Below are 69,782 nucleotides of genomic sequence, written 5' to 3'. Positions count from 1 at the left end.
AAAATCCCAGCTGTGCCCTCCTTACTGCCATGTAACCTTAGGCAACTATTTACCTGAGCCTCAGTTTCCTCATCTATGCAATGGAGGCAGAGTCCCTCTGCAGAGGGTTAAATAAGGTCCTGTTGGGGTGCTGCATGGCATCCTGATACATAGTTGGCTTTGCCAGGTGTTTTCAAGTGCTCCCTCCCTTGCAAATGCCCCTCCCTCCCTTGGCAGAAGGATGACCACTGCTGGGACCAGACACTGTCCCCTCTGCCTCCATCACCCTCATGTCAGGGAGGTCCTCCTTCCATCTAACTGAAAACTCTCTGCTGCTACCCAAGCCCATGCCCTTCTATGCTACTGTCATGCACAAGAGAAAAAGCTGTCAGCTTGGTCCCACCGAGCCTCCTCCACACCTGAAGCCCCAAGGAAGGTCAAGGTTGAGTCTTGTGGACCCAGCTATAGGCCCAGCAGCCCCAGGCCCTCTCTCTTTGCCACCAATCCAGTCTCTATCACTTTTCTCCTCTCTGCTTCCTCCTGGGCAGAGGGGTTCTTGGTGCAAGGTCAGCTGTGAGCTGTCCAGGGTCCCAGGGCAGCCTCCTGCTCTTTCTCTGCCTGCTCCCTTCCCCTGCACCCAAGGAGTCGGGAAATAGCTCAGATTCCAGTGACAAGGAGACTGGGCCCCCGGTACTGCAGTGGCTGACAAGTTGCATGTTACAATAAATCCCCACAATTAGACCCTGCAAACAACACGGCTGTCGCATCCTTAATATACAGCAGGGAGTTAGCTTAGTGTTCCTGGCAACCAATTCTTGAACTAAAAATAGTTGGCTGTGGCTTCACCTTTCCCTCCTCAGCATCCAGTCTCCACGGGTGCCAGGGACAGAATGACCCTGGTGTCCAGGTCTGGCCCTGGTGCTGGAGGGCAGAGCATCAAGTGTTAACCCATTCTTCACTAATGTGACTGTCAAGGAATTACCCTGCAGGGTAGGGAGGCGGGACCTTCTGTGGGGGAGGGAAGCTGACCTGAGATGTTTTAAAGCAAGTAAGAGGATTTTGAGGAGGCAGCCACCTTTTGAAGCCTCCCAATGCCACCTCTTCTGCACCTGCTCGCACCCCCACCCACCCAGCAGCAGCACACAGGGGCCCAAAGGGGCAGCATTAGGGAGTCTAATGGTGTAAGGAATAAGTTCTAGCCCTCTCTATCACCTTGGGCCAGTCACGTCTCGGGTTTCGGTTTCCTCATCTGCAAAGCGAAGGATTAAATAAGGTGATGTGTTTATGTGTAGATCCTCAGGTGTGGTGAGCCCTCACAATGGCAAGTACTCTGTCCCAAGTGTGCTCACATGCATCAAAGTCTCTAAAATGCCAGTGGTCAGCATGTCCAGAGAAACGGCCCTATGTTAGAACCTCTGCCTTAGGGCCACTTGCCAATAATAAATCACCCACCATCCCTATGAAACAGGTGGTTCATGAAGTCTTGTCAGTCAGTCATACCTTAGTACAAATGAGTCCAAAAGTCCTTTCCTGGAAGACAGGAGGAAGCATGGAGTCTTGTGGTTCCTCCTGGGGCTGTCGGGATATCGAAAACTTTACCTGGCTTCCCGCTATCCCTGTGGAAACCCCCAAGTGGAAGCCAAGAGCCACCACAAGATGTGGCCCCAGCCCAGCTTTCCAACCTCAGAATGTCATCCCCTGTCCCGGGGTCCTAGGACCCTCCCTGTTCCCCAAAGGGGAGCAGGCGGAGCACAGGCCCACTTCCGGACCTTTGCTCACGGCGGCACCTCCACCTGGAATGCTGTTGTCCCTTCTGCCCTCTGTCCCACACTACATTTCTCTGTAGTAGAAATCCTACTCATCTTTGCAAGTACAAATGCCATCAACTCTTTGATGGCGTTTTCCCTATCCCATGTTTAGAACGAGGCCCTCAGGGCCCCTCTTCTAACAGCATTTGAAACAATGTCGTGTTGAGTCAGAAGAATCGTAGGGATCACGCATACCAGCGTTTCCCAAGATATGTAGACTGTGACTCATCGTAAGAAATCCACTCTGTGTTGTGACCCAGCACGAACACACAGAGACACACAAGTGCATAAAACACACAGGCATATACATATAGTCCACATTCAACCATAGATACAAATAGACACATGTATACATACATGCAGATACCTGTGGAAATGTATGTATACACACAGATGCACAGCCAAAACAAATTTCTTTTCTTTTTTTCTTTTTTTTTCTTGAGACAGGGTCTCTGTCACCCAGGCTGGAGTGCAGTGGCACAATCTCAACTCACTGCAGCCTCAGCTCCTGAGCTCAAACAATCAGCCTCTCAAGTAGCTCAGACTACAGGCACGCGCCACCATGACCGGCTAATTTTTATAGTTTTTGTAAATATGGGGTTCCACAACATCACCCAGGCTTAGAATTCCTGAGCTCAAGCGATCTACCCGCCTCAGCCTCCCAAAGTGCTCTAGGGTTACAGGCGTGAGCCACCGTGCCGGCCCAGTAAGTTTCTTTGTGTAATACTTACCTCTGCTGCGTGCCGTGCTCTGATGCAATTGTTTTGGGTTTTTTTTCTTTCTTTGAATGTTGGTTCTGACACTAAATTTATTTCCTCATCCTGTAATGGGTTGCAAATGCAGTTTGGAAAATACTGAACAAGTTCGACCCCTTATTTGCAGATAGAAGCACCCAGGTGCAGAGGGAGGAAGGGACTGGATCAAGGTCATGCAGCTGGTTGGTGGCCAGACTCGGACTAGGGTCCAGTGTCCTTGATTCACAGCAGTGACCTCTTCTCTGTCATGGAGCCGTGGATGCTACAGCTTCTGCTGCAAGGTTGCAGGTCCACAAGTGAAAGGACCTTGTCCCCAGCATCTCCACCCTGCCTCAAGGGCCTTGTCTATAGTAAGTGCCCAATAAATGGCTCCATTGGACTGACTGCACAATGATGCAAAAGTGGTTTGGAAGTCAATGAGGTCTCTGCTGGAGTGAGGGGTTAATACATTCAGCTGCTGCAGCCTGGAGACAAGGTCAGTTTTAGCTTATTAGTGGGGCTGGGCTTTCCCAGGGCTTAGGAATTCTGAAATTCACAGTGGAGAGAAATCCTGCTGCTCAGCTGTGGGGGAGGGGCAGAGGCAGGGAAGAGGAGAGGCGGAGATCGATCCATCGGCAGGGAGGGGACGTTTTGGGGAAGGAAGGTGGTCAGGGTGGCAGTGATGGTGACAGGGTGGCAGAATATGAGGGGATATGAGGGAAGCTATATAGCTCACTGAAAATCTGAACAAGCTCCAAAGAGGATGGAACTCAGTCTCCCCCCCAGCTCCTCCTGCCTTCCTCTGAGAAGTGGCAGTGGAGGTTGGCTAGGCGATGTGTAGACGAGCACAGAGAAATAAGAGCGGCGGAGATGCAGAAATGAGTAATTTTGACACAGCTCTGCCGAGTTAATATCAGAGGCTGCGCTGCTCAGAGATGGCCAAGCAGCCACTTGAGGCCTCTACAGCCCCTCCTTCCTGTGACACTCTCCCTGTCTGCCCATCAGAGCTCAGGACACTCATCTGTTAATGAGATGGGCAGCTCATTCCCCACACCCACCCTCTAATGGAGAAGAACTTGGAGCTGGCAGGCACGGACTCCTCAGGGCGGGGGGTGCTAGGCCATCCCCTATGGCCGCCCCGCCCCTCTACTTCCCAATGAGGGGTGTGATTGGCACAGATCACAGCAAAAGGAGACAAGTAGGGTGGCCTGGCAGAAGCAGAGGCCTGGCCATTGGTTTACTCATTCATTTGGTGAGTACCCACTAAGCGCCTGCTGTGTGCTGGGCCCAGGGTGAGGTGTGCAGGAGTGTAGTTGTGAATAAGACGGAGTTTAGGTTGTTGCAGAGAAAACAGCTTTAGACCTTGCTTTGAGCAAGGGAGAGGCCCACAGGAGGCACTGGTGAAGGCTTCCTAGAGGGAGTGAGGTTTAAGGCAAAATTTATAAAGAAGTTGAGGGGTCCAGAGTCCACGTAAGGAGTTGAGCTGGACAGGCAGCTGGGGATGCCCCTCATGTATATGGTTTGGTGGGGCCTCCTCAGCCCGTGTCTGGGCCTCAGCTTTGCAGCATCGGGAACTCTGTTGTTTCAGTTGCCTTTAGTGGGAATCCAACTCACAACAAACAAACCTTCCAGAGACTGAGTCATATATCAAAATGTCAATTTATTTTTTTAATGGAAATATATTTGACAAACTAAGTCTCGGCAGCAGCCTGCTTCAGGATCAGAAACCCAGATTGTGAGCCTCAATGGCACATCACACCAACTAAGAAGCTCTGGGCAAACCTTCATCTTCTATGAGCTTCAGTTTCCTCATCTGAAAATCGGGTTAATCATAGCACTCACCTACAGGAGTGAGGAGGATTAAGTGAGATATTATGTGTCAAAGTGCTTCATCTCTACATGAGAACTATACACAGGCTCACGATTTCATAAATTTGTGTTTATTTATTTTTATTTATTTACCTTTTTGAGACAGGGTCTCACTCTGTCACCCAGACTGGAGTGCAGTGGAATGATCTTGGCTCACTGCAGCCTTGACCTCCCAGGTTCAAGAAGTCCTCTCACCTCATCCTCCCAAGTAGCTGGGACCACAGGTATGCACCCCCATGACTGGATAATTTTTTTTTTGGTAGAGACAGGGTCTTGCCATGTTGCCCGGGCTGGTCTCAAACTCCTGTGCTCAAGCAATCTACCTACCTTGACTTCCCAAATTGCTGGGACTACAGGTGTGAGCCGCCGCGCCTGGCCTGCATTTATTTTTTAGTAGGTGATGAATGCACATGGTACAAATTCCAAAGGTACCAAAGGACAGAGGTTGACCAGCGAGCCTCCTCCTGGTCCTCACCCTGCCTCAATCCTTAGCTACCCAGTTCCCTTCTTTGGAAGCAACCAAAGTTATCAGTCTTTGTGTATAACTTTTTTCTAGAAAGACTCTTTTATATTATAATAATAACTTGTATTTAAAAATCCAAAGGGAATACAATGAACACATTTTGTTTCTCCTAGGCTCCCCAAACTCATACCCCAGAGGTAACTGTGGGGCAATCTCTCATTTAAAGGATAACTCTTATTGCTGGTCCTGGTTGTACCTCTCAGGGGACAGTCTGCTCAGGAGATCAAGTTATAAATGAGAACATGCTGGATTTGCCAGGAAATCGGCGGAGATGGTATCAAGTTCCCAGGGGATATTTTTATCAACTTAGGGCCAAGCATGAATGGCCCCCATCACTATAGGGAGATTTATCATCCACCCACCCACCCATCCATCCATCTATCCACCCATCCATCCACCCAGCCATCCATCCATCCATCTATCCACCCACCCATCCATCCATCCATCCATCCATCCAGTCCTTTGTGATGGGGCCCTCTGCTAGGTGCTGCAGGGAACACACTGTTTGACTAGGCCAGGTTTCCTTAACCTCAGCACATGGATATTTTGAGCAGATCATTCTGTGTCACGAGGCCTGCCTTGGGCACTGTAGGGTGTTTAGCTGCACCCCAGCTTCTACCCACCAAATGCCAGTAGCACTTTCTCAGCTATGACAACCCAAAATGTCTTTGGATATTGCAGAACGTTCCCCCTGGGAAGAGTCACTGGTCTAGGCTAGACGGATGTAACTTCTCTGTAAAGATAAGTGGATGTGTGCATGTCCTTTCCATGCTGCTCTTCTGGCTGGCATCTCTGAAGTGTTTTCACTCCCAAGATGCCTTCCCATTCACCCAACTCTTATTTCAAATTCACCTTTAATAAGTGTTCTTAAAAGAAAAAAAAAAGGCAACAAACTTCAATGGCCCTCTTGACCACACTTAATAAATGCAAAATATGGTAACTGTGCCCAGGGTGAGTTCACTCACCCTTGAGTGGCACAGACTCAGACTTGGAGAGAGGAGGAGGAGCCCTCTGTGGCCCTAGCCTGCTGTCACTGCCAACCCCTGTCCTGTGGCTTATCGCCACTCCCTGTTTTAGCTCGTCCACTGGAAAAAGCAAAAAGGGAAGACTAGACCCAGAGCATCATTTTCCTGGAGCCAGGGCCTCCTACAGGTGATACCCCAGCCCCTTGGAGGGTTAGGCTCAGGTCACCTCTCCATGGTACAGTGGAAAATATCTGGAGTGGGAACTGGGGACTCCAATCCTGTCTGTGCCAAAGCCAGCTGTGTGACCTTGGGCTCAGAGGTACCAACCGCTGAGCTCAACCTTCTCATCTGTAAAGTGAAGCTGTTAATATCTCCTTCACGGGGTTGTTAAAAGGATGAAATGGGAAAATATTTGTGAAAGCGCCATATCGTGCAAACTGCAAGACAAATTTTAATTATTGTTATTTTCTGTTGTTCTAAGTGAGAGAATGAAGAATATCACACTCCTTATCCAAAGACCTGGAAAATCCACAGCCCCATCCCCTGCAACCCCCAGCCTCGTCCCATCTTCTGTTCCCTTCAGACCAGTCTCCTCCCCTGCCCTATACTTGTTCCTTGGGCTGTGTCTCTAAGCGACCCTCCTGCCTTGAAAGTCTCCCTCGCTCACATGTCCCTACACACTTCCTTCAATACCCAGCTCCCAGCCCACCTCTTCCAGAAAAATCTTTCCTCTGACAAAAGAGGTGGGCTCAAAGCCAGATCACCTCCTTCCCCAACTGAATTACCTATGGTGACTTCCACAACCCCCTGCCAAACTAAGCACAGTGCCGGGCGGATATAGGTGAATAGTAACAATGACAATCATTCATAATACTGAATAATAAAAACAGCAAACATTTGAAGCATTTACAATGTGCTAGGCACTGCGCTGAACACTTCACACATTTTAATTCATCTATTGAATGCCGGCTGGCCATATGGGATTAAACACCTGCCTCTCTGCCTCCAAAGCCCAGCACAAGCATCACCTCCTTGGTAGAGTCTTCCCCATTGGTCTCAGGCAGAATTAATATTCCCGTCTCCACACCCACAGTGCCTGGTCTATTGTTGACCTAATTTCACTAGCTCTTAATTATTTATCAAAGCGGCTGCTTCCCATTCCAGCCTGTGAACATCTTAAGGGCCAGGACCCTGTTATATTTATCTTTATTAGCTTCAGTGTCCAACAGTGACTGGTACATAGTTGCTCCTCATTAAATGTTTGTTGAATGTAGGCACAGATGAATGGAGTAATTAACACAATATCCCCCAATGTACATGGGATTTTAAAGAGGCCATTTTCCTAGCCTCATATGTCACAAACATTCTAGACCAGTGCTACTCCAAGCATGATCTACAGACCGGCACCTGTCTGCAAACTACAGGTTGCTGGGTTATGACCAGGTAAGTGCAGAAATGGAGAGTAAGCATTTAGATGTGGTTTTTTGTTGTTTTTGTTTTGGTTTTTTTGTTTGTTTTTTTTGTTTTGTTTTGTTTTTTTTGAGACGAAATTTTACTCTCATCATCCAGGCTGGAGTTCAATAGCGCGATCTCAGCTTACTGCAACCTCTGCCTCTGGGATTCAAGCAATTCTCCTGCCTCAGCCTCCTGAGTAGCTGGGATTACAGATGTGTGTCACCATCCTTGGCTAATTTTTATATTTCTAGTAGAGCCAGGGTTTCACCATGTTGATCAGGCTGGTCTCAACCTGACTTCAGGTGATCCACCCACCTCGGCCTCCCAAAGTGCTGGAATTACAGGTGTAAGCCACTGTACCCAGCCACATTTATACATTTTTAAGCCATTTGACAGAATAGTTTTATATCCATATGATGTGCTAGTGTTTAAAACTGGGCTTTCATTTTGTCTTTTTTTAATTGCATATTTCTTTTTTCTTTTCTTTTCTTTTTCTTTCTGCTTTTTTTCCTTAGTCTTGATCAAAAATAAATCTCAACACTATGCAGCACAGCATCCCCTCCCTTTCCCCAGTTTTATCTCTTTCTACTCAATCTCCGTTCNAAGACCGAGTCTTGCTCTGTTGCCCAGGCTGGAGTGCAGTGGCAAGATCTGGGTTCAATGCAACCTCCGCCTCCCGGGCTCCAGTGATTCTCCTGCATCAGCCTCCCAAGTAGCTGGGATTATAGGCGGACACCACCACGCCAGGCAATTTTTGTATTTTTAGTAGAAATGCGGTTTCACCATGTTGGCCAGGCTGGTCTTGTACTCCTGACCTCAAGTGATCTGCCTGCCTTGGCCTCCCAAAATGTTGAAATTACAGGCGGGAACCACCACAACTTGCCTTTTATTGCATTTTTTAATAATTCATTCCTGAAGCGTTTTGCAATTATATTGGCCTGTGACAGATTAGAAATATAAAAATACAGAACCAGTCCTTTGCCACAGTTGTCTGAGAAGTATGGTTCCAGACCATCAACCTTCCTGGGATGGTTAAGCCAGTGGAATCTCACAGGCAGGAGGTGTTTCTTCAGCCCTCCCCACCTGGGTCTCACCCATCATTACATCAACTCTGTCTCTCCTACTGTTTGGAAGGACAAGCAATTGTCTTTTATTCCTGTTTGGGATCCTCACATTTCTCCTTTCTTCCAAATCTGGCAGATTAAATGAATGAAAGCCGATTCTGCTGCGGGCCTGGACAGGAAGGGGAGAGGGCAAGGGAGGGATGGGATGAGAAGGGAGTTTGGGGAAGATCAGGCTGGGAAAAGAATGCTGGAATGGAGTAGGAGCCTGTCCTGAGGAGGGTGTGCAGAGGCTGTTAAGATCACCCCAAGCCATGGGGCTGCTCTGGCTGGGGCTGAGTGGGGAGGGCGGGTGTGGGAAGGAGGGACAGGGCAGACACTAGCATCTTCACCGAGCCCAGGAGATGAGAGCCAGGCCCTTGAAGGTGAAAGAAAGTAGCTTCAGGACAAATGAAAGGGGATATTGAACCTTTTTACAGAGGGACTGTTATGTGCCAAACTCTCATAACCCCCCTCAGGCTGCCAAGGCCAAAACTATAAATAAGCAGGTCAAGGAATTAGGCAGAAACCTCCCTCCCCCTACCTGCCAGTCTGCAGCTTCGGTGGGATGTGGTGGGGTGGAGGGTAACTCAGTGAAATCAACATGGACAGGATGAAATGTGCTATATGTAGACGCCACTTCAGAAAGCGAGAAGGTCTGACTCCTGGGCAAAAAAGTCAGGAAGAGCCAGACTTGATTGCAGTCCAATCGATGGCATCAGCATATTTAAAGATCATGTCAAGGAGAGGATAATGGGGCTCAGAGAGGCAAAATTTGATGGTGTTTATTAAGCAGAGAGAAACACAGAAGCTGGAACTGTCTAGTCCCTAGAAAGTGTGCTCCAAGGTGGGGCCAGGGAGGGAGCGGGGCCTTGGCCAGGCCTGGGCAAAGCTCCCAGAGGACCAACCGGCTTCTTCTCCTCTGATTCCCAAATCTATTGCTGCTGGTGACTTTCTGATCAAGAATTCTGCTGCCCACAAAGAATTGCTTAGAGGGAGGGACCAAGCTGCCCCTCACACTTGAGCATCCAGTCCACTCCATTGTGATGATGATGTTGATGTTGACGGTAATGATAGTATTGGTGACAACAGCTAACCCTCATTAAGTTCTTGCTATGTGCCAGGCTCCGTTCCGAGCTCTTCACAAATATCAGCTCCTTCTAAACTCCCCAACCATTCTCAGAAGAGCATTTCTACTCCGATTATATAGATGAGAAAATTGAGGCATTGTTAAATAATTCTCTAACTTTATACAGCTTGTAAGTGGGAAAGCCAAGATTCAAAGTCAGGCTGTCTGACTCCAGAACCTGCATGACATCAGACTGCCCTGCACCTAATTGTTGAGACCAGTTAGTTGGCCATCTGCTTAGCACATCCATCCCATCTGGGGTTGGCTGGGGTGAGTCAGTGCCCAGCTCGGCACGACCATGTGGGTTTTGCAAGACTTGGGACTGTGTGCTTCACCTAGAAAGTGCCAGGTGTGTGGCTAAGCCATGTGAGCAGCTGGCTTCCTGGGCAATGCCCCTCCCCACTTCAGAGCCCAGGCCCCTTTAGGGCCCAGCCCTCCAGGTGCTGTGAGCTGGGAATCAGGAGAGCGAGGACTAGACTTACCAGCTGTAGGACTTTGGACAGGTCACCACTCTCTGTGTGCCTCCATTTTCTCACCAGTAAACTCTATGTTGGATCATATGACCTCTTAAAATGACTCCATCCCCAAACGAAGGCCAGTGGACCATGAACATGCTGGCTCTTGCCCAATGTGCTCAGAAGCAGGCGGGAGGGAGTAGTAGGGTGGGCACAGCAATGCACAGGATGAGGGCAGGTGGGTTCAGTTTGATTTCAAAGCCGGTTGCCCGCGCCCCAGATGCTTTGGTGTACCCTATAGGGGTTGCATAGGCCAGGCAGCCTAGGCTCTGCGGGTGAAGATTTCTCTACCTCCCAGTGACTCCTCTTCTCCCTTATCAGCTCTGATAGGAGAGAGGAAGAGGGAAGAGGACGTCAAAAGTTCTGTTCATCCGGAAGGGCTAGGAGTTGCTTCCTGGGATGGGGAGCTCCTGAGCCAATCCAGAAGACGACCCCGGAGTCTGGCGGGAGCCCCAGCGCTGCCCTGAGGGCTCAGCCGGGAGGGGGCGCTGTGGCCTTCCCACGCCCTGCCCACCGGCTCCTAGCTCGGCTCGCCTCGCTGCAGCGCAATCCGCACTCGGCTTTCCCCAGGGCTGCGTTCAGTGCCCGCTAGTCCTGAGGGGCACCGCCGTCTCCCTTTCATCTTGGGGCTCCCAGCTCCAAAAGGTGCCCAGATCCAGCCCCTTGCCTGAACCAAAGTGGGCAGGCACTCAGTTTGTAAGATGAACGAATGAAGGAAGGAACGAACTAATGAATAAGGGCTCATCCTAAAGAGCGTTCGCGTCTCAGCGCGCACCAGGCACATCAATGCCAAAGGTGCTGGCAGTCGGGCCCGGCGCCCGGAGCGGCTGGATTGGGGGCGGCGAGGAGCTCCCGCTAGCCCGCTGCAGGGCGGGAACTGCCCAAACGCAGGTCGCAGCTTCCCCGGGTTCCGCGGCGGCTTCGCTCAGTGGGGACTGCCCTGTTCCACCGTCACCAATAGCCTCGCCCTCATAAATTCACCTGAGCACCCCGCCCAAGTGCCCCCGGCTCCCCTGGACTTCCCAGGCCCGGACCTCTGCCGGACGGGAGGCGGGAGGCGGGAGGCTGCATCCTCGCCCGCCGCCCCCTCCCCCATCCCCATCCCCATCCCCGGCTTCTCCCCGGGCTGCGGCGGCCGCCACCGCCGCCAGCGCGCCCCGAGGACTGCCGTAAACCCGGGCGTAGGGAAAGGGGATCCTGGCGGCGGGGCGCAGGCAGCGGGCCGGGTGAAGGGGAGGGAGCGGGGAGGGAGCCGAGGGGCGAGGCGCGGAGGAGGGACCGAAGGGGAGGAGAGAGGAGGGGAGGGGAGAGGGAGAGGGAGAGGGAGAGGAGGGGGGAGGGGAGAAGGGGGAGGGGAAGGGAGGGGAGGGGACGAGCTGGCGAGGGGGCGGGGAGCCGAGGCGAGGAGCGGCGCGGACCGTGGGGGAGGCGGCAGGGGCGAGGCGGGCAAGAGGCGGCCTCCGGCCGGGCTGAATCGGGAAACGGCGGCCAGACTTCCCCGGGAAGGGGCACGCGAGAGCCGGCCGGGCCGGGCCGCGGGGCCGGGGAGCGTGGAGCCGGGCACCTCCGCACCGGGCAGCCACCGAGGAGTCCGGCCGCCCACCGCGTGCTGCCCGAGCCCGCAGAAGCCCGCCGGCCTCTCTGGGATGCCTGGGGGATCCGGGCGTTCAGGACGATAACCCAGCGAGCCCGAGGATGGGACGGCACCCGCAGCTACGGCTTGTCAAGGTAAGAGCCGCCGGCCCGCCCTCCAGTGCGGGCGCCCCCAGCCCCTGGCGGACGCGGGACGGGGCCGGCTGTGGGTGCGACGGGGGCGGGGGCGCCAGGAGAGCGGCGGTCAGGTCGGGGAAGGCTGGGCTCTGGGGCAGCCTAACTCTCTGGACCTTTGGAGCCAGGGTTTGGTGGGCAGGGGGAGACTCAGGTGAGAAAAGAAATCGTGGCGGAGCCGCTGGGATGTTGGCGAAGGAGGGGTCCGCCCACCTGGGTAGCTGTCTCCGCGCCAAGAATCGCTCTAGGCTTTGGGGCAGACGCTGGGTTCCGCCCTCCCTGCAGACCCCGGCCCCGGGACAGGAGGCGCTGAAACGGGGTTCCCCGCCTCGCCCCAGCACCCCCTCATAGCTCCCCGACTCCGCCCGCCCCCGCCGCAGTCCCGGGAGCGCGTCCTGCTGCTCCTTCTCCTCCGCGGCAAGCTGCGAGTCCAGGGAGATTAATGCCGCCCGCGCCTGCTAGCCCTTGATCAATATCGCAGTCTCCCGGGAGAAGACGGTGCCTCTGGCGGCGGTTCCCATTTCCCCGCCGCGGCCCGGGAGCGCGACACTCGCTCTCCGAGCCTGGGCATCGAGATCCCCGCGCTGCACAGCCGAGCCTACGACGCGGATCGGGCGCTGGAGTTTAGGAAAGTCGCCAGACCGTACGTCCAGCGTCTGCCCGCTGAAGTTCGTGGGCAGCGGGGGCGGCCCGCGGGCCGTGTGCGCCCGAGAAGGGCCGGGAGGCCGGCAGTCCGGCCCGCCGCTAGTGCTAGGCGTCACTTGCAGCCCCGAGCGCTTTCCACAGCGTTCTGGTCTTGCAAGGTGTAGGCGCGCCCGCTGCAGTCGGCCGGAGGAGCGGGTGGGCCTCTGCGCGGCTGCTGGGAAACCCCGTGCCGCGCCCGCCTGGGCACCGCCTTGCCCGGGGCTCGGGACCCCGCAGGGTCCGGTTCAGCCACAAACGTAGACGCCAGCCTGACCCGGTTCAGGGCGTTCAAAGCGATTACATTAAAGAGACTTCGGTGGATTTGGGGGAGGGGTGCGGATTGGCAGAATTTCATTTTTCCATCAGTTATTAAACCAACTGTACGTATACCGGCTTACCAAATGGTTTGAGTTAAAGCACCAAGATTTTTCAATGAGACGTTAGCTGAGACGTTACAAGTTACTGAGGTTTTTCTCTAATCGTGCCCCACCCCACATGTTTATAAATTGATTCTTAAAATGACTGAGGGTTGGTCTCATTGAACCCACATCCCCACCCCCGTCTGTTAACTGAGGGCTGGAGATGAACTCAGAGATTATATTCTGGGCATTCAAGGAGACAGACGGATGAGGAAGGTGAAGAAAAACATCCAGAGAGGTCGAATAGGTGGCACTGAATGGGAATATTTTCCAAAAGGCTTGTGTGTATCGAAGCCTGGTCTAAATGCACAAACCAGTTAGACCAAATTCAGTCTTTTAAATGGATTCAAAAGGTTGAAATGTGGGTGTGTTTTTTTTTTTTTTTTTTTTCAAGTTTACACTGAAATAGATCAATGTTCTTTCTCTGGTCTTCCTTAGAGTTGTATGCAAATCTCTGTTTAGAATGATCATGTTTTTCTTTAAAAAAAAAAAAAAAAGTCTTTATTTCTGTTATTCCTACTAGATGGTGGCGTGTGTGCCCTTTATGACTGGCCTAATAAATTCAGTAAGCACTCAGCAAATACCAAATGAGTGAGGCGCAGCCAGGGAACGGTCAGCAAATGCTGGTTTCAAAAGCTGGTTTCTATTAAATGGTTGTTTTTTTTCTTTGATTTATGTAGTATGTACAATTCGCTGGGCATTATTCTACCTGCTTTGCAAATATTAAGTTACTGAGTCCTCCTAACAGCCCTAGAAAGTAGGAATTATTCCTGAGACACAGAGAGGCTAAGTAACTGGTTCAGGGTCACACAGCCAGTGAGTAGTGAAGTCAGAATTCAAACCTGGACACTCTGATATAAGGCTTTGTTTTGTTTGCTTTTACCAGAAAATATCTTTTTTTCTTCTTTTTTTGGGACAGGGTCTCACTCTGTCACCCAGGTTGGAGCGCAGTGGCATGATCTCAGCTCACTGAAGCCTCAACCTCTCTGGGCTTCAGTAATCCTCCCACCCCAACCTCCAGAATAGCTGGTACCATAGGCATGCACCACCACACCCAGCTAATTTTTGTATTTTTTTATAGAAATGGGATTTCCCCATATTGCCCAGGCTGGTCTCAAACTCCTGGGCTCAAGTGATCAGCCAGCCTTGGCCTCCCAAAATGCTAGGATTACAGGCAAGAGCCACGGCGTCCAGCCATCACCAGAAAATATTCTAAGCCCCTTAAACCTCACCCTAGATCTCAGCCAGATGAGAGCCCAGGTAGTTTTGCCAGCATGAGAGTACAAATCTAGGGACTTAGTGTTCATCCCAAATCCAGCGCTGTCCCCAGCAAGTCAGCCAGTGTTGGGAAGGGTCCACTCTGGGGCCTATATTGTGGGCCTCGCACTATACCAGCTACAGAGTCCTGGGGTGAAATGCATGTGAATGGGGAGAGACAGGGTGTGTGACGGTGTGTGCGTGAGTGGGGAGAGACGATGTGTGTGCAAGTGGCCATGAGTCAGAAGACAGGCAAGACATTGTCTCTATTCCCAGGAAGGGGCAGGGGCCTGAGCACCTGGGAGTCACGTACGCACCCACTGCAGCTCCTCGCAGGGAGGTGGAGTGTGACTGTAAACACGGGTCCCAGTGTCTGTGAGGGGTGCAGAAGGCAAGGCCTCTCCATGGGTTCTAACAGGAGAGTGATCTCCCAGGTAGAAGCCGGTTTTGTTATTATTGTTATTCTTATATAAGCAACTTAGCAGCTATAGGCAAAGTTTGAAAACCAGGATGGAAAAATGATTGCAACCTCACTCTGAATCCAGCTGTTGTGTAATTCATTTAAAAAATACCCCCCACAGGTCCCCTTCTTAAGCACCTGTCTGGGCGCAGCTGTGGCTGCCGGGCAGCCCACTCCCCAGTGTCACAGCCCAAGTCTGTTTCACGTTATCCTGAGCCTCCTTGGGAGAATATGTCTGCATGTTGCCTGTGAGTGAATGGACTTTGCCATCCCTATATGGGTGCATATCTGGGCCATTTCCAAGTTGTTTCTTTGATTAAATGATATGGAGCAGGTTTTCGAGGGGAGCGTTGGCAGGAGCCATGAGGAATGAGAAACGATGAGCCCAGCGTGTGCCAGTGGGCTGCTGCAGCCTGCGGGAACTACTGGCCTGGCCACAGACCAGGGGCAAAGTTGGGGAGGGGCCCAAAAGCCAGGCCAAGCCCCTCGGATTGAAAATGACCAGCCATAGAGAGGAGTGTGTAGATAACGGAAAAGTAGAACACTCACCCAGAGCCAGTGAGGACGAGCTCAAGTGGAAAATCCATTTCTCACCCTCTCTAACATTTGGCTCCTCAGAAAGCATCGGCCTCCAGCCAAGTTCAGCCGCACACAGGGAGTTTGGGGGTCAGAGGTGCCACCACCCCAAGTGCTCATGATACCTGCCAAGGCCATGGGCCTGAGCTCTGCCCATGGCGTGGCCCAGAAGGAAGCAGTTAGGTGCAGGGCTGATAATTTCAGCAGCTATTGAGGGGGAAAGACCATCAGCCTGGGAGTCAGTGAACCTGACTGGTCTCAGCTCTGCCTCCAATCAGCTGTGTGACATTAGGTAGGTCACCTGCACTCTCTGAGTCATAGTTTGTCTGTAAACAGGGATATTGGACCGGATTCTCTGTTACCTCTCTCATCTCTCTGAAAAGCCTGTGTTTTCAAATACTCCTTAGGGAATATTTGAAATAATCCTCACACGGGAAGAGTGGGGTGCCACGGATTCGATTCCCAGCTCTGCCCCTTCCTAGCTCTGCCCAAGCTAAGGGACCTTGGAACATGGTACTTGGACCTAAGTACTCTCTCTGGGCTTCAGCATCACCAGCTGTAAAATGGGGGTAAATGCCTAACTCAGAAGGTTGAGGTAAGGACAAAAGGAGTTAATACGTGGAAAGTGTCTGGAACAGCGCCTGGCACAGCCTGCTTTCAGAAAAAGTTGCAAGGTGGCTACTTTCAGCAGGAATAAGTTAATGCAGGAACAGCAGCCAGCAGCTCCTGGACACGTAATATATTACACATTGTTCATCTTTTACCCTTCGCGGCACCGGGCCTCACAATTGTTGCACATAGTAGGTGTTTAACAAATGTTTGTCAACTGGATGGATGGTTTTATTGTTGCTTCTGTTTGGTATTGTACAACTGGAAAGAACCCGTTTCTGTTCCCACAGGATGCAAATGTCATGTCAAAACAGAAGGCTGAGAGATGCTCAAACCACCCTAGCAGAAAAGCCATCTCTGATGCAGAAAGGACTAGAACTCCCCCTTAAGCCCACTGTGGTTATTAGAAAAGAGAAAACAACAGCCAACCAACGCAGCACCCTAGTGATCTGGAGAATCCCTTGGGGGTGGGGCTTCAGCCAGTGAAACTCCAGTGCTTTTGCTGTGTCTGGAAGAGGGCAGGTCGCTAGCAGTGATCTGGGCCATTTCTTCCTCAGTGAAAAGAGGGAGTGGGGTGATCTGTCCCAGCTCTGATTCTACCCTAATCACTCACGGTATCAACAAAAGAACCGTGAGCCCGTTTTGAAGGTAAGGCCAGGTCGAGATTTCAGCTGTAGTTTTAATAGTCAAAGAATGAATTTGTTAATTACAAATGATTTCTGTCTACCTAAATTCAGAGGTCCCTGTCAGCAGAGTCCCTAGGAAATTTTTTTTTTTTTTTTTTTTTAGAGAAGCTTTTCATTTGGAGGGAGACTCTATTTCTTTGGGGTGCATAAGTTCTACAAACAGTCTATTAATATTACCTTACATAAAAATATTTTTGAAATGTATCTCGTTGGTTTTCACTAGTTTGACCTCGACAGTTGTTTTGAGGGGCTTAGTCCCCCTACATCCTTTTTCTTTTTTTTTTTAGACAGGGCCTCACTCTGTTCCCCAGGCTGGAGTGCAGTGGTGTGAACACAGCTCACTGCAGCCTCAACCTCCTGGGCTTAAGTGATCCTCCCACCTCAGCCTCCTGAGTACTTGGGACTACAGGCATGCACCAACTACACCTAGATAATTTTAAATTTTTTTGTAGACGCAGGGTCTTGCCATATTGCCCAGGCTGGTCTCGAGCTCTTGGGCTCAAGCGATCCTCCTACCTCAGCCTCTCAAAAAGTGTTGGGTTACAGGCATGAGCCACCGTGCCCAGCCTGCCTCCTTTTAAAATGCTTGTCTTTGGACTTGTTGCTCTCAGACAGCCATCCCTCACCCCACCTAATGTGGCAGTCAACATCTTCTTGAATGGGTGGGAACAGCAGATGAAGCAAATGTGGGCCCGAATCCTGAATCTGCCCTGAAGCTGTGGCCAAGTTATCACTCTGAACCTCAGTTTCTTCATCTGTCTAAATGAGGGGAACTAATACCTACTTTATGGGATAATCATAATGACCATGAGATGCCAGGTGTGAAATTGTGCACAGTTGCACAAGTGTCTGGCACACAGTAAGTGCATAATAAATATTAGCTATAGCAGTCACTTAATAAATCTTACCAACTTCCTCAGTCCAAGAAAGGCCATCAAAAGGAGGAGTGGTGAGAGGATGGGGGTAGAGGAAGGGTACTTGCCATATGCAATCTCCTCCTGCCTCAGAGCACTTCTCACAGTCCCTGGGGAAAAGGGATCAGCTACCAGCCATCAGCTGCGCTCGAAGGTCACGGACAGACCTGAACATCTCTGATATGGAAACACCTGACTATAAAAGTAGAGATATGCAGGGAGGATAATGCGAAATGATTCACTCACTGATACAAACAATCATTTTGAAAATAACTAGCTGGATTCTATTAGACCACAGATTATTAATCACTTGTTTTCAGAGTACGTGGTATCCGCTTCAACAAAATTGAAAGGATGGCAGGAAGAAGGGGGGCGGGCTTCATGAGCCGTGCATGTCAGAACCCGGCTCTGGAAGACAGGTCCCTTTCATGTAGAACCACAGGTTCAAATGCTTTAGCCAAACAAGTTCTTTGACAACTGTCCACCCAGCCACCACAAAACTGTTTCTGGGAAAATTAATATGTTTGTGGCTGTTTTCTGCCCTCTAACCACAGGCAATTTTGCCATCTCACCCCCGTGGCGCTCCTGGGCCCAGAGAGCAGCCTCAGCAAGGTGCTTTGAGGTGGGATTTGTGGGGCATGCACCTGCCCCCTCCACGTGTCAGCTGGTTTCCAAGCCCCAGTCAGTCTGGTTGGGAGCCAGTGCGCCTAGGTCAGAGCCCGGGAAAACTGGCTAGACTGGTCCAGCCACTTCCGTGGCTGCAGAAGCAGGGAGGCAGGGCTTGATCTAAGCTGACCACTATACTTTAGAGTCTACCCACTGGAGTTTTAAGAGGTAGTGGGGGCTATCAGGAAGCACAGTGGGAACCTTAGTTGAATTTTAGAGTGCTGGGATGTCAGGGCCTCTAGGAGAATTGGGACAACTTATTGATCATCATCCCCGGTGGGTACAAAAGCCCAAAGAGCTGAAAGGCACCTGCCCGGGGTGAAAAGCTAGGACAAGAGGCGATCTCAGCATTGCCATTTACATTGGGGAGTTTTCTGCCTCTGTGACCCATTCATCTCTCCCTCCCTGTTTTCCCAGCCTCCTTGGCAAGGTGTGTGAAGAGCTCATTTCTAGAAAACCCTTCCTAGCTCAGCAGAGGCCAGAGGTACCAGGCTGAGTGGGCAGTCTGTGCACAGAGAGGGGAAGGAGTGTGGCGGGGGTCGGGGGGCTGGGCTGTGTGGCTGGAAAGGCAAACCGGGTCCAGGAGTGCTTTTCCTGGAGGAACGGCTGCAGGACAGTCCAGGCACCGGTCTGGGCCCCCTGCACTGGGGACCCTGACTGCACTGTCAGAACAAGGGCCTGGCGGGATGCCCAGGGGCCTGCTCAGGTGGATGATTTCTTTTCTTTGGTTTTTTTTTGTTTGTTTGTTTGTTTTTTGAGATGGAGTCTCACTGTGTCACCCAGGCTGGAGTGCAGTGGTGCAATCTCGGCTCACTGCAACCTCCACCTCCCGGGTTCAAGTGATTCTCCTGCCTCAGCCTCCTCAGTAGCTAGGATTACAGGTGCTCACCACCACGCCCAGCTAATTTTTTGGTAGAGACAGGGTTTCACCACGTTGGCCAGGCTGGTCTCGAAATCCTGACTGCAGGTGATCCACCCACCTCAGCCACAGGCATGAGCCACCACACCCAGCTGATTATTTCATTCTTATAGAAGATTCTGAGAGACAGACAGTGAGAGAAGCAGAGAGGGAGGGAAAAGAAAAATATCTGCCTGCCTGCCTTGGTCATTCTTGCTTTTTACTTTCTCCCCAGCACCCAAGAGAGCCTGTGCCCAGCTTCTGGGGCCAGCAGTGGCATTTCCTGGAAACTTCCTTTCTGTTCCTCACAAGAATTCCCCTACCCATCCCTATCCCCATGCCTGGGTGCCTGAAGCCATCCTCAGCTTTCAGGAGAGCACTGGGGGCAGGGGTGCCCTGAAGGAGCTTCCCCTACCATCCCACTCCCTCCCACCACCCCAAGGGCTGTGCCCCCTCCCCAGAAGCAGGATGCAGAAGGGACAGGACCTGTTGCCTCTGTGGTCCTATGTGTTTCTCAGTGGGCATTTTCTCTGTCTCTGTCTCTCTCTCTCTCTCTCTGTGTCTCTCTCTGTCTCTCTCTCTGTCTCTCTCTCTCTCACACACACGCGCGCGCGCGCACACACACACACACACACACACACACACACACATGCTGGAACCCTGGAGAGTGAGCTACTGTGCAATGTTCATAATAACACCCGCACCTGCCACTCCCCTCAGAGGCCACTGTGTGGTAACCACCTTTCCTCTCCTGTAAGCAGAGCCAGACCCACGGCAGGGGCAACGCCACCTCAAGGCCAGCGTTGGAGGCTGACTTCCAGAGGAGCAGCTGGCACCCGGGGGCCACGGGCTTAGCCGGGCAAGTGGATAGCAGGTTGGACAGCTTCCACAGCATCCCTCGCTGCCTGTGCCTGGCTGGGAGCCCAAGAGGCTCAGCCACTCCTTCATCTTCCCAAACAGGCAGGGCAAGGCTGGTCCTTGGAGAGAGGCTGGTCCTTGTGTCCTGGGCTTGGTCTTGGTCTGAGCCACACCCTTCCCCTTCCCCTTTCTGCCCCCAGCTCTGCTCCTGTCCCCTGCCCGCACCACCCAGGTTCTCAGCCGGCTGCACTGTTTACTGGCCAGGTGCTCCATTTACTGAGCTGCTCTTGCACTAAGGCCCACAGGTGACCCCATTGAGTCCTCCTGTCTCCTTCTAGAGGGGAAAGAACCTGGAGTGCCTCAAATCTCTTGCTTCTCACCCCTGGCCCTCTGCCTCGGTCTCACTGTTCTCTTTCCTACCCTGCATCCCCCACCCCTAGCAGAATAGAATATTCATTTCTGATGCTTCTCTTACAGGAGCTTCTGCCCCCAAGTCTCTCTGTGCCAATCTTTACCTGGCATGTCCACCAAAGTCTTTCTGAACTGTCTCCACCTCCTCCTCCAGGAAGCCCTCCAGTCTAAGTCTGTCTCTCACTGGTTGTTCCTTTGTTCTCACCTCGTCCCTTACCCTGGTGTGAGCCTCTAGCTCGTGGTGGATCCTGGGCTGTCCCACAACATGAGGTCTTCTAGCTCTTTGATGTGCCCCCCACAGGGCACTCAAAAACACCTACTAACCAGATTCCACACGGACCCCTGGTGACCCACATCTAACCTGAACCCTTGTTCCCACCATAGATTATGAGCTCTGCCTAGACTAGAAAGATTCCCTTACACACACACATACACACACATATACAAGCGTACACACACATATACACACACACACATACACATATACACACGTACACACACACACACACACACACTCTGTGTGCCCAGTACTTAGTCCAGAACTGCACACACAGTAAGTACACAATAGATGCTGAACTAAATGGAGGGCCTCTCCCTGCTCCAGCTCCCCGATGAGCATCTGTCTGAGTGTGGAAGTGCTATGGCGACAGAAGACACAGTGACAAGCCAGACAGATTGGTCCCTCTCTGCCTCCACGTGTGGATTTGTGACTCAACGGCTTATCAAGGGCTACGCTGCCGCACAGCTTAGTAACATTAAAAGATTCCCGCACTGCCCTGTGTTCTGCCCCCGGTCCCCATAGCACCGGGGTGTTGTCCACGTGCACGCACAGGCAGCATTTGGCTTCATGAGCAGCTCTGGGCAGGTATGGTGGGGATGTTGCTAGAGGGAATTATGGCGCTGGGCTTAGAAACAAAAGGGCAAGAAGATCTCAGAAGCTGGGGCCTCCAGAGAGCAGGTCCCGGGCACTTTAGTCCCTAAGCGGGGACTGGGGAGGCAGCCATAGTGGCATCCTAGGGTTCCCTCCCTGGTGCTGTCCTGGTTCTCCTGGTGATGAGGCAGGAATAGTCAGGCAAGGCAGGGGTGCTGAGAGCACTGGCATTCCTGGTACCTTCGTGGGATCCGGTTTGTCAGCATCCCACCCCTTCAGCTCCCAGTGCGTCAGTGTTGTGGGGAGGCAGTTGGGATGTCCTTTCTCTGCTGATGGCTGGGGCCTCACGGCCTGACCATGGAAGCTGCTGCAAGGCTGTGAAATGGGAGGGCTAGGAGACGTGGGGCTCACGTGCATCCTGGAGGAAGGACCGCTGTCCCTAAAGCTGACAAGGCAGGAGGCCTGAGGTTGGGGCTGACTCAGCCACTTCCTGGATGGGTGACCTCGGGCAAATCACACGACCTCTCTGGGTCTTTGTGTCCTCTTTACTGGACCACGATGCAGAATGAAGGAGGAAATGCCTGTGCTGCTGCAGGGGACCTGCACCCACCAAAGGTCAAGGGGACCTGCTGCTTTCATGGGTGGGGCCCCTCCTTCACCCTCTGCTGCCTGCCCCAGGACTCCCCTCAAAACTAAGCCCAACCATCACTCAAGACCCGCCTCCTCCGTGAGGCCTTCCCTGGTAAGCCAGGCATTGCACTCTGTCCTCCAGCTCACGCAGGGCCCTCAGACCAGCTGTGGGGAAGGACCGCATGGATTTTTCCAATCCGTGGCAGACTGGCCTGTGGTCCTGATGCGCAGCCTGCACCACGTGACTCACCTGGCAAGTCTGACAGCATCTGAATTGCTCTAGACCGTGTTTGTCGAGATGAGTGTATTGACTACATGCTCGGATGTCCCAGCAGGGATGGATTCACATCAAAGTTTCCAAATGCCTACTCTCCATTTTTGTGCTTATCAAGTCATAGACCAGGAACCAACTGCTCCTGGTTGGCAAACTTGACCAGTCGGACCGGTCCTCACCACCCTTTGAATAGCGCGGGCCTAAAGCCCTCCTTGGGGGCCGGAATTCACTGCCTGGCCCAGATCTCTGGTTCACCCTTCACACAGCCTGGCCTTCCTGCTGTGCTTCTCACACTTATGTGGCTCCGTTGCATGGATGCGAGTGATGTGGTGGCTCTTTTTGGCAGCCAAGGCCGGGCGACGGAAGAAGGAAGAACCCTTATCCAGGAGGAGGAAACTCTTTGGTTTGCTCAGACCCCTTACCTGGTAGCAGGTTCTGATTAGGCCCCTTTCCCTCCTTGTCACACTCATCAATCTGTACTTGTCACCAAGGTGAGCTGAGGACCCATGATCAGTGGTCACATGATTAGTGGGGCAAGGGCAGCCTTGCTTTGCGTGGGTTCCCCTAAGCTCACAGGACTTAGCCCCACATCAGTTCTACCCCTTGTCCCTGCACTCATCCAGGATAAAGGAACCCAACTTCTGCAGGGTCCAGGACCCGGCTCTGCCTACTGCCCCTGAGGTGCTGGCCCTGGGAGGCTCTGCTGGAGCCTCGGCTGGGTAAGCTCAGCTCACTGACTCTGGGAAGAGGCTGCTGTTTAGGCTCTTTCTGGGCTGCCTCATTCCTCAACTCTGGCCACATCAGCAGGCAGACCTTCCTGCATCTCCTGGGCACACCCTGCGGGAGGAGATCTGGAAGCACTGACCCAGCAGGGCCAGGACAGCAGTGAGTGAGGGGAAGGAGTTCCCATCTACCCAGCTGGCCAGGAAAGGTCATTTCCACCAGTCCCCTGCCTTCAGACTAAAGCCAGGAGGTGGGAGACTGACTAGTCCAAGGTCACACAGGGCATTCGCCAGGAAGAATGCAATCCGAGGCATCTTCCTGCCCTGAAGGCACCTCCCTCTTGTAATCCCACTCTTTCCAAGGTCCCCTTACAGCCACCTTCCTCCCCCGCCCCACCCCCATAACGGGTAGGCCGGCAAGTGTCTTCAGGCTGGGACGGAGCATTGCAACCTTCCAACCCGGCACTATTGACATTTGGGGCTGGATAGTCCTTCGCTGTGGGGGCTGGCCTGTGCATTTTAGGATGTCGATCAGCATTCCTGGCCTTTACCCATTAAATGCCAGTAGCACATCCCCCTTCCTGATTATGGCGACCAAGAATATCTTCAGACATTACCAAACATCCCCCGGGAGGCAAAATGGCCTCCAGGTGACAATCTCTGGGCTAGCTGAGTTATCCTCAATTCTGTTGATGCTTCAGAATCACTGGAGAGCATTTAAAAAAATAGAAGGGCCCCTGAGCTTCCCACAGGCCTACTGAACCCCAAGTTTTGAGGTGAGGTATAAAAAATGGGATTTTCCGTCTCCCAGGTCAGGTGTCAAGCACTGTCGGGAAATTCAGATTTTGTCTAAGTCACTGCCTTTATAGGCAAAGAGTTAGAAGATAGGGCCATTTCCTGCTATATGGACTGTATGGTCTGTCCTATTTCTGCCCTCAGTATCCCTGCTCAGTGGGATTTGCTGGTCCAGCAGCCCTCTTTGAACTGACCTCCCATAGCCTTGGAAGGCAGTCGTTTCTCCAGGAAAAACAGCCCCAATGCCTTTAGCATTTCTAAATAAAATGGAACCAAATTTCCAGCCACCAGTTTCACTCTCCCTTCCTGGCCCTCTTTAAATCCCTTTAAAACGCAGCTCCTGAAAGGACATCTTTTCCCTGCCAACACCGAAATCCCCCTCACTTTACACTTGTCAGAGAGCCGCAGAGCCGAGAGCACAGCTGATAGTGTCACCTGCGTAGCTGGTGTCTCTGCGGCTGTCCCCACACCTCGGCTCTGCCTCCCACCCCCTCAGGGACAGTTTCCCAGTATCTGGGAGCCACTTACAGCTAACAGCTCCCAAGAGTAGGGGCTGGATCAGAATGCCAAGCTGGGCTCCCCTCTTCGGTGAGAGCCAACCTTCCTGAGTCCCACCCATTGACGGGGTCCTACTGTTGTCTACCCCCTAATTCCCACTGCCAGCTCTGAGGGAGCTGGGCTGCCGCCAGAAGCCAGAGTTTGAAAGGTAAAGGAAACCTGTACCCGTATGTCTTTTGGAGGATCCAGGCTTGTGACGGGGATGAGGCAGGGGAAGGCAGGCAGGGCAGGCAGGGAAACAGGCTGTGCCGCCAGGGGCAAGAGCCCGGCTCGGATCCCAATCCCTCCAGTTACTGCGGCCAAACCCTGGGCAAGTTACTGTCTCAGGTGCCCCAGTCTGTCGCTTGAACAATTGGGAGAGAGTAAGGGCTCTGCCTCACAGGGTCAAGAAGGATCCAGTGAAGAAATTCACAGGGCCTGGCACTGCGCAAGCCTTCAGTAAAAGCTGCAGAGAGAAAGAAAAGGAAGGAAAGAAGGGAGGGAGGAAAGTGAAACGCAGGGAAGACTGAGAAAGGTCGGGCGGTTAAGACAGGGAGGGGGGAAGCTGGGGAGGAGAGAGGCAGGAGGCCAGGGAGGCATGAGCTATAAGAAATCACCCGTGAGTGAATCCAAGAGCAAATCACACCAACATGGGCGGCAAGGAATGCAGGAGAGGCAGAAACGCAGGGAAGACGGGAGGACGGGAGGTCAGCTGTGCTATGGGCACCCCCTGCCCCCATGCCCAGCAAACCCATATCCTTGACCAGGGTGGACACTCCACCTCTGTAAGTGACTGCTGCTGGCTTCTGGGAAAGAGTGGTGCTGGAAAGTGGGGTGCATGCCCTGAGTGGGCAGGGGGCTCTTCTGGGGAGAAAGGCCAAGTCAGGAAGGAAGAACGTGCAAGGCCAAGTAACGAGTGGCAGCCGTGTGTGCTTCCTGTGTAGCCAGCCCGGTGCTGTTTTACATGCAATGTGTTGGTGAATCTCTCCAGGAGCTTTGGAGTGTAAATATTTTATCCCTATCAGCCCCATTTACAGATGGGGAAAATGAGGCTCAGAGAGTTTCAGTGATTCTCCCAAGGTCACACAGGTAGGAAAGGGCAGATAAAAGATTCTGACAAGGATCTCTCCAACCCCAGGTTGAGAGACTTGAATTTCTGCTCTTCCGTAAGTCCGGGAGCCCGGGCATATTCAGACCTGGAAAGGAATGTAGAGAACACAGTGACCTCCCCATTTTACAGATGAGGAAACTGAGGTGGGGAAATGACTTCTCTACCATCACAGAGCAAGTCTGGCAGATTCAGAATGGGGTTCCAGCCCTGTGCTTCCCACCCAGAGTGCTTTCTCCTCTAGCACACCCTCCTGGAATCCAAGGTGCAGGGTGATGCTGGGAGCAAGGAGAGGAGAGGGGGCTCCTAATGAGCAGGAGGAACAGAGAGGAAAATGACAAAACGGGAGCAGGCCCATCACAATGTCCTGGTGGGAATCAACATGAGACCCCATCCCGTGGTCAAAGGGGGCAGAAAGTGAAAACCCGTCTGTTTACTTATTCACTCAGTCATTTATGCATTCAACAAATGTGTTGGGGCCTGCTCTGAATCAGACCCCATTGAGGATACGAAAATAGCCAAACACAGTCTGGGCACAGTGGCTCACGCCTGTAATCCCAGCACTTTGGGAGGCCGAGTTAGGTGGATCATCTTAGGTCAGGAGTTTGAGACCAGCCTGCCCAACATGGCAAAACCCTATCTTTAATAAAAATATAAAAATTAGCCAGGCGTGGTGGTGGGTGCCTGTAATCCCAGCTACTCAGGAGGCTAAGGCTTGAGGATCTCTTGAACCCGGGAAGTAGAGGCTGCAGTCAGCTGGGATTGCACCACTGCACTCCAGCCTAGGTGACAGAGCAAGACCCTGTCTCAAAAAAAAACCAAAGAAGCCAAATACAGACCTTGCCCACAAGAAGCTTATAACCTAAACAAACAGTACATCTGAGACCTTGGAGTGGTGTGTGTGACTCTGGAGCTGGGGTGGAGGAGACAGGTGAGCCCTGTTTCTAGCCCTGCTGCAAGGCTTTATTAGGGAGCAGAGGCGTGAAGTAGCAGGGAGGGCAGGCAGGGGCACCCTGAGCCAGGGGCCCCAGGGAGAAGGCCGGGGGCGGGGAACACCCAGGCATCCCCCCTCCCTTAACTGTAGGCAGGAGATTTTCCTTTCCATTTTTTCCTCTCTGTACAACAGCAATTTAAGTTAATTAAATGTAACAATAAATTATTTCTCGCCTGCCTGGAATAATCTTTCAGTGCTCACCCACTTTGGAGGAAAGCACAGGCTCTTTGCCTTGAGATGGGGGCCGGCTGTGGCTGTCACAGAAAGAGGCTGTGGGAGGAGGCTCAGGCCTGAGGTGGGATGGGGAGAAGAGGCTGCTTCCAGAGCAGAAGCCTGGGCCATCAACAGGGCTGAGAAAGGGCCCCTGGCACCACTGCCCTCTGTCCTAGTCTAGTTTGAATCTGGCTGGTCTCCACCTCTGGGTGGATGGAAAAGGTGCCCTGGGGCCCCCTCTGCTGGCACACGTCCTGCACGTCCTGCACGTCTCTCCCCCACTACTCCGCTTGGCACTTCTGTGGCGAGAAATTCTGCAGAAACCACACAATCGCGTGTGGGGCCTGCCCTGCTCTTGTATTCGGTTAGTCCGTAACTACAGATATATCCCCCGTAGGTACAGAGACATTTCTGAAGGGTTGATTGCACAGACGCTTTATTTCTGCAAACCAGATCCCAGTATTTCAATGCAATGGGAGACCCAGCTTTTGAGAGAAATCTTCATATATGACCTCATTTCTTTATCGAATTTAGATTTTCTTCTCTTGGCTTTGCTTAAAATAGGTTCCACCAGAACACAATGCAATGCTAAGCAGAGTCAGAAGGGTCAGAGACTGGGATTGTAGAGCCTGCAGGACCCCAGGACCCAGGACCTTGGCCAGCAGATGGCAAGTGTGGGCTGGGGACCTTGCCTCTGGGGTCACCAGGGAGAGCTATGATCTGGGCCACACTAGGGAGTCAGGGGCATCTTTGGGCCCTGAGTCAGAGTCTGCCAGAGCCTCCCAGGCCAGGGAAGGCAACAGGGCCTGGTTTCACCCTGACCTGCAGAACTGCCTCCGTTGGGCTGTCTGGCTGGGATGATGGGGGTGACAAGTTGGGAGAATTCACTGCTCAGGAACCTGCCATGGTGCTCCAGGCTGACTGGATCCATCTCAGCCCAGTGTCTGAGCCTCTCCGCAGGCAGCCTGCCACACCCCCACAAGCTTAGGACCCTCCCCTTGCCTGGAAGGCCGTCTCTCTCCTTCTGACAGTGACATCCACTCTGCCCCATCCTCCATCTCACCTCCCCCGGGAAGCCCGCCCTCACTGCCACAGTGCTGACCCCATCTGAAATTCCGTGGCCCCCTGGCCTCAGTCTGCACCTCTTGTTGCCATCGTCACGGATGTGTGTGTCTGTCTGTCCTTCCCCATCTCTTCTGAGTTCCTTTCCTTTTTTCCAAATCATGTACTTAGCCCTGGACTCTGAATGAAGGATCCCAAACCAGCACGGGGGTTGGAAACACCACTCAATCCAGTGGATTTCAAACCCAAAAAGCAACTTTCCTTTTAAGCAGAAAAACTCCTTCCCAAAGGAAAGCTTCCTGGGAAGGCAGAAGGAACTGACGGAAGATAAGGAGAGGCAGGTCCTGCCTGTGAGGCCTCCCCCAGGGCCCAGAAGGGACATCAGGAAAGCTGCTCCAGGCCCGCCCTCTGCAATGGAGGCGCATGCTGGGGCCCGGAGCAGCCAAGTTGCGCTGACTGGTAAGGACATCACATTGCAGAAGCAGCTCTCGTGGGTTCCCGCAAGTGGCCCATGTCCCCGTGAAGTGGGTAACACATACCGCATTGCCCTCATTGCAGATGAGGAAGTGGAGTCCCAGAGGGGTCAGGTGGCTCACCCAAAGCCACACACTCAGTGGCAGCACTGCCACAGGGCTCAGCAGAAGGGTGAGGAATCATGCTGAAGATCTGCTCTCAGGCTGTGGCTCTGTCAAAGGCCAGCATGGTCCCTGACCCCTGGGGGGTCTGGGGACTCTCCCAAGCTGAGCATCAGTGCCAACTGTGAAAGGAGAGGGAAAGCAGGCTCCCTTCTCCCTGTTCCTCAGATGCCACGGCTGCCTCCCACCAGTGGCACTACAGGACCCTCCCCAAAGGTTAATTACCAAATCATCACATCAAAGGAAATTGCTCTTTTGTGCCTTAAAGACCAAACTGAGCTGTGGCAACAAGGTTATTTATGGTCTCTAATAAGCATTTTCTGGGTGTGATTAACCTTTAAGCCAAAGTCACGCTGGGAATTGGGATGGCAGCTTCATTCCAGCCCCGCTCTGTGCTGGGCCTGGGGGTGGGGGCATGGGTAGCAGCTGCAGCAGGCTGGAGCAGGCCACGTCACAGCCTGGCCATCCACCCCCTCCACGGGCTTCTGTGCTACCTCCCTCTCCCCTGCCCGTCCTTTCTGCCAAGGCCCCGTCTTGACCTGAGCCTGGCCAGCCAAAAGGCACGACTCTCCTTATTGTTCATCTTGAAAGGCAGGAGCACCTGTTTAATGAATCCTAGCTCCTAAAAACAGTTCTGTGGGCACACCAACTACCCCAGACTTAAAATGGGGAGCAGGAGATCTGCCTGATCTGCTTTCCCTTCCATGCCAGGGACCCACTAGATCTTTGGAAAATCCTTTTACGAGATGCTATCATCGAGCCGCATGCACCCTTGGCTTCAGACTTTAACCTTGAAGGTTTGGCTCTTTGGTGAGTGGAGAGATTTGTAGCCGAGGTGCAAGTTTTACTTGGAGCCTTGGGGCTGCCAGGCTGGTGAATGGAAGTGAGGCATTAGCCAGTGAGTGAACCTCACACTCTGCCAGCTTCAGCTTCAGTGCCGTTTTGATTTTCTCTACTTGTTGGAAGATAGTAAATCACATGAAGTCTTGAAAACTTGGCTCTGAAAGGGGAGCCAGTGGCTGGGCTGGTGATGGAGGAGCAAGAGGCATCTGAGAAGGGCTGAAAGCGCTTTGGTTTGATTTCAGAGGTGACCTGTCCACCTCACCCCATTTGCCATATGCCCCGACCACAGTTCTCACCATTTTTGGGGTGCTTGTTGTTGGTGAGAAGTAAAGGAAGCCAAGAACCCTCCCCAGGAAACTGGTTTTCATCACACACAGCGGCTGCATTTATTTGTAGATCTTCACACTGCCTGCTCCCCAGGTTAAGAATTCTTTTTTTTTTTTTTTTTTTTTTTGCCGAGGGCGGTGGCTCACACCCGTAATTCCAGCACTTTAGGAGGCCAAGGCGGGTGGATCACTTGAGGTCAGAAGTTTGAAATCAGCCTGGCCAACATGGTGAAACCCCATCTGTACTAAAAACACAAAACTTAGCCACGTGTGGTGGTGCAGGCCTGTTATCCCAGCTACTTGGGAAGCTGAGGCAGGAGAATTGCTTGAACCTGGGAGGCGGAGGTTGCAGTGAGCTAAGATTGCACCGCTGCAACCTAGCCTGAGTGACAGAGCGAGACGCTCTGTCTCAAAAAAAAAAAAAAAAAAAAAAAAAATACACACACAGAATTTTCCATTTTAAGGGAAAACAAACAACATTCTTGAAACTTTGGGGCCCTGTCCCTGCCGGTGCAGTAATTGCCTGTTGCTGGAGACAGAAAAACACAGTGGACCTTGAAAAGGGGACCAGCAGATGGTGGGAGGAAAAATCTAGGAAACCTCTGGACTTTTCATGGAAGTGTGATTCAGGAATCAGGCAGAAGCCCTCACAAACCTTCCACAGAGCAAGAGGTGGCACAGGCACAGATTCTGCTACAGAGCAGACCTTTCTGGAGAGAAAAGGTTGGTCTGGGAATTTTAAGAAGCGTTTTTCTTTGCATAATGCAACACCAAGTGTCTGTTGGTAGAAAATGGCTTTGTGAAGCATCACATTCAAGAGAGAGACAGAAGTGTCGGGGTTCTAGGCAGCCAAGGGCAGACTAGCCCATTGCCTAGCATTTGGCTTGGTTTTCTGATGAATCAAGATTTGCTCTGCTCCTCTGTGCACACCAGGATATTAAGATGTGAGAATAAGAACTTCTAGCCTGTATATTTGCCATCTAATTAGTGCCTTGGGTCCTAAGTGCTTTGTGCCGAGGTGGTTTTCCTGCACTCAGGGCTGGTCCAAGGGCTCTACTCGTGAGCCTCATGAGCACAGGGTCCAGCACGTGTACAGGGCACCGGGAAAAGGGTATGCTGGAGGGAGAGCTGAGCTGCTTTGCTTTGGAGGATTGGGCAGGTGCTGCCAAGAGAAGGGTCCTGGAACTGGTCTCTGAAGAATGCAGAGTGGACCAAGTGACCAAGGGTGGGGGGCAGAGGGCTGAAGACATAAGGAGGACCTGGACATGGGGAGATGGTAATTGGATGGGAATAGAAGGTGATGTGCCTTCGAGGCAGGAGATCTAAAGACCGGAGCATGAAGCACAGCTTAAGGATGAGATGGATAAGTGGAATGTCAGGCAGCAGGGCTGATACTGTCAAACAGGAGATGTCTCCAGTTTATTTCCTTTCTTTCCTTTTTTTTTTTTTTTTTTTGTTTCTGAGATGGAATCTTGCTCTGTTGTCTAGGCTAGAGTGCAGTGGCACCATCTCGGCTCACTGCAACCTCCACCTCCTGGGCTCAAGCAATTCTCTTGCCTCAGCTTCCTGAGTAGCTGGGACTACAGGCGTGTGCCATGGTACCCAGCTAATTTTCGTATTTTTAGTAGAGCTGAGGTTTCACCGTGTTGACCAGGCTGGTCTCAAACTCCTGACCTCAGATGATCTGTCTGCCTCGGCTTCCCAAAGTGCTGGGAGTACAGGCGTGAGCCACCGCGCCTGGCCAGTGTCACCAGTTTCTTTAATTTGCCTGTGGCTGAGCTGGCTCTGGGAGCCCCAGTTTGAGAGAGACAGACATAGAGAGAGAGAGAGAGAGACAGAGAGAGAGAGAGAGTGTGTGTGTGTGTGTGTGTGAGAGAGAGAGAGAGAGAGAGAGAGAGAGAGAGAGTGTGTGTGTGTGTGTGTGTGTGTGTGTGTGTGTGTATGTGTTGGAAGGTGGCATGGGGAGATATGGGGTGGGAAACAGGGAGCGAGGATTTTTCGTCTCTTCTAGAAGGAGCTGCCCCTCTCTGGGGACAGGGCAGCGTCTGGGTCCCTGCTGGTTGCTGAGCAGGCAGCGCAGCTTTGTCATGAGGACACTTTGCTTTCTGCTTAGCTGGCAAGAGCCACCGGCTGGCCTGGTGAACTCCTCTCTCTACTTCTGCGTTTTCACTTGGAAAATGAGGGTAAAGATATTTCTCCATCTCTCCAGAGACTGTGAAGTTTAATTACTGATTAATAAAATGTTGGAAGTTCCTTGAGGCCAGAGAAATGAATTAGTTTGTTATCATCACTCCTAAGTCCCAGGATCGAGTTGGCTAACCCCAGTGCCATCTTGCTGAGTGTCCCATGTACAGAGCACAGGATGGGGGTGCGGGGCTGGTGTTGTGCTTCAGAACCTGGAGCTTGGTCCAGGGCAGAGAGACCCCTACGAGAGTGCCAGCAAGGGAATGGAGTGAACAAAGCCACTGCAAACTCAGGCACCACAGACTCAGGGGACCATGTGGGTTAGTCATGGGTGGGAGGACCAAGATCTGAACAGGAGTGGGCACTATTCCCCTGGACCTTGGAATGTGGGTGGGACAGAGGGGAGCAGAGTCTGCCTTCATCATCAGGACAGCAGTGGGAGGGAGTGGGTACCATGAAAGGGGGTGGCCCTGGTGGGGTGGGGTGGGGTGGGGTGGGATAAGGGAGAACATTCCCAGCAGGTGAACATAGAAAAGGAAGTCAGTTTGCTTCTAAGGACTGGGGGAAGGTCCCAAGATCCTAAAGGGGCCAGTGAAGAGCAGTCCAGGGAAGAGAGGATGGACAACCCTGGAGGGTACGGGACCGGCAGTGATGGAGGGATGGAGTCTAGCTTGGGAAGAAGGAAGACGGTGCATGAGCAGGGCCCACCTGGGGTTAAGCAAGTGAGGCATTTCCTCAAGCCCACCATGAGAGGAGGTGCCAGCAACCTCAGTAATCATGATAGATATATCTTTTTTGAGTCTTAGTCTGTTTCCAGGCTGGAGTGCAGTGACATGATGTCGACTCACTGCAACCTCCACCTCCCGGGTTCAAGTGATTCTCCTGCCTCAGCCTCTCAGTAGTTGGGATTATAGGTGCATGCCACCACACCCGGCTAATTTTTGTATTTTTAGTACAGATGGAGTTTCACCATGTTGGCCAGGCTGCTCTTGAACTCCTGACCTCAAGTGATCCGCCCACCTCAGTCTCCCAAAGTGCAGGGATTAAAGGCATGAGCCACTGCACTCGGCCATGACAGATAATATTTTAATATCATTGCTGGCCTTTCCCCCTTTTATCCCAAACTACTACATGGCCCAGCACTGTTACTGAGCCTATCTTTCCTTTAAAAAGTTTTCAATAATTTGCTCGATGTATTTTCTATTGTTAATTTTGATTTTTAAAAAATTATGTGAAAATATTCCATATCTTGCCTACTAAGTTTTTTGATGCTCTCTTCGCTGTTGCTCTCACCACGTGGAGTCCCAGCCCCTCGCAGGAAGGCTGCGTGCTGCCTGGGCTGGCCAGCACCCTGCTTCTAGCCTACACCCTAGCCTAGCAGCTTGCTCACCGAGGGACAAGCCCCTACCTCTCTCCCAATCTCATTTTCCTGCTGTGAAATCCTAAGCCAGCTTCCAGAGCTAAAGGTCTCTAGTGAAATTTGCAGTTGGTACAGAAATGGGCTGGTGCTGAGACACTTGGCCGTGGGGTCAGGGGGCCTCAGAAGGAGGGGACCCCAAGAAGAAACATCAGAGAAATGAAGGTGGTGATGAGCAGAGTGGCCTCCCCTGAGGCCTCTCAGGCTTTGGGCTCACCATCCTGTCTGGGAACTCCGCTGGTAACCAGGCACCCAGCTCCCCACAGCCAGAGGGAAGGGCCGGTTACAACGCTCCCCTCTCCCTGCTCCTCACCCATGCTTCTTAACCCCTTTGGAATCAAATCCCAGGGGAAATAGCCATCTCTCCTCCAACAACTAAATAAAACCCACCAAGTTCAGATCAGTCAACATATCCTTCTTGAGTGCCTGTTGTATACCAGAAACACAATCTCAGTCATTCATTTCTTCAGCAAATTTGAGTGCAATGAACAAAAGAAAATCCCTGCCCTCACAGAGTGTGCAGTGCTGTGAGGACTTCTACATACATACTTTATGTAAGCTTGAAAGGAGGTGGGACAGTTATGCCCATTTTTGCGGGTGAGGACACAGAGAGGCACAGAGAGGCCAAGCGACCTGCCCATGGCAACACAGTGAAATGGGTTCCTGGACACTCGGTCTCTCTCAACTCTAACCCTATAGGGAGGAGGGTGATGCGATGGTTGTGTGGGTTGGTTTAGTGGGAGAAGGGGCAGCCCTCCAGGAATAGGGCCTATGCCACTCACCTCTCACCTGAGCTGAAATTCTGCATTCAGAGTGACACGGAGCCTTCAGGGAGGTTGAAGGGCAAAGGTCTTCCCTAGAATAGGGCATCCATCTTTCCAGACACATTTATCCCTTAACCTCTCTGTGCCTCAGTTTCCTCATCTGCAAATAGGCACAGCCACACCAGCCCCAGGGAAAATTTAGTGCCAAAGCAGATGTCCAAGGGCATGATCCACGATGAGGCACAATCTGTGATGATGGAAAATTAGGCAGGTGGGGATGAGGGCTGGGGAAGCAGTTCACAAAATTAGAGGCCAGCTCTGGAGGAAGGGAGGGAAGTGGGTGCACCAATGGGGATCAGTGAAGCCGTGGTGCTCCGCGGGCCGGTGAGGGTGTGGAGCGTGCACAGGTATATGTGGAGGTACACCACTGGACCATGCTCAGGATCCCATGGGGATGGAGGGGGCTTCCTCTGGCAGCGCTCCAGTCCCTAGGGGCAAAATTCACCTCTTCCCTAGGAGCCTGGGTTCCTGTTCCTGTTAGCTTCCCTGCCAGGCCCCTCCATGAACAGGGCAACTCCAGACCTTCCAGGCAAAGAGGACCCAGAGTGAGGGGAGAGGAGATGAGGGGCGGGTGTCTGGGAAGCAAGTGGATGGGTGATGGGCGGGAGGGGGAGCAGGCAGCTGCAGGCCAGATGGCTCATAGCTCATGGTCCCTGCCTAATGTGTCCTTCACCTCCTGTGCCTGCAGGCCCTTCTCCTTCTGGGGCTGAACCCCGTCTCCGCCTCTCTCCAAGACCAGCATTGCGAGAGCCTGTCCCTGGCCGGCAACATCTCAGGTGAGTCCCTTCAACCCCCTCCTACAAGATTTCTGGTCGCCACAATGCCACCACCCCAGGTCTCCCAGGACCTGCACCCAGAACCATGCCCTAAGGCAGGATTTGTGGAGTCTCTTCCTCTCCAGAGCTCCAAGCAATTCAGTCTCCGAGGAGCGCTGTGTTGAGAAGGATCCCGCAGTTGGGTGTAAGGTTGGTGGGAAGGAGCTGCAGTTGGTTAGTAGCATCTGCGGGCCCAGGAGGAGCTTGCAGCAAGGATTCTGAGTAGTTAACTTCCCTGCTTCAGGATGGGCACAGGTAAAGACACCCCAGCCCTTGCTGCTGAGCTGTGACTCGGGGAGGCATCAGGGGAGGAAGAAAGGCTGCCACAGTCTGCAGCTAAAAATGCCCAGAGTGTAATACTGCACGGTGCCAACACGTGCCAGGCACTGATCAAGGACTGGGGCTATGTTCACCCAATTTGCACAATGTCTCTCTAAAGTAGGTGCTGTTGTCCCTATTTTACACATAAGAAAACTGAGGCGCAGAGAACCAGTAAGTGCTGGAGCCCTGAGCGGAGCACAGCAGCCTGGCTTCCCGTTGTGGTAACACCGTGCTCTGTACCTCTCCAGTAGAAAAGACAGCATGGCTGCAAATATTACCAGGATCTGCATCATTTTACTATAAACAGAGTGCTTTGCACAATCATCTTATTTCATCCTTACAAGAGTTTAAAGCCCTACATTTGTATGGTTGAGGAAACTGAGGCACGGAAGAGTTACATAACCCCCATGGTACCACACAGCCAGTACATGGCAGTGACTGGGACCCAAATCTAGGTCTTTGGGCTCCAAAGGGCATGTCTTTTAAAACCGTGGATGTGGTCCTGGGCATGGCTGCTGCTGGGCAAAAATGGAGAGGGTCCCTGCACCTGAGGGTATTTAGGCGGCTTGTGGACCTTCCATTTAAGTCTTCGAGCCTCTCCTTGATTCACAGCAACTCTTTCATGAAGCACCTACTACACAGCAGGCCCCATGCAGGGCACTGGGGGAAACAAGAGGGGCTCACAGTCTCGCCCAGGAGTTGAGTCCACAAATGCATGCGCCAAGAGGCAGAGAGCAAGACGCATGCTAGCGGAGAACAGACACAAGTGTCTGCAGGAAGGCAGGACGCATTCGTTTCTGAAGCTGGCTCTGTGGACGCAGGAGGCCTCCACAGCTCAGGGCAGCTGCTTCCTGGCCAGCGGTTCGTTCACCAGGGAGAGCCTGGTGGCAGAGAAACAAGCCCTGGACTTGCAGAAGGCACCCTGGGTTCCTGTGCTGGCTCAGAGAAGGTACCGGGTCATGTCCTGCCTGGGGCGGGTACTGGTAGCCACAGGGATGAGCATACCCTCAAATGCCCTTGCACCTCACTTTACCCAGGTATAGAGGGGCAGGGGGGCTGTTACCTGCCCCAAGGATCTCTTATGAGATTCAATGAGATTCAGTTCGTAAGTTTTATGGCAATATTTCACAAACTGTAAACCGTACAGTGTCATGCCAATACTAGGTTTTGTTTTGTTCTGTTTTGTAAGAGATGGGGTCTCACTCTGTCACCTAGACTGAAGTGCAGTGGCACAATCATAACTTACTGCAGCCTCGATCTTCTGCGCTCAAGAAATCCTCCCGTCTTGGCCTCCTGAGAAGCTAGGATTACACGTGCACACCACCACATCTGGCAATTCTTAAAAATTGTTTTGTAGAGACAGGGTCTCTGTTGCCCAGGCTGGAGTGCAGTGGCACAATCAGAGCTCACTGCAGCCCAGATCTGGGCTCAAGTGATCCTCCTGTCTCAGCCTCAGCAGGCTTTTAAAAGGCTTACTGTATAGCTGGAATGAAGAGAAGGAACTTGCCAGTGATTACTCATAATGATGGAGGGAGCAGGGAGGCTAGGCAGGGGTGGTGCAAATCCAGGAAGGCTTCCTGAAGGAGGAAGTTTCAAGGTGAATATTAAGAGACACTCTAGTATCAACTGGCAGGAAAGAGCCAGAGCTGTGAGCTATAGCAAGAGGTGAGCAAGGACCAGTAGGTGGGTTTGGCGGAAGGACCAGGGAGGAGTGAGGAGGGAGGAGTGGGAAGCCTGGGAAGGTACAGGGAGCCCTCAGCATCTGGCTGCAAAGTTGGTTCAGCTGTGATGGGGAATGGGGAAGTAAGTCCTTGAGCAGGAGTCTGGAGTTCTAGGAGAGAGAGATGGCGAGGGAGGAGGCCTGCTCAGAGGCTGGGCCAGAGAAGAAAAGCTATATCCCCAGCCTGCCAGCCCTTAGGCCAAGTGAGGCTCTATCAACGTGTTTGTTATGTCAGGAGTGACATCCCTGAGCCCACGAAGGTGTCACCTGTCCTTGCAGGTAGCAGGCCATGACGAATGGCATTCATTCCACGGTGATTTGTACCCCGTGCCCGCGCCTCCAGCCCAGCCTGCCTGGCTGCATGGTGCACAATCCATCACCCTCCACAATGGCCTCTGATAATGGACCATTTGTCTTCTGACTTGGAGACCTACTCAGACCGACGGGCACTGGTAGAGACAGATGGTGAGGGTGGGGCGGGGGGCCAAGACAGATGGATAGGCATCTGGCCGGGGTGGCTGGCACAGAGCCAGGGTCTTTGGGGGACCTTTCATGTGCCTCGTGCCAGGAGCTGGGAGAGGAGTGGGTCCCCAGGGCTGAGGCCCATCATGTGGCAGGCCACAGACTTGGCAACTCATAAAATTATGGCATGAGTATAACAATGCCAGGAAGAAATAGAATTATTTACTAGTGACATCACAGACGAATAGAATCAGAGTTGACAATTACCTGGGGTCATCAGTTCTATCTCTGGTCTTAAGGTAGTGAAGGATAATAATAATTAGCTAGGCTGGGCATGGTGGTTCACACCTGTAATCCCAGCACTTTGGGAGGCCAAGGCGGGCAGATCACTTGAGGTAAGGAGATCAAGACCTGCCTAGCCAACATGGTGAAACCCTGTCTCTACTAAAATAAAAAATAAAACAATTAGCTGGGCATGGTGGCACACGCCTCTAATCCCAGCTACTCAGGAGGCTGAGGCATGAGAATCTCCTGAGCCCGAGAGGCCGAGGTTGCAATGAGCCGAGATTGCACCACTGTACTCCAGCCTGGGTGACAGAGGGAGACTCTGTCTCAAATAGTAATAAAAATAATAAAAGTTAATATTTATTTAGTGCCCGATATGTGCTGGGTACCATTCCAAGTGCTTTAATCTCATTCATTACAATACTATAGTCAGGAAATATTTTTATCCACATTTTACAGTAGAGGAAGCTAAGGCTCAGAGAAGTTAAATAAGTTGCCCAAACCCACTAAGCAGTGGCTGCAAGATATAAACCATGTGGGCCTGGGTTCAGATTTTACTATCGGCACCACATTATGTGGCCACTCAGAACCAGGGTGCCCAGGGCCCAGTGTAGTCAGCTGTCTAGGGCTGCAGTGTTACCCCTGCAGTTTTCCATATCCACACTGGGTCTGCACATGGCCCCATATTCTCCTCTGTGTCTCTTATATGCCTGGCACTGTACTAGCTCCTGCAAAGGCAAATTGAAGAGCCCAAAAACTACAGGGCAGGAGGGCCATCCACTGGTCCTGATGGGTCACCCACCCTACACAGGCATCTTTCTTCTCTGCCCAGCCAAAGAGAAGGCAGCTCTACCATGAAATGGCCACACAAAGACCAGGTTTCTCTGCCCCCCTTTCCATGCCAGGTGGTCCAGGCACGGGCCCTGCCCATTCATCCCACAGCACATTCCTCTGACTGGGCAAGAATGTGTGTTTCACAGGCTGCCCTTGGACCACCTGGCTGCTTCCCCTCTGGACAGCCTGGGCTGAGTCCCCCTTCCTGGATTTAAGCCAAATGGGGGGAAGGGCTTCCCAGCCACAGGGCTGCTGCCAAGTGCCCACCTCCAGAAGCCGCTGATGAGACAGCCAACATAACTGGGGCAGAGCCAGGTTCCAGCTTCCCTCTAAAGTTATCCACCATGGGTGGATCTGCCAAGCACACGTGGCCCCTGAGCCTGATGGGAGGAAAACTGTGTAATCTACTTGGGAAAAGAAGCCAGTGCCCGATTGTTCACAGCATTAAATAGGCCATGTTCAAAGGGTTCTTACCTGTTCATTAAAGCAGGCCTCCCAGGACTCTGACCCGACAGGGTTTCTTCCCCAGCAGGTGGGAGCCCTCCACACTGCCCCCTCTCCTCTGCTCTCCTTTTGCAGGGATTTGAGGCACTCTGACCAGGATGCGGTACTCATGCATTTGTTCTGTGCATGTGTGGGGAAGGTATAGGGCCGGTTTTTGCATTTCTTTAGCCTGCTTGACTCCCCCCAGCTCAGCCCCCACCTGAAGGCCTGTGGTGACCAGGGCTGGTGGGTGGGCTGGTTCCACTCCCACATCTCCAACCAGGAAAGACCCTGAAGGCATCTACCTGCCCCGTGAATGAGAGAGTGAGCCACAGGACGTTGACACCTCAGACACAGCAAGCACACGCCTGCTCCTGGGCTCTTGCACTTGCAGTTGCCTCTGCCAAGAACACTCCCCCGCCACCCCCCCGCGTTCTCACCCTTGCTTCCTTTCAGTCTCTGCCTAAATGGTAGCACTTTAGAAGCCACTACCCTTGACAAGATAGCACCCTCGTCAGCCTTTATCTCTTCGCACTACTTAGTTTTTTCTCCATAGTATTTCTCACTGGTTAACAGAAACGTGTGTGTGAGTGTGAGCGCATGTGTTTGCTGTCTCCCCACTAGAATATAAGCACCATGAGGACAGGACATTATTTTATTCAATATTACATCCCAAGCCCCTTCAACATTTCTTAGGTAGTCAGTAAATAACAGCTGCCTCTTGATATCCATGGGGACTGGTTCCAGAACTCCCCATGGCTATCAAAACGCAGGGATGAGCAAGTCACTGATAGAAAATGGAGTAGTAGTTGCATATAACCTATGCACAACCTCCTGGATACTTTAAATCATCTCTAGATTATTTCTAATACCTAATACAATGTAAATGTCATGTAAACATAAATAGTTGATACACTGTCCTGTTTAGGGAATAACGACAAGAAAAACGTCTGTAGTGTTCAGTACACTTTTCCCCAAAACTTGTGGCTATGGAGAACCAACGGTACTTGTTAAAGAGCAAAGTCACTATTCCTTAACTGACCAGGAGAGGCACTGCGGGACAGGGAACTGTCCGGAGGCGTTGGCTCCTAACAGCACCTCTGCCTTTGTGCAGCTGGCTGGTAAATTGGCTTGGCTATTTGCAAGGTTGACTTACTCTGGACCAAATTGCTCCTCATCCCAGGACTATGACATCTGGGTGGGAAAATACCTCCGCCTATTGGGAGCAGAAGAGGTCAGGTTTTTTGGCATTGGGACCTGGAGGGAGGGGACACTGGCCCAAGAATCAGAGTCCTACAGGTACTTGAGGTCCTTACAGCCACCAAGTTGAGTGACACAGAACTGATTTCCTGCTTCTCCCATTCCCAACTAGGGGCTAGACACCCTGTCCCCAGCATCCGTTAAATGATCTTTCTGTGTGCCTCTCCCCTGACTCTCTGCCTGCCTCTCCCTATTTCTTCCTTAGTGTCTTCTTCTCCCTCTTCTTTCCTCTCTCTCTCCACCTCTCTCCTGGCCCACTTGGCCTCCCACCTCCCTCCTCCTCCATCTGTTTTCTCCTCCTCAGTGTAGTCGGGTGGCTTAAATGAGTGGCATGAATTGCATCATGCAAAGCACCCTTCGCAGTGCCTGGTATATATTATAGTAGTGTCCAACAAATGCTCCTCCTCAAGTCCTATGCACCATTTCCCTTCTGAGGCCTTATCTCTACCGGATCCCAGGGATCTCTACTGTCCTCCTCCCCTGACCCTGTGTCTGCAGGACGGCCCTCTGAAATCTAGCGTGGGAGCTAGAGCTCCCACACCCCGAGGCAGAGCACGTTGTGGGAAGGCACTGAGCCCACAAGGCAGTCCTGGGCCGGGAAGTCCAATGGACAGTGCCTACTGGCCAGGAGTGTGGCGCCTGAGGCCCTGTCCTGCTGCCTCTTCCCTGCCCTTGGCCTCTAGGTCCCCTCCCTTCTTCCTCTACCCTTCCTTTGCTCCTCTCTTCTCTCCCGGCCTCTCCCTCCTCCATCTGCTCCCAAAAACACGTGGCCAACCCCTAGTGCACCTCTTGCAGGTGTTTCCGCGGGGAGCCGGATCGCCGCTCCTGATTGGCCCTCGAGCTTATGACGACGCCCTGTATGGCCACGCCCCCTTCCCGCCCCCCGCCCCTCCAGCCCTAGACCCAGGCGGTCTTGCTGACCTTTCACTCGGGGAAGGGGGGACTTTTTCTCCTCGCCCCTTTTCATTTGGCTTCTCTCCGTTCTTGCAGCCTCTCCCCTCCTTTCTTCCCGTCTCACACTGACTTTCAATTCCTTCCAGGATTTTCTGGGCCCTTAACGTAAAGGTCGCGTCCGCTGCTGTGTCTCCAGCGCCCCCTCCACGCATCCTTATGAGCCGCGGGGTCCAGGAGGGAGGGGGAGGCGCGGTGCTGCTGGGGAGCCGGAGTCACCGAGACTGGGCACAGCTCTAGGCTCGAGAGGCAGCTGCCCAGATCGGTGCCAGCTGTGCAGCTGTGGGCAGCGCCCTGAGCTGGCATCAAAAGGCGAGCATTGAAAATCCACTCCCGCCTCAGTATCTTTGGGTACTGATTGTCTTGGAATAAGCCATTTGACCGCTTTGGACTCAGTTTTCTTATCTGTAAAACAGAGAGAATTAACACCCACGGTGGCATGGGAGGTAGCTGGGCACCGTACCATGGAGGAGGGGCAAATGGCTTCTGACCAGCCCACCCCTTGAGGGTCTCCACATGCCAGGCCAGCTGTGGACAGGGTCAGGCCTTTGGTGAGAGCCCTTAGAGCTCCCAGCAGAGGCCGGTGCAGGTCCTCCAGGCCGGGAGGCTCATCCTGAGTGGCCCACTTCTGCCTTGGCTCTGGCCTGGTCCTGGCTGCGACTGGTGCCCAGTCCTTCCCTGCCCTTGGTGCCTTCCAAAAGCAGATCTGGGGGACTGGCAGGGGAAAGGAAGAAGGGAGGGCAGGTGCCAAACTGACAGAGAGGGTGTGTTCTGTACATTCATTCCATATGTGCCACACGGAGCATCCCGTTTAAGCCTAGCTCACTAGATTCTGTGGATGAATGGGTGAGGAGTGAATGAGCAAGCTAGGAAGGTACAATGGTGCCATTAAATAAGGTGGCATATGTCATCCGCCTGACATTGCACGTGGTCAGCCCTCAGCAAACGCTGCTCCCTTCCTGCTGCCCCCTTAACCGTCCCTCACCCTCTGTGATTGACTCACACTGTGGTGTAATGGAAAGAGCACTAGATTTAGAGTCCAAAATACCTGCCTATGAGTCTTGGTTCTTTCACCCATTGACCTGTGACCTTGGAAAAGTCACCTAACTTCCCTGGGCCTCAATTTGTTCATCTATAAAAAGGAAATAATGACATTGCCGGATGTATGAAGATCAAACAAAATAGATGAAGAAGAACTTTGAAACATCAGGGCATGGCTCCTAATACGCTCCTCCCCTCTCCACAGCCACATGCCCCCACTCTACCCCCATCCCCTGGCTCAGCAGTGTCAGCAGGATCCAGGACAGGTTAAAAAACCAACCTGGCACGCCCTTGCCACGGATGGCCCTGCTTTGTCACCTCAGCTTCCACCGCTGCTCTGTGATGACATTCACAGACTCTGCTGTGGCCTAGCACCTGGGCTTGGCCCTCTCCAGCCGACTGGCCCGAAGTCACCTCGTGTCCATTAAGCCCCAATCCAGATTTCTTTCTCTTTCAATTAAGCCACTTGGCCTGAAGGCCTCTGCCCCTTGAGTCCTGATTTGCACAAATGCCCTATGAATAGCTTTGATTAGAAAGGAAAGCCAGCATTTGGTACAAGTGCTGCTCGGCACTGCCCTGAGTCCAGCAGGGAAAGGCAGCCAATTTAACCCAGCGCTGCTTCCTGAGAGATTGGGGACAAGCTAATTTGGGGAGGAGATGGCAGGCAGGCCCCAGCCAGCGCTTGGCAGCTGCTAAGGCCTCAGCCCAAGCCTGAAGAGGCTGCCCCAACCCACACGCGTTCATGGTTCATGGCCCTCTCTGGCTTGTCTGTCCACTCTTGTACCAATTCTAGGTTATTAACCTGGGGACCCTGGGGCTCAAAAGGACTGGTGTGCCAGCCTCACTCAGAGGGAGGCACTAAAAGGCAGAGAAAGAAGGGGCAGCCTCAGGGGGATGATAGGACTGTGCTAGCCCCCACCTCTTGGAGGCCATATCCCCCTCCCCTCCTGAAGTGTCACTGGGGCCTCAACTCTGCCCCAACATCATACATCATACACCTCTCCTCTCTCCTTGTCTCTGTCTCTCTCTCTCTCCCCCACCCCCTCCAAAAAGCAAATATTTAGAAGGGGACTTTGACATCCTCTTTCTGGTTCGGGTTTTTATATCTCCTTGAGTCACAGACCCCTTTGAGGATCTAATGAAAGCCATGGGCCCCTTTCCCTGTTAACATGAATGTATACACAATATTTTCATTACGTTCAAGGTCTCTGGGAACTGTTGAGGTTTCTAGTGGGCTGAGATTAAGAATTTCTGATCCGGTTCAACCACTATTTTGTTATAGAGGAAGATAATACACTAAGGCTCAGAGAGGGCAAATGACTCGCCTACAGTCACACAGCACATTAGTGGCACAGCCCATTCTGAAGCTGTTGGGCCAGACTCTCAGCTCAGTGCCCTTTCCACCCCCCCCCAGTTGGCATCTCCCTCGTTTCCCCTCCATAGCTCACTTCTCCATCAGTCCTGTCTTAGGGCCCGGCACAGAACAAAGTACACACGATGTATGGTCAGTCAGCATGGTTAGCGGGCCAGCTGGAGGAAGGGCCAGCTTCATTTAGCTGGTTCTTCCTGGCAGGGCCAGGGTAGAGGGTTTGATTGCAGAGACATGTGAAGGGCTGGATCAGTGGTTGGTTGGGCCTATTCCAGAGTGTTCCTGTGACATTTCGGAGCTCCAGGCTGTCACCCTGTGAGGGGCCAAAAGAAGTGTCCTCAGGCTACAGAGCAGGGGACCTGAAGCATGCCCAGGCTTCCTCTAAATGCCAGGACCTTCACTTTTAACACCACCTCCAGCCATCTCTGTTCCTCCTCTGCTCTGGAACCCATGCTGGCTCCCTAGTACCATAGCCTCAGATTCAGATTTCTTCCCCTGATGTCTCCTCTGCATAGGATGAGCTCATTTCTGCACTGAGGTCTTTGCTGTCATCCTGTCCCTAGTTGGTGTGTGAATGGGAACCATTGGGGAGGTGGGCAGGACTCTGGAACGTACTCTACCTGCCTGGGACCTTGGCCGGGGATCTTGCTGTGCCTCACCAGCCGTCTCTGTCCCCAGGACTGCAGTGCAACGCATCCGTGGACCTCATTGGCACCTGCTGGCCCCGCAGCCCCGCAGGGCAGCTAGTGGTTCGGCCCTGCCCTGCCTTTTTCTACGGTGTCCGCTACAACACCACAAGTAAGGAAGAAGTTGGAGGGTGGGCCATCTGCTGGGAGGTGGGACAGGATGGGGAGAGCTTGGAGGTGGGGGAAGTGAGGATGATGATGACAGTAACAGTAATACCTCTTGTGGGGATAGCCCCCATTTTCCAGAGGTCAGCGCTGTATTCTCCTGGGTGTCCTGTTCTCATTACTGGTGATCCTCACGAGACCCCTGCAAGACACTGTCACGCCTTCCATAAGGCCCCCGGGGCTCAGGGAGGTTAGGGAGCTTGCCCCGTCACCAGCTGGTGAAGGGTGAAAATGGAATTTGCATCCACGTCTGTCTGGCACTTTCTTCTGCCGTTAAACTTCACGTTAGCCTGTTTGAGCCTACCGTAATACCATGAGGCAGGGCAGAAGTCATCAGAGCCCCAGCTGTGTGGATAAGAGCCCTGAGTCGAGAGGTTCTGAGGCTACCCCAGGCCCTCCAGCAAGGAGGCAGGGGACGCAGAGTTTTAGACGCACAGGCAGAGGCTCGACTCCGTAGGTGGGGTGGGGACAGGATGGGATGGACCCAGGGTCCATCGGATACTTGATCCTCATGTAAACACCTGGCTCCCCGGAGGCCTGGAACCCCCACGGCCAGGCTTTGCAGCTCCCTGCTATTCCACTTGCCACTCTCAGAATTAATTTGCTCTCCCCTGTCAATGACTCAGGTCCCTGCTTATCAAGAGAGCAACAGCTGTGGGCCAGGGGCCCTAACCTACCCAAGGGGAGGGTGGGGTCCAGATCACTGCAATTGGGGCCCCCTGTGTACACCCTTGGATCCTGGTGGTCTTGAACTCAGAACACCAAGAGGGCACAGGGTGACCACAGACACCATGTAGTTTACTCCAAGACTCACTGTGTGACCGCCCAGCACATTTTTTACCCTTGTGGCCCTCCAGCCCCTCATCTGCAGATGGAGAGGGCTGGATGGCTTGGCTTCTAAGATGTCTTCCAGCTCAAAACTCCAAATTCTTCTCCTGCCCTCTTTCCTCTACCAGATGGATTAAGGGGGTTAAGGTTGGGGGCTACCTTAAAGGAGTGGGGAGACCCAGCCAGGGAGTGACTCCCCAGGGAGTGACCTGGGAGGCCAGGGCAGGGCAGGAGGCTGGGGCAGCCAGATCAAGCAGCCACATGTGTCTGTACCATGTCCTGGCCAGGGGAGGGACCCGGGAGAGGGAGAAGAGACACTGGGAGCGGCATGGGGACCCAGGGGAGGAGGTGCAGAAAGGAAGAAGAGGAGAAGGGCCTCTTGGCCAGGTCAGTCCAAGGGGTGCACAGTTGGCCAGCCCCCAATATAGTCAGGCCCATTTTATAATAAAGAAATTGGGGCACAGAGAGGCTAATAACCTATCAGAGGTCACAGAGCCTGGAGACAGGGTCACAACCCAGAGATGAGAGCTCTCATGATGCTGGGGACTGAGTCCTTCCAGAGCCCCTAGGAAGGAGGCATCATCTGTGCATGAGAGGGACTTCCGGGAGGAGGCATCAGTTCCCATCATTTCCACTGCCAGAGTGATTCTTGCGTCTGGCCCTTCCTGCCCTCATTCCCCAGTGCCACCACCCAGCCTCAGGTTTCAGATCTGAGTCAGTCACTCCCTCACTTGAAATCCATCCTTCTGTGGCCTCTAAGGTCAAGCCCAAGCTCCTGGGTGGGGCCTGCCAAGCACTCTGTGGTCATGGCCCTGTCGCCCTTTGCAGCCAGCCCTGGTCACCCGCCATGAGCTCCCTCTACTCCCGTTCCAAAGGCTTACTTGACATGCCCCAAATAAGCATTTTAACCTCAGGGCCTGGGCGCACACTTCTCCACTTGCCAGTCTTGCCTGAAGTGGCAGCCAGGAGTCCTAGCTTCTCATTCCCGCTGCATCTGCAGCTGGCTAAGGAGCCCTTATATAGGCCCCCTCCGGGCCTCAGATTCTCCACCTGCAGAATGGGTGGGAGGGTTGGGTGTGGTACTCTCTAGGCTCCCCCACGCTTCCCTCTGTGATCCCAGGAAAGAGCTGGGGTGATGGCCCCTTGACATGGGGGGGTCTGTCAGTGTCTGTCAGGGCAGGGCTGGAAGACCCCTTTCCAGGTGCCCCTGACGCCAGATGAGGCGGAGCACGCCCAGGCAATCAGTTGCAAGTGGGTGCCCAGAGCTGCACCTCATCATTAGGCACTAATTAATCCATTTACTGATGAGTTGCTGCCAGGACTTCTAGGCCTTCTCCTTAATGCCCTCCCTCCTGCTGCATCTGATCTTCAAAGGGATGGGAAGCATTTCCAAAAATATCCATTTTCCCGTGATTCTTCGGGAGGACTGCTCAGCTCAGCAATTAAAGACAAGGAGGTCGCATCTTCCCTGGCAACCGCTCCCCGCTTGTTGGGCCTGCTTGCTTTCGGATCAGCTCCTTTCTCCCCATCAAAGCCTGCTCCCTCTGGGTGGCACGGCCTTGGGCAGGACTCCTGGCTCTCCCCCACATGCCAAGGGGGTAAGGGTGTCGAGCAAAGGGGGCACCTTCCACAACTCTTTGATGGGGACAAGTGACACGTTCTGAGTCTCGTGTAAGGTTATATAAATATAGCTCCAAGACAATAATAATAAAAATAACAGCCAACATCACATGCCAGGTGCAGTTCCAGGCACCTTGTGCATGTTAACTAAAAATACTCAACTCTTGAAGTAGGAGCCACAATTCAGACGTCTAACTTACAGAGGAGGACGCGGACATGTTTCGGGATATGCCCAAGGTCACGCAGTTAGTAGAAGGTAGTGCCAGGATTTGACCCTAGGCTGCCCGGGTCCAGGGCCCACACTTAGCACTACTCCATGCTGCCTCTTAACTCAAGAACCACCCATCTCGTACCACTGTCCCAGGCCCCTTCCAACCAGATCTCTGTCCCCAAGCCACCTTCCTTGGAGGTATTTCGGAGGAACCTCTGGTCCCGGGACTTCCCAGCCATGGCAGAGACGATGGTTCCCCTGGTTCCTCGCCTCCGCCTCCCCTCAGGCCTCTGTGAAAACTCAGCGGCTGAGCCTCAGCCCTCCGGTAACTCATCCCTCATTTGGCAATTAAGAGAAAGTCAGCAGCCTCTTCACCAACTCTGCTCAAAGGCCCAAGGCTCCCCGAGACTTCGGTCCACTGACACGGAAGAGCTTTAAAAATCCATTTAGTTGCTGCAGTTGAACACCTCCTCAGCAGAGGGACCAGGGAGGGGAGTGGAGCCAGAGAGGAGAGGCCACATCTACCTTTCAGCCCTGGAGGCCAGGACAGGCTCCCTGTCATCACCTTCTTGCCCGGATGCTGACAGCAGAGAGGCGTCTCCCAGGCTAGATGGTCCCTTGGGGATCAGCCAGTCTAGCTCCTCCTTTTATAAATGAGAAGGGAGGTTCCCGAGGTCACTCATGCAGCACAGCAGCAGCTGAGCTGGCCCCAGGGCCGCAGCCTCTAGACCCTCACAGGGTTCTGCCCCGTGGGGCTCTAAACTCAAGCACCCAGACTTTGGCAGCTTGGAAGCCACAGGAAGGCCTGAGGTAAGGGAGGCTCCAGTGGCAATGCTCAGGGCTTCATTTCTCTGCCAAGCAGTTCTGCCTGGAGTCAGAGCCAGAATTAACTCAAGGAAGCATGTTTAGAGCTACTGATGCCAGAGCCGGGTACAGGGTGGGGTGGGGCGACCTCTGCCAGCAGACAAGATGAGATGGAATTTAGAACTCGCTCTGTCCCTTCCCAGCTGGGTTTCCGGACCCCGGAGCTCAAGCCTGGTAGGCAGGAAGGAGGGTGAGGAACATGTTGGGCAGCTTTGCCCATCCCAGGACCCTAAAGCCTGGGTGTCAGTTCAGCTCACAGGGCTCCTCCCCATCTCCTTAGAAGGTGACAGGTTCTGGGCCGCTGTCCAGGCTGGTGGCTGCATGAACCCCCATATGTCTCCTGCCTTCTTCCTTGAGTGACATGGGCCTGGCTAGGAGCAGCTGTGGCAGACTTGAGTGACGAGATCTCCTCACACATACCTGTCATCTGTCATTTTTTGTCGAAAAGACCTCCACCATGGATGTTCTCCCCGACACAACCTTCCAACAGAGGCCCACTGTGGGGAAGTACTGTCCTGGGGACCTTCCCAAGACCTGCCCCGTGAACTTTGAGCCCCCATGGGCAACACAGCCAGTAAGGACCTCCCACGGCCACATCTATCAGATGGCTCGACCATGAGAAGCCCGTCATGTCACCTGCCACGTGAGCTGTCACCGCATACCCTTCCACCACTCATGCCCAGCCTCGTGAGAATTGCCTCATGAGGTCTCACCATTTTTTGCTGTCTTACAAGATTCCCAAATAGGAGATTTCTCAGGAAAGCACCTACCTGGTCATCTGCCACCACATAAGGACTTGCAAGGAAACAGCCCAGGGAGCTGGACAAGCCTGTCCCCAGGCCAATGCTGTGGGCAAGATAGTGCCAGCTTGGGTGGGCAGAGCCATGGCCCACAGGTGGGAATCAGGGGAGCCACCAACCCCTGCTGGAGGCCAATGAGTAGAAAGAGGGAGGAAGGGCCAGGCACGGTGGCTCACACCTGTAAACCAAGCACTTTGGGAGGCCAAGGCAGGCAGATCACCTGAGGTCAGGAGTTCAAGACCAGCCTGACCAACATGGAGAAACCCCATCTGTACTAAAAATATAAAAATTAGCTGGGCGTGGTGGTGCATGCCTATAATCCCAGCCACTCGGGAGGCTGAGGCAGTAGAATCAGTTGTGGTGAGCCGAGATTGCACCATTGCACTCCAGCCTGAGCAACAAGAGCAAAACTCTGTCTCAAAAAAAAAAAAAAAAAAAAAAAAAAAAAAAAAAAAAAAAAAAAAAAAAAGCATCAGGAAGATGGGGGCGGGGTGAGGAAGTTCCTTTCCGAAGCTTCACTCCACACAGCCCCCACCCAGCAGGTGCGTGTGCTGGCCTATATGGATGCAGAGAAGGCTGGCCATCTACAGATCCCCCTATTCATCCATCTGGGCCACGATGGTCAGACAGGGGCCCGGACTGCTCTGCCATCGCTGCTTCTCTCTTCCTTTTCCAGACAATGGCTACCGGGAGTGCCTGGCCAACGGCAGCTGGGCCGCCCGCGTGAATTACTCCGAGTGCCAGGAGATCCTCAATGAGGAGGTGAGGCTGAGCCAAGCGAGGCTGCCCATATGGAGGAGGGTCCAGGGTCTCTGGCAGAGTTTTGTGCCTGCTACTTGGAGTCAGGGAGCCAGAGGCTAATGTCAAGGCCCTGTCGTAGCGAAGCCGACTGGGGAGCTGGAGCCATTGGCTTGGAAATGGCCCATGAGCCATTGAGAGCGAGCTGGGCCAGTCGGGCACTGGGCAGGCTCTGATGGCGATGAGACGGGTCCTTGTTCCTTCCTTCTCCTTGTGCTCATTGGGCAGCTGCTTGCACTGGGCATGGGACTGTCCTGGGGGTGCAAAGGGAGGCCAGACTCGGTCACAGGAGTCCCGCCCTTTTCCACCACTTGAGCCTGAGCAATACATCCAGTTCCAGCCATGGGGCTGTATGGGAACCGGGGACGGGGCGTAGGCAGCAGTGCAGGTCAAAAAAGCCCTTGGAAAATCTTTTAAAATGTTAAATGTTTTTGAGTAGATGTTGCTTACACGGAATTCAGAAGGTACAAATGGGAATATAGTGTCCCCTCCCACCCCGTCCCCAGCCACTGGATTCCCTGCCAGAGGCAACTGTTTTGCCAACTTCACTAATGTTCTTCCAGAGACATTCTCTGCATATACGAGTAATTATATATAGGTATTCTTTTTTGTTTTTACCTGAATGTTGCATATTAGTCTACGCCTTGCTTTCTTCATATAATCATCTGTCTTGGAGATGGTTCCACATCAGTACATAAAGAGCATCTTCATTCTTTCTGCATTTGCATAATATCACAAAATACACCATAATTTATTTTAACCAGTCTTTATTCCTAGTCTTCGATTATTACAAATGGTGCTGCAATGAATAATCTTTGAAGGTTGACATTTGGCAGAGACACAAATATGTCTGTCCTGAAGCTGCTGCTGCCCTCAGCCTCGTCCACTCCCTCTCCTTTCCCACCCGACGCTTTCTCCCTGGGTGCTGAGGAAGGCAGGGGTCAAAGGGCAGAAGAGGGGACACCCCAGGCTGTTTGAGGACCCGGACTTCTGAGTGTGGAAGAGAAACACCAATCTAGGCAGCCACAAGAACCCATCACCTAAAGATCAGAGCTGGAAGGGACCTTGGAGACTCTTCCTCCCATGTTGAGGTTCCCAGACCTGCCTGGTTATAAGAATCACCCAGAGGCAGATCACCTGAGGTCAGGAGTTGGAGACCAGCCTGGCCAACATGGTGAAATCTCGTCTCTACTAAAAATACAGAATTAGCCGGGTGTGGTGGTGGGTGCCTGTAACCCCAGCTACTCAGGAGGCTGAGGCAGGAGAATCGCTGGAACCTGGGAGGCGGAGGTTGTAGTGAGCCCAGATCATGCCACTGCACTCCAGCCTAGGAGACAGAGCAAGACTCTGTCAAAAAAAAAGAAAAAAGAAATCGTCCCAGGGCACTTGCCCAAATACAGGCTCCAGGGCCACACCCAACACCTAAGAAACACACTGTCCAAGGAGGACCTGGGAATCCGTGTCTTTAATGAGTGCCCCCGGGGAGCCTTCTGATGGGGCAAAAGCCAGAAACTCTAATCTAGTGTAACCTGTTCACATTACAGAAGAGGAGACTGGGGACCAGAAAAGGGGAATGAGTAACACAAGGTCATGTGGCCACAGTGGGTCAGAGCCTAGAACCCGGGGCTTTGAAGCTCAGGCTCTGCTTTGCCCACTGCCGGGTATCTGGCGTGAAACAAAGTTAACAGAGAAAGAATCACTTTCCTCCACCTGTAGCTCCCACCCCAGCCCGCACGCTTTGGTTAGCCCCACTCGTGGCTTCCTGGCCTCAAGTCACTGAGCTAACTCCGGACTCTGCTATCTCTTTCCAGAAGCTGCAGATAGGTCAGTGCCTAGCGTAAACGAATGATGAGTTCTTCCATGGTGCTGCTCTGGCAGGGCAGGGGCTGCCTGGATCTCAGATCCCATAGGCCAGACCCTTGGGTGGCACTCAAGGCTGGGGTGGGTTGGTTGGGCCCCTGATGATCTGACCTGAGCAGAGAAAGTCTGCAGCTTGCTAAGACCCCACACAGAAAGTCCACCTGGAAAGCCCTGGGATTGGGAGGAGGGCTCCTCCTGGACCGGGGGAAGGAAGTGGAGTTCCAGTTTAGGAGACTTAGTTGGCCTTGGCTGGGGGACGGGAGTGGGCAAGACCGTTCAGGGATGTGGGACCCATAGCCTGGCACACAGTAGAGGAGGTGGGAGGATAGGAAAGCGAGTCAGTGCTGTCAGCGGCTCAGGACCATACACCATGCCAGAAAGAGGTGGCGGGGAGGAGGCCCGTCTGTCACCGCTGGTCCCGGCCTCACACCCGGCACTCCACCCTCCTGAGGATCAGAGTGGGGTCTTCGTGGGTCACCCGTCTCTCCTGCTCTCATGTAAGCCCCCTTCTTTCAGTTGGCTGATGGAGACACTCAGCAGCCCCCGTTTTCCCCAACACCCTTCAGAGGCCCAAGGGCAGTAGGTTAGCCACCCTCAGCCTGCCCTGCAACACCCACCCCTGCCAGGACAGGGGTCTCTCCCTCTCTCCAGCAGCAGGGTTAGGACCAGGAAGAGGGTGAGGAGCCCGCTCTCATCAGCCCCTCTTTGCATTGCAGTGGGAACAGCATGGACCTTCGGGGTTGGGTTTCAATGGGAACCTGCTGCGTGACCTGAGCAGGCTACTTAACCTCACCAAGTTCCCTAATATGACAGCCAGGAATTCAGATCTCTGCCTCCTGGAGATGGGAGGGTGGTGTTTGCCTGTCTTGGTGTATGGGGGATGTTCCATTCACCTGCTGCCCCCCATCCCTCATCTCCTCTGTGAGGTCAGGGAAGGTCCTAGTGTATACTTGGGGGAGAGACCCGCCCCCACCAGCCCACCACTGCCTGGCTCTGCCACCTCTTTCCCCAGCAGCCCCTGCTGGCCTGGTGCCTAGCACGCTGAGTAATCAATTAATTTAATTAGTGAAAATGCCATCCCCTTCTGCCAGCCCCCAGCCTCGCCAGACCCCTCCCGGAACTGCAGGGAAAAGTATCCAATGAATTGAGTGGCAGGTTTCTCAGCTCTGGACTTGGACTAAGCCCTAATTAAGCTCCAGCGCCCTGGGGGATTGCAGATAATGGATTCACAGAAGTCTGCCTGTGAAATGGGACTTGCGAGGGCACCCCAAGGCCAGACACCGCAGGAGATCTGCCCAAAGCCGGCACCACCAGGGACAGGCCCCCAGCTGGGGAGCCTGTTGCATGCATGGCTAGCCCAGGGATGGCACTGAGCCCCCAGTACCGCCCTACACGTCCCCCCACCCAGTATCAGCACCTTCCCCCTCCACTATGTTCTCTCCCTTCCCTACCGTCCGACTCTCCCCCTCCCTGGCACTTGCACACGCCCCATCCCCTTTCCCCACGCTCTGCTGAGCACAGGAGCCGGGGCTCAGGCACAGCCTGGGAGACCACACCTTGGTGGGACATGAAACGGATTCTGGGGTCTGGGTTTGTGGGCCAAGGTTCACTGCTCACCGTGTGGGGAGAGGCAAGCGGTGGTTGGACCAGGGCTTCTGAACTGTGCAGGTGCTTTTTCCTGAAACAAAGCTCCGATTCTGCGGGCCTGGGGTAGGCCATACCGCCACTCTCCTCGCCGTCACTGCCAGCGTCTCCACGTGCCATTGCTGGGCCAGGGCCCTTCGAGAGTCGAGGGGCTGGAGTGAGTAGCTCTGGGGCAAGAGGAGTAGCTCTGGAAGCCTCGGTGGAGAGGAGGTGCCAGAATGGAGGGAGCACCCGGGGGAACTTGGAAGGGAGGTCTCACTGCTACTGTCCCAGTGAGGCATCAGGACGGGTCTGGCACTGCAGCGCCTGGGACGAGGTGGTGTCCTGCAGAGAGTCCAGGGCACTAATTGCTTATTCAATTCGGGTCACTGAGGGTACAGCGGAGTGGGCTCTGCGGAGTGCCATGCTGTGCCACCCTCCTTAGGGTGGGGTGCCTGCTGGTCTTAGGTCTCCAGACTGGATGGAGATGGAGTGCTGGTCAGGGCCCCAGGGGTGGCTGTGTCCTTTGGACATCCCAGCTGCTTTGCTGTCATTGTGGCCGTCGGTCAGGGTGTCACTGGCTGTCCCTGGGGGTGCTGCTGACTCTCCAGGCGTCACTGGCCACCTCTCAGGGTGTTCCTGGGAGTCTCTCAAGGCCTTGCTGTCTCTTTAGATAATGCCGGCCAGAGCTCTGGTTGTTACTGGAGATTTCTCAGTGTCACTGGCTTCTGTCTGGGTGTCGCAGGATGTATGTCTCAGGGTATCGGCAGCCATCTATCAGGCTGTCTCTCCAGCTGTCTTCTCAGGCTGCTTCTCAGGTTGCGTCATGCTGATGTGGCCGATGAGAGACAGGGCTTGAACCCGGCCCAGGGAGTCGCGCAGAGTCTTCGTCCCCCAGGAGTGGTTTGGCCGATTCTCCCTCTCAGGCTCTGTGGAGAGAAGCCCTCGTGGGCACCATCCTCCTGACGAGAGGTCCCCTGAGGCTCCTGGGCCCAGAATGGAGCAAGACCGACCCAGAGGGTGCCTCTGCTTTCAATTCCTGCTTGTCCTCCAAGAAATGTCCCAGGGGGCTGGGTGCAATGGCGCACACCTGTAATCCCCACACTTTGGGAGACAGAGGCGGGCGGATTGCCTGAGCAGGAGTGTGAGACCAGCCTGGGCAACATGGTGAAACCCCATCTCTACCAAAAATACAGAAATTAAGCCAGGCGTGGTAGCGCATGCGTGTGATTCCAGCTGCTCGGGAGGCTGAGGCAGGAGAATCACTTGAACCCAGGAGGCAGAGGCTGCAGTAAGCCAAGATCCCACCACTCCAGCCTGGCTGACAGAGCGAGACTCCATTCCCCTCCCCCAAAAAAAGAAATGTCCCAGGGAAACAGGGAAAAGAGAGATTTCAACACCAGGCAGACTCAGGTTCTAGATACATGGCGTGGCCAAGTATTCAGCCTCTTCCGCGGGAAAAACGGGGATGAGAGGGGCAGTCTCCAAGGGCAGCTGTGGGAAAGAAAAGCAGTGGTGTCTGCAGAACTCCTGGCACAGGGCTCATCATATAGCAGGTGCTTAATAGATGACTCCTCCCCACTCCATCCCCAAGGGCTTGGTGTGGCCTGACTCAGGAGTGAGGTAGGGCCCTGGCAGGTGACAGTGAAGGGTCTCCCTGCATGCTGTTCTCATCCCGCCCAGCCTGGGCCTGTGAACGAGGCTGGGTGTCGTGCCATGCTCGGCTCCACGCATGCTGTCATTACCCAGGGGCTTCTCAGCATGGATTTGTGGGAAATTTAATAAAAGGATATTAAATACCAGCTCCAGACAGCCTGTGATATGTGCATATATTCCAGAGCCTCTGGACTGGGACCTCTGCCGCCAGGCGCTTAGAGATCCTCCCCGCTTGCATGGGTGGGTGATAGGTACCCTCCCCTCGCTTCCCCTCTCTGTCTCTCTCTCTCTCCTGCCTTCGTTCACATCTCCCTGGATCCCAGCCCTTTGGAGGCTGGAGTTGCTAATGTGATTTCCTGCCATGTTCCAGGAAGCCTCTGCCTGGAAACCAGCTCCTAGAACAGTTTCTATAGGAGCCTCTGGAGCTGAGAGGTTCCCCAGTGAGGATGCCCCTTTAGAAGGGCCTTAGCGGCCTAGCAGAGTTGGGCATAGGGCCTTGGCTCCTCCTGGGATGCCTGGTAGATAGGGCTGGACTTGGTCTCTGGTTTCGTGGGTTCTGTAATTCTGACAGGAAGGCTCGTGAAGGGCCAGGAGCTCCTTGGTGGCTCTGAGAGGATGATGCGGGCCGTTGTGAGCTCACCGCTTCTGGGCGCTTGCACGTTACCCATTTCTGTGCCTCGTCATCTGTCAGCCCCGCCCCAGAGCCCGGAAATGGGGAGGAAGGGAGGTCCTGCCAGGGACCCGTCCCTTCTCAAAGCCACCTGCTTTCCAACACCCATCCCTCCTTCCTTCACTCACACACCGCTTTGGAGGTCTACTACGTATCAAGCTCTGAGTTTCCAGGCCCTGCTTGCCTCTTGGGACCTGTAAGAGCGTGGGTGGGGGCTTTGCTCTTGGGCAGGGGTCTGCAGAGAGCTGGGCATGGGGATTGGCCAGTCCCGTGTGATGGGCTGGGGACCTGGTTCAGCCTTCACATCTTGCCAGTTCACACATGCAGGCAGGAGGTGGTTTTGACATTGCTCGACCTCCAGGGCATCTGCAAAGCCTCTGTGCTGTCCACCTATAAAATAAAGCCCAGATGCCCTTCCTGCTCCCCACGGGGTTGCCCTGGCGGTTTAAGACGATGACAGATTTGAAAATCCTCTGTTAAGTGGGAAGGCTTCATCACTCTTGGAACTTAAGATTGCTGGAAAGAGGAGGGCAGTGACCTCCACCGGTATATTTAATTCATTCAGAAATAAACCGAGGAATGTGTTCCAGGCCCAGGAAAGGATCGGCTGACTCTGCACAGATCCCGCTGGGCCAGGGATGGGGAAGGCCCTGGGAAGTGAGTTATGGAGCCTAAAGAGACTTTTCTGTGGTTTCTGCTGATTTCTAAGCAGCTGCCTGGCCCCTCGTCGCTCACAGGAGCAGGCTGCGTAGCAGCAGGAGGGGTTTAGGGGTGCCGAGAAGATGGTGACTCGGTTCAGAAATGGGTGGAGAAAAGAAATCCCAGGAGAACGGTGTCTCTGCAGCCGAGAGGTCCATCTGGTGTTCCGACCGGCGGAAGCATGGGCAGATGCGGGTGTGAGGGCACCCCTGTGAGCTGGCCATGTGCACTTGTGCGCATGGAGGGAAGTCCGTGTGGAGTGGGGAATCCTGCGTGATGTGGAGATTCAATTCAACACAACACGCAGTAGTGAACAGAGCACAGGATTCAGGGACAGACAGAGCGTCAAACTGGATGGCTTTGCTCTGACGTGAAGCGTGACCAGCAGCAGGCACTCAGGAAGTGGAGGGTGGCCCTTGAGATCATGCCCGACTCCATCCCAGTCACCCCCAGGCGATGTCCTCACACAGTGGCTCACACCCAGTGGGCGCAAGGGCTGAGCTGTGCAGGAGCCTCACCTCTGCCCCTCTCTCCTGCTCCAGAAAAAGAGCAAGGTGCACTACCACGTTGCAGTCATCATCAACTACCTGGGCCACTGTATCTCCCTGTTGGCCCTCCTGGTGGCCTTTGTCCTCTTTCTGCGGCTCAGGTGAGAAGACCCCAGCAGTGCCTCCTCCTGTCCTCAGGCCCTAGAGCAGGAGCAGGGTGGAGAAGTGAGAGACAGGAGCAGCTCTGGGTCGGGTGGGGGTTTCTGGGAGGGGTTGCAGGGGCTGGCTTATCCAGGATGCTCAGATCTCTGGGAACCTCTGGCAGAGTCACTCTTCCCCCTCCCCAATAGCTGCTAGAATGGTGGGGAGGGACAAAGTTGGTCTTGTGTCACCCACTCCCAGGCCAGGCTGCTCCCACTGGGGTGACCAGGCAGATGGAGCCCTAGAGGTGGAGGCTCCATGGAGTGGTGCCCCCTTTTCAGGTTCAAAGGTGCCTGGGCCCCAGCACTACTGCCAAGGATGCAGGTGGCAGAGCTGGGGATGGGGACTGGTGGGATCAGGAGCTGAGCATCAGGGCTGGAGGTTGGGAGGAGGGCTAACCCCTGTGACTGTCCGTCCTGGAATGGCAGGGAGTGGAAGGCACCCCCAGGGGAAGCAGGCATCCCCAGGAAGCCAGCTGCCCTGGTCCATGGAGCACAGGCTGCATGACAGGCTTTGCGTGGGGCTTACATCTGGGTGGGCTGCAGGCAGGAAGGGCTCCATGGGGCATCAGGAGAGCCTTGCTGCCACCTCCCTGTGTCACTTGGACAGTCGGCCTCACCCTGTGCCTCAGTTTCCTCATGTACACCTCTGGGCGAGGGTGATGCAGACAGCCTGCCCCTCATCCTCTCTCCTGTCACTCCGTCACCTGCCTGCCCTGCTGTGCCAGGAGCATCCGGTGCCTGAGAAACATTATCCACTGGAACCTCATCTCCGCCTTCATCCTGCGCAACGCCACCTGGTTCGTGGTCCAGCTCACCATGAGCCCCGAGGTCCAGCAGAGCAACGTGGTATGTCCTGGCAGGGGCGTGGGGAGCAGGCCCGGCTAAGCCCAGGTCAGAGGTGGGCCTGCCCTGCAGAGGAAGGGCCCACAGAACAGGAGTGGGACCCCAGGTGTGCCCCGTCCTGCCCGGGGGAGGCCCAGGTCCAGGGCTTGGTGCTGCCCCAGCCCCCATCATCATCTCCGGTTGGGGGTGGGGTGGCAGGTCTGGTGCAGGTTGGTGACAGCTGCCTACAACTACTTCCACGTGACCAACTTCTTCTGGATGTTCGGTGAGGGCTGCTACCTGCACACAGCCGTCGTGCTCACTTACTCCACCGAGCGGCTGCGAAAGTGGGTGTTCATCTGCATCGGCTGGGGTGAGCTGCGCAGCAACCCCCCTCAAGGCCTGGGCAGTGACGGCCGCCGGGCCGCCCTCCCTCGCCCAGACTCAGGCCAGCGGGCTGGGGGGCCTGAGGGATACAGGCCTTGTTCAGGTGGTGGGGTGCGTGTCATAGCCCTCTGCTCCTCTTGGGGGTGGTGGGCAGTAGGAGCACCTTGAAGAAGGCTTGTGAGTTTGAGATCCACCCTGGGTAGCCCCAGGGCCCCTGGAGCCTGGGCTGCACTGGGGTCCTCCAGGCCTGCGCCTCCTAGCCCCCGATGAGGGCTCTGTAACAGCCCATCTCTCCCCCAGGTGTGCCCTTTCCCATCATTGTGGCCTGGGCCATTGGGAAGCTGTACTACGACAATGAGAAGTAAGTCACCTCCTTTCACTTCCTGACCCCAAAGTTTAGGCTCCCAGCCCAGCTTGGTGACAGTCCCCAAGGGCCTTGGGCCATGCCGGCTTTCCTGTCAGGACCATGGTTTTCTGCATCTATAAAGGGAGGGATTTGTGGGCTGGACTCAATCAGAGGGTCCCTGCCTGTGCTCTGCCTAGGTGGGGCTGGACAGGCAGGACCCAGCCTCCTCTGTCTGCTTCACGGTAAGCAGCCTGGAGCCAGACTGCCCAGGTTCATAATCATGGCTCCATCATTAAATAGCTGTGTGACCTTGCACTGATTACTGTGGTGTGCCTCAGTTTCCTCATCTGTAAAATGGAAGTGCTATTGCCTCAAAGGGCTATTGTGGGGTGATATGAGTTAATCTGTGTTAAGCATTTAGAATAGTTCCTGGCACATAGAGCAAATGATGTATGAATGTGTTCTATTTGTATTAAGATGTCTTAATAAAAGATTTCTGCGAATTTAATAGAAATGGACCCAGATAATCTCAGAGGCTCCTTCCAGCTCTGAAGTTCTCTGGTTCCTTGTGAAACGGACTCAGATGTTTTCAATTGTGCCTGAAAACTTGATTTCTGCTGCAGTGGTTCTCAATCTTGCTCACATTAAAATCACCTGGGATGCTTCAAAAAGGGCCAGTGCCCAGGTTCCGCCCCCAGAGAGTTGGGCGTAATTGGTCTGGGGTGTGGCCTGCCACCCAGAATTCTTGAAAACTGCCCAGGTGATTCTAAGGTGCAGCTAAAATTGAAAACCACTGAGAGAGAGGGGGGCAGAAAAGATGGACATGGATAGCAGTGGAGCCCCAGGATCTTCTTTGCCAAACAAAGTGTTTCCAGGAACCTGTCTGACCTGGAGTCCAAGTGGCCTCCATCACAGTGACAAGCCCTCTCCTCCCCCATGGAGAGAACCACTGGGCTGGATGAGGAGCCTGGAAGATTATCTTGCATGTTTATGAGGGTGACTCCCTCCTGACTCAGGCCCGGCTGGCTCTCACTGCATTTGCACAGCCAGAAAGGTGGGGGCCCAGCCTGGATGGAAGGCCTGGGTCCCAGAGCAGGAGCACTGTAAATCCCGAGTGGCGGTGCCCGCAGATGTGTGCGAGTACAGGAGGTGGTGGGGAAACTGGTTTCAAAAAATGCTTGGGGCCAGGTAAGGTGGCTCACGCCTATAATCCCAACAGTTTGGGAGGCCAAGCGGGCAGATCACTTGAGGTCAGGAGTTCCAGACCAGCCTTGTCAACATGGTGAAACCCCACATCTACTTAAAAAAAAAAAATGCATAAATTAGCAGGGTGTGCTGTTGCGTGCCTGTAGTCCCCCAGCTACTCGGGAGGCTGAGGTAGAAGAATCTCTTGAACTCAGGAGGCAGAGGTTACAGTGAGCTGAGACTACACCACTACACTCCAACTTGGGCAACAGAGTGAGACTCCACAAATCTCAAAAAACAAAGCAAAACAAAAACGGTTTGAGCTAAAAGAGAAAGGGGGTCTGAGCGGCTCTGAAGCTCCACCTGGTGGTGAGAATTCAACACTGCAACAGAGAGGATCTGGGACTGGACTGGCCCTCAGAAGCTGTGTTTGGCTGGCATGGTGTTTTCTGAAAACTTCATTTTGTAGCCAATCTTTAAAAGTCCCAAGGTTTTATATACATATCTCAATTTCTGGCTTTTGAGATCTAGCCACTGGGGGTTCATACCCACGAGGACTTACGGGCTTCCAGTTTGTCTGGTCCCCAGGCCTCCCTGGAGCTTGCTGGAGGGACTCTCGGGAAAAAGCAAAGCGATTACCTCCTGCAGCAGGTGGAAGCTGTGCACGTGTTCCTCTCAAGGTCGTTTAGGCTGCGATTAGACAGATTCAGGCCGAGATTGTGAACTGCTGGGTGCCCACTGGGTGACAGGTGTGGTGCCACTCCCACCAGCAGCCCCCCAGAGGCCATGCTGGGCCTCAGCCACAGCTAGGGGACTGTGAGAGGGAGCTGAAGATGCAGGCTGTGTGGGGCCGATGCCCATTCCCGGCCACTCAGTCTTTCCCACTGTCCCCCTCCTGCCCCGGTGCTTGCTTCCAACTTTGCATGTCATCACAGAGGATGCTGTCCATTCTGCAGATGGGACAACTGAGGCATGGCAGTGGAATCAAGTGACTTGACCTTCTGCCAGGGTTGGAATGTCTACCTCCTGGCCTCCAGCCCCAGTCCTGTCCTGGCCAAGCACTGTCCCTCCCCATGCCACTGAGGCGGACGCAAATGACCCCTCCTCCCTTTTCCTCTGTGGCCTTCTAGGTGCTGGTTTGGCAAAAGGCCTGGGGTGTACACCGACTACATCTACCAGGGCCCCATGATCTTGGTCCTGCTGGTAAGAACCTGGGTAGGGGTGGGAAACAGAGCCCAGTGGGGAGGGGCAATCAGTGCTAACTGTGAACAGAAAGGACCCCTCTGCCTAGAGGTGGGGGCCATGCAAATAGGGGGCATGGGCTGGGGATGTGCAGGTGCTCATGAGGAGGAGGGAGAACAGCAGGAGCACTGAGGCAAGAGTTGAGAAGGCTGCGTTCCAGCCTCTTGCACACTCCGGCCCACTGGTGTGCTCAACTTGCAGATCAATTTCATCTTCCTTTTCAACATTGTCCGCATCCTCATGACCAAGCTCCGGGCGTCCACCACATCTGAGACCATTCAGTACAGGTAACTGGGTACCATCTCCCCCAGGCCTGGCAGTTCTTCCTGATGAAACCCTGCTCCCCATGCCTCTCACATGCCAGAGGCCTGCCACTCCCTCCCCTGACCCGGCTCTGTCCTGGGGTGGGCTGTGACTCCGAGCCTCCCCACCTGCCCCACCCCAGGAAGGCTGTGAAGGCCACTCTGGTGCTGCTGCCCCTCCTGGGCATCACCTACATGCTGTTCTTCGTCAATCCCGGGGAGGATGAGGTATCCCGGGTCGTCTTCATCTACTTCAACTCCTTCCTGGAGTCCTTCCAGGTACAGCCCTGGAGGGCCACACTGGTGACTCCTTGGGTGGGGATTCTCCCAAGCAGAGGCCTGGAGGGCAGGAGGCCAGGGAGAAGCAAGGGGCAGCCCAGAGGCTGGGTGGGCGACACCTGCAGGCAGGCTTTGACGCCTCCTCTCTCCTCCCCAGGGCTTCTTTGTGTCTGTGTTCTACTGTTTCCTCAACAGTGAGGTGAGGACCACGGGGACCTGCCTTGGGGCTCAGGGTGGCGAAGCCTGTTGGAGCCGGAGATTTTCTAGAGCCTTCTGCTCCCCTCCCAGGGCTGGCTCTCTTTTCCCTGCTCCTCCTAGGGGGATGCTTCTGGGAGCCCCAGGCTGGCCCCTCCCACCTGTCCACTCCCACAAGACAGCCCCTCCTTTGCTCTCAGAGACAGCTGGCATCGGTCCCAAAGCCAGGGCTCCAGCCTCCTTGATGAGCCTGTGAGAACCAGGAAGTGCGGAGCCCTGGGCAGCGGATGCGTGTGGGTTGAGGGTAGGGAGCCTTCAGGGCAAAGGCCATATGGCGCCTTCGTGTGAGTTGGAAAAGGAAACCCCTTCCCCAGTGCACTTTAGAAACCTGTTCCGACAAACGTGCATAGCAGCCGTGTTAAGGGTGTGAGTGTTGCCCCTCCTGAGGACCTCCGTGTACTCAGCTCACCTGCACAGCTGCCTGTGACAGCCCAGAGGAGGGGGGGATCCTGAGCCCCAGGCTGATGTTGTGCTCTTCCCTGTGCCCACAGGTCCGCTCTGCCATCCGGAAGAGGTGGCACCGGTGGCAGGACAAGCACTCAATCCGTGCCCGGGTAGCCCGCGCCATGTCCATCCCCACCTCCCCCACCCGAGTCAGCTTTCACAGCATCAAGCAGTCCACGGCAGTCTGAGCTGGCAGGCTGCGGAGCAGCCCCCCAAGAGCTGCGGCTGGGGGCATGACAACCAGGCTCCTGGACCGCCCTGTCTGTGGAGGCGACCTGTTAGATCTCATGCCCACTACCCCAGGAGCAGCTGGCACTGACGGCCTGGGGGTTCCACTCTCCCCCTGCAGCTGTGCAGCACTCTAGCTCATGAGTGGAAAGTCATCTACAGGACTGTGTCGGGCCCAGGGCCTCTGGCTTCCCTGCCCAATCCTCCCTGGAGAAGGGACATGGGAATGAATGGACATGTGGCGCTGGACACCCACAGCAGCACGCATGTCCCTCCAAGGCTGTCTTCTCCCAGAGCACAAGAAGACCAGCCTACAGGGGCCTGGGGCTGCCCTCGGCATCTGTGGGCAGGCTGTTCGCTGCCCCAGGGCATCATGGGCAACTCATGACAGCCTCTGACTCACCATGATGATGCCTCTGAACCTCGGCAATGCCTTCTGACACCACTGGGAACCAAGGGCCCTTGCTCAGGAACCCTGGAGATAGAAGTCAGGTGTCATCGTCAGACATGGGGCCACAGCACTAGAGTCACCCTCCAGGCCTCCAGAGCCTCACTGGCACTGTGGCACTGCCACCAGCAATGCCCTGCCTCACTGCCTTCACCCTGAACATTTACTACCCTGCAGGCCAGGCCAGCTTCCCCTCACTTAACCCTCACCCCACAACCATCACCCCCTGCCCCTGGGTTTCCTCTTTTGTGAGTAGATGGGGGCTGAAAGGGTCAGAGTGGCCTGTGAGCAAGAGCCAGGCATGTCTGAGCCCTGGCTTCTGGGCCAGAGCTTGTGGCCCCGGATGGCCTCTGGGGCAGGACCACTAGCTAAGCAAGCGAGGAGAAGGCCCTTGCCCGAGTGGCTCTTGGGACAGCATGCTGCTTACACTCCAGGTGTGACTGGCCCAGCACCCACTGAGCTGCCCATGTCCGGAGGGACTGGACAGCCAGAGCAGGGTTCGGGGGGCACTAGAAGATGAGGGTGTCGGCTGTGAGGTGGGTGGCTGGTATAAATAATATTTATCTTTTCAACCAGCGTTTGTGAAGCCTGGACTCCATGGGGGCTGGATGGAGAGGGTGTGTCACAGAAGTGGGGCCATTTCCCACCTTCCAGGGGCTGCTGTGTTGCTGGGAAACCTGCCCCACTCTAACCCCAGCACGCATGGTGCCAGAAGAGCCCCCGAAGGCTGGGAGGAGGGTGAGGGCAGGAGGGAGCGCTTCGAGGAGCAGGTGGCTCTGGCCAGGGCCCGCTTAGTTAGGGACAGCTCACTGTGAGGAGGTGAATTGGAGGGAGAGGAGGGATAGCATGGGTGAGGGGAAGGAATAGCTGGAACAAAGGACACGAGTGTGTCCCAGCCCCAGGCAGGAGCTGAGCTGAGAAGCGGGAAGTGGAGTTAGGACGCTGGACGCTGGACAGGCCATGAACGTAGCTGTCTCCACTTGCACCCCACAAGAGGCCATGCCCGAGACCCTGATCTTTCTTGTGTGAACTTGAGGGAAGGGGAATACAGGGAGAGCGACAGGGAGTGAAGCCAGGCAAGGAAGGCAGGGCAAAGGTGGGGGCTGAAGGCAGACACAGTGGCCTGTGAGCAAGAGCCAGGTATGCCCCAGACCCTGCCAGTGCTGCTCTGAGGTGGGTGGCACACTCCTGGGCTCCCCTTGCCTGCCTGCTTCAGTGCCCCCAACTAGGGCAGAGCTTACAGCCCAGAGTGGCCTCTGGGGCAGGACCGACACTCCAGCACTGTTGTGGGCGCCTAGAGCTCCCTTCTGCTGGGGAAGCCCTCCTTCATCCCAGCCCAGGGGGCGAGGGAGCCGGGGTGTTTATCCACCACCTCCCATCAGCCACAGGTTGAGGGCTGCTCCCAGGGGAGCGTTCCCACATCTACAGGCCACAGAGAGTTCCAGGCACAGGAATGCGCAGGTGGGTGGAAGCCAGTGTGTGCTGTATCGGAGGGGCAGGGGGTGTGGGTGGGACACTGGAACACTAACCAGGGAGGAGGGCCCCATGGGTGGGGGGCGTGTATGCACACGTGCACCCAGGCGCACACAAGAGCTCACAGTGTGAGGATACCAGGAACAGACAGACGACACAGTGCCAAGAGCCCCAAAGCTCCTGCTGAGAGAGGGCAGGTCTCACTGGGAGGGCCTGGGCCAGAGGGTAGCTAAGGATACTCTCGAAGGCCCTGTGGAGTACTCTGCTCCACCGGTTCTCCAAGCTCTGTGCCCTGAAGTAGAGAGATGGGGCGGGGGACCCTGGGAACACCATGACAGAGGTAGGCTGGAGAGTTCCAGAGCAACTTGGGGAGGTATTGTGGGGAGCGGAGAGAACCCCAGTGAAAGGTCCTGGCTGCCTGGAGAGACCAGAAGTGACCTGAGTCTCTAGCGGCTGCAACGGAGACAGCTTCCCAACTGCCTCTCACCCAGTGAACGGGGAAAGGTGAGAAGGCAAGGCTTTCCGGAGACAACTCTGGTGGGGATGGGATGGGGGGCGCACCCGGGGTGGAGGAGTCAAAAAGGCAGGGGTTGGGGAGACGGGGAGGGGACAGCACAGACAAGGTGTGCACAAGCTCAGCCAGGCCATACCCCACTTTCCTGCATGGGCCTCTTGGTTGATCACGCTGCCAGGCACCCTCTGGGCACCTACCGTGCACTCAGCACTGTGCTGGGCGGTGGGTGAGTGGGAGGTGAACAGCCATCCCAGGGGGACCCCAGGGACCCCAAGAAAGCACAAAGCTCAGAGTCTCTGGCTGTGGAAAGCCACCAAGAGGACAGCTCCAAGACAAGGCGGGGGGTCATGGGAGAAGCTAAAGGGAACCACTGGGCAGGCAGATGGAGCCTGGGCTCCCTCCCATTCAGAGAATCTGAGGGCAGAGCAGCTGCGGGGCACACCCGGGAACATCTGAGCCTCAAAACCTGCAGCCCAGAAGCCCAGAGTTCTACCTCCCAGGGCAGACGTCTGCTCTGGGCTTCGGCCCCTTCAGAGAAGGCAGCCTGGAGACCAGGCATCTGGGCCATTCTGCTCAGATTCCGCTTGGGGTGGGGAGGCCCCTCTAGGAGTGGGCAGGATGTGGTAAGCCCACAAACACACATACAACTACACAAAGTGGGGGGAGCCACTGGGGCCTCCAAGCTGCAGTAGTAGGGAGGTCACTGGGGGCCCTCCAAGACCCAGAATACCTCATGCCAGAAAGAATTTCTCTCCCCGCCGTGCCCAAAGGCTGCGGTACCCGAATGCTGCCCCCACCTAAGCCCATTTCTCCTTGACACCCTCCCTCATGGGCACAGAACAGCAGTGGAGGAAAAGCCCTGCTCGCCTGGGTGCCGTTCCGGCCTCCCCTCCCGTTCCTTACTGTGACAACACAGCCCCTGCCCAGGGGTCCTCGGCCTCCCTTCCAGGCCTCTGTCTCTGGCCCCCTGCTACTGATGGCTCAACTGTCCTGGGACCAGGACTAGGTGTGGAGTCAGATCTGGGAAAACCATGTGTTCGGAGGGAAGAATCCACGGAATAATACCTTCACTGTGGGTGTTGTACATTACTTTGCCATCCACAGACTCCTTTATACCATTTGTCCTCCGATTCTCAGCTAGCCCACAGACGTAGTAACCCACCTATTTTGCAGCCAGAGAAACAAGCCTGGCAGCTCCCCTGAAACTGAAGGTCTGGTCCAAGTCTAAGGCTCTTTTCACCCCTCAATGAACTGAAGTCTTTGGGGCTTGGGTTCTGGGAGGCCAGAACCAATGAAAAGCCCTGTGGCAAGAGGGCAGCAAAGAGGCCTCAGGGCCTCAGCCGATCTGGGGCATGCCCCACCTGGAGATGGGACTTCTCTAAAGATGGCCTCACCATGTCCAGTAGCTGAGCCCAGCTGGGTGGGAGCAATGGGGGCTCTGTGGATCCAGCATCTCCTTCCCCAGCTACCCAACATCCTCCACTCCTTAAAATGCTGCTGAACTTCAGACAGCGAAGCCAGGGCCACCCGCAGCCATGGTGGGCCTCCCTGCACCCCACCAGGGAGAGTGCCACTGGCCTGCATCCCACGGTGATCTCAGAACCTCCTTATCCAAACTGCCAACTGACTTCAAACTCAGCTGCGCACACGTGCCTCAAACACAGAGGGGAACGCTTTCTGCAGTTTGCTAACAGCAACACTGGTCATTATTGATTGTTTACCAGGCCTCTGTGCTGCTAAGCCCCTCACGTGTTAATCTCATTGACTCTATACTGCCCTATGAGGAAGGGCTGCTATCCCCATTTAACAGATACGGCAAATAAAGCCCAGAGAGGTTAAGATACTTGCCTGATAGCACCCACGGCTGGATGAAAAGCCAGGGAGGCCACACTAGGCTTCCATGAAGCTAAACTCCTAGGCAGTGGGAGCTGTTATTGAGTCTGTCCTCCCAGCCCCACTGCCCCTTCCAATCCCCTCCCCAGGGAAATTCTTCCATCCCCAGCCTGTGGTCAAGCAGCATTCAGAGATGAGCTAGCTGAAGGAATCGGAGCCAGCAGAGTGTGGGCCCCGGGCAGCCCACTCCCCAAACCTAGCCTGAGCCAGCTCTAGCTGCCTGTCTCCCGTCCCCAGCCTCATCGCAGCTCTACCTCAGAGCATCGCCCCCAACCCCTGCCCTCAGCTCACCAACCCCTGCAGGTCCTGCTGGCAGCCCAGACTCAAGCAATGTCCGGGCCGCGTACATTTGTCAAAGCTCTCTGTGTTGGGAACACCAATGAGACCGTCACTGGAGATAATGCCGGAGACTGCCCTTGGCCACCAACAGCAACCCTACCAGCTTCTGTCCCTCCAAGGGGTCCTGGATTCATCCCTCTACGCAGCCTCACTGCCCATTGGGCCAAGGCAGGTGGGGGCAGAAGCAGGGGTGAAGACCTCTTAGGTGCCTAAGGAGCCCAGGTTGGGGGTACGGCAGGCATCAGCTAGGGTGGGGGTGCATGGGGGCACAGTGGGCATCAGCTAGGGTGGGGGTGCATGGGGGCACAGTGGGCATCAGCTAGGGTGGGGGTGCATGGGGGCACAGTGGGCATCAGCTAGGGTGGGGGTGCATGGGGGCACAGTGGACATCAGCTAGGGTGGGGGCCACGGGGGCAGCAACCGGTGGCCTGCCTGGCTCACTCTCATCACAGGGGAGCGGGGAGGGAATGGATGACAATCCACTCTAGAACACACAGCAGGGAAGGTGCTGGGCAGGGCAGTAAGGGCAGGTGAGGGGCCAGGTGAGCTGGGCCCCTTTCCCACCCTTCCTGGGACCTGCTGCCCTGGGTCTGCTGCCCCTGCTGCCCTGTGTGATGAAGATAAATGTTCCAGGGGCACCTAGTTCCTCAAGTGGAAGGCAGAGACATTGCCCCAGCCTGCTCTGGGCAGCCACCCCAAGAGCCCAGGCCATAGTTGAGGGGGCAGTAGAGAGGGGAGTGGGGGCAATTCGCAGGGAGCAAAGTCACAGAGGTCAAGGGTGCCCTCCAGGAAAGGGGTTGAATCTGGAGGCCCGTGGAGGTGGGAAGGGTGGCAGTGCTGAAGTCTTGGAGCAGGATTGCAGCCTGGCAGCGGGCCATGGCCCCAAGGGGCATCAGCCATGGCCCCAAGGGGCACTTATGTGAAGGCACTGACCAGGGCTCCAAGTGGCCACTGGAAGAGTGATTCCAGGGCTGATGGATAGGGTTGGGCACAGGGATGGGGACCTGGGGAAGCAGTGATCAGACAGACCTGCAAAAGCCTCCTGCGAGCGGGATCCCAGGCAGCACCTTGGTGCATTGTAAACAAGCGAGCTAGAAGGAAACGCCACGCTCTGAGTTCAAATTATGAGTCCTTCATTCAGCCCACGACTGAGAATCAGCCAACGCTCAAAATCTCTCGCCCCGAGGATCGGGCTTGATCTCCCTTTATACCTTGATTTAGGGAGGGGAGGGAGCAGCCTAGCTGAATCAGAATTTTACAGAAACAGAACAAGAAAGTTAGTAGGAGGAGGCTGGTAACCAAGGGGCCGGATGTTCCCAGTTGCTAAGGGTATTTCCATACAATCACTAAGGGGGATAGCGGGGGAACTTTCCATAGAATCAATCACCAAGGAAGGTGTTCACAATAGCAGGTAGACTTACCAAGCAGGATGCGGTTACAGTGGTTACAGGCTGTGAACAGTGTGAACCACTCTCTTTTTTTTATTGCATTTTAGGTTTTGGGGTACATGTGAAGAACATGCAAGATTGTTGCATAGGTACATACATGGCAATGTGATTTGCTGCCTTCCTCTCCTTCACCTATATCTGGCATTTCTTCCCGTGTTATCTCTCCCCAACTCCCCACCCCCCGCTGTCCCTCCCCTATTTCCCCCCAACAGACCCCAATGTGCAGTGCTCCCCTCCCTGTGTCCATGTGTTCTCATTGTTCAACACCCGCCTATGAGTGAGAACATGCGCTGTTTGTAACGGCTCAAAGCTTTGAGTGCAGCGTGGCCCAGCAATGCACCTGAGGGGCTGCGGCAGGAGGGAGAGGCTCCAGAGAGCTTGTCAGGCTTGCAGCTAAGATGTAGTGAGTTAGGCTAACCCAGGTTAGGTTATTACAGGTAGAGTGAGCCTTCTGAGAATTCTCTGGGCCCCAGGAAACCAGTCCACAGGTAGATCTGGCAGAAGGGGCAGGAGCAAGCTCTGCTTGAGGCATCCGTGCAGGCCCCCAAATTGGGGCATGTGCTGACCTGACGGAGTCCAGAGAACCAAAATGAGACCCGTCCCGTGGAGAGAGCAGCTGGAGGGAACAGGATAAATTGTGGTAAAATACACATAAATGTCCCATTTTGGCTGGGCGCAGTGGCTCATGCCTATAATCCCAGCACTTTGGAAGGTTGAGGTGGGTGGATTACTTGAGGTCAGGAGTTCGAGACCAGCCTAGCCAACATGGTGAAACCCTGTCTCTACCGAAAATACAAAAATTAGCTGGGCCTGACAGCACGTGCCTGTAATTGTAGCTACCTGGGAAGATGAGGCAGGAGAATCGCTTGAATGAGGGAGGTGGAGGTTGCAATCAGCTGAGATTGCGCCATTGCACTCCAGCCTGAGAGACAAGAGCAAAACTCCAACTCAAAAAAAAAAAAAAAAGTCCCATTTCAACCATGTTAGTGCACAATTCAGTGACTTTAAATACACAACGTTGTGCAACTGTCACCACTGAGATAGAAAACGTTCCGGAACTTCTTCATCACTCCAAATGGAAACCCCATACCCATCAGTCACTCCCCATCCTCCCTTCTCCCGGCCTCTGCCCGCCGTGAACCTGCTGTCTATAGAGCTGCCTGTTTTGGCTGTTTGATATAAGCAGAATTAATCGTACAATATGTGTCCTTTTGTGTCTGGCTTCTTACATTTACATAATGTGCTTCCACTTAGCATAATGTTTCCTCTTAGCGTAATGTTTTCAAGGTCTGTCCACATGGTAGCAGGTATGAAAACGTCATTCCTTCTTATGGCTGAATGCTATTCCCTTGCGTGGGGAGACTGAACTTTCCCCATTCATCAGCTGATGGACATTGGGGTTCTCTTCACCTATTCGAGTTATTATGAATGGTCCTGCTATGAGCATGCGTGTACACACTTTTGTTTGAACACCTGATTTCAATTCTTTTGGACATATATGCCGGAGTATAAGTGCTGGTCCTATGGTAACTCTGTTTAACTCACCTAGGAATCGCCAAACTGTTTCCTGCAGCGGCTGCACAATTTTACATTCCCACCAGCAGAGTATGAGGGTCCCAATTTCCCTATGTCCTCGACAAAGCTTGTGATTGTCTGGGTTTTGTGAAAAAGTGGGTGAGTTGGTTCTTGGGGTTTTTTCTGTTTTTGGTTTTTTGTTGTTGTTGTTATTTTGAGACAGTTTCACTCTT

At 54.1% G+C, this 69,782-nt stretch overlaps 1 protein-coding gene across 3 annotated transcripts; it reads left to right on the top strand.

Moving 5' to 3' along the window:
* Window positions 1–11,474: 11,474 nt before the first annotated feature.
* CRHR1 (corticotropin releasing hormone receptor 1) lies at window positions 11,475–62,944 on the top strand. Of its 3 annotated transcripts, XM_017549302.2 has the most exons (13): window positions 11,475–11,805; window positions 34,406–34,493; window positions 43,937–44,056; window positions 49,109–49,194; window positions 56,281–56,387; window positions 57,155–57,275; window positions 57,471–57,624; window positions 57,939–57,999; window positions 60,300–60,372; window positions 60,613–60,698; window positions 60,857–60,992; window positions 61,150–61,191; window positions 61,739–62,944. In XM_017549302.2, the coding sequence occupies exons 1-13, from the start codon at window positions 11,773–11,775 to the stop codon at window positions 61,877–61,879; spliced, it is 1,248 nt and encodes a 415-aa protein (XP_017404791.1). In that variant the 5' UTR covers window positions 11,475–11,772; the 3' UTR covers window positions 61,880–62,944. The 3 variants fall into 3 exon arrangements, with proteins under 3 accessions (XP_017404791.1, XP_037601915.1, XP_017404794.1); XM_037745987.1 differs by lacking the exons at window positions 11,475–11,805; window positions 34,406–34,493 and adding an exon at window positions 48,123–48,275 and having other exon boundaries at window positions 43,968–44,056; XM_017549305.2 differs by lacking the exons at window positions 11,475–11,805; window positions 34,406–34,493; window positions 43,937–44,056; window positions 49,109–49,194 and having other exon boundaries at window positions 57,099–57,275.
* The last annotated feature ends 6,838 nt before the right edge of the window (window positions 62,945–69,782 follow it).

Source organism: Cebus imitator, unplaced genomic scaffold (assembly GCF_001604975.1).
Source record: "Cebus imitator isolate Cc_AM_T3 unplaced genomic scaffold, Cebus_imitator-1.0 Scaffold217, whole genome shotgun sequence".
NCBI classification, from domain to species: Eukaryota; Metazoa; Chordata; class Mammalia; order Primates; family Cebidae; genus Cebus; species Cebus imitator.
Note: the sequence above shows the minus strand (reverse complement) of the source record. Positions and strands in the feature narration are given on the sequence as shown.

Bases quoted from the DNA above. Each gene is read 5' to 3' on its own strand.
- CRHR1 (XM_017549302.2), top strand. From the start codon at position 11,773: ATGGGACGGCACCCGCAGCTACGGCTTGTCAAG. The intron at 60,993-61,149 runs GTACAGCCCTGG...TCTCCTCCCCAG, and splicing joins CCTTCCTGGAGTCCTTCCAG to GGCTTCTTTGTGTCTGTGTT. The intron at 61,192-61,738 runs GTGAGGACCACG...CTGTGCCCACAG, and splicing joins ACTGTTTCCTCAACAGTGAG to GTCCGCTCTGCCATCCGGAA.